The sequence below is a fragment of the Nesoenas mayeri genome (genome assembly GCF_963082525.1).
Source record: "Nesoenas mayeri genome assembly, chromosome: 1".
Lineage (NCBI taxonomy): Eukaryota > Metazoa > Chordata > Aves > Columbiformes > Columbidae > Nesoenas > Nesoenas mayeri.
Window position 1 is genome coordinate 77,186,428 of NC_137541.1, and position 72,089 is coordinate 77,258,516.

A 72,089-nucleotide genomic window follows, 5' to 3' on the forward strand; every position below is an offset into this window, starting at 1 on the left:
ACTTGTAATTACTCTTCATATTTTAAAATACAGATGAGTCTTTAAAAAAAATGCAGATACTGGCCTTAATTATAATTTTGTACTGATGTATTTAATCTGTATTTTTGAGTAGTGTAATTAGTACAAAGATTTTATATGCTGTCTTTACACCCAGTGGCTATAATATTTTATATGTAGCCTGAAACAAATGTATAATTCAGCCCCACCAGCATGGAGAAATCACAGAATTCCTCGCTAAGCTGCTCATTTTGATTTAGGATCTGCTTAAGCATAAGCATGTGTTTGGTTCTACTGACTTAAACAGGTTTTGCCAGGCTTTTTCTCTGCACTGAACTGAGATTAATTAACATGCATATTTAACCATTTTCCTTATTTTGCTTAGGTTTTCTGAAGGATGTGTGACTGGATAACCACTCATGGCTGTTCAGCCTACAGGTCATTGACTCAAAGCTAGAGACAGCACAGAGGGAAGACACCTGTGTGTTCATCTGAAGGGGCTTTGGAGGTAACCAAGCCTATTGGCACAGATATCCAGACTTCCACGAGAAACTTCTGGGGTTTCCAGGTGAAATCCTGAAAAGCTGAAAGATCTGGAAACCCCTAAGCTATTTCATTTGTAATCACGTCTGTTATCACATTACATTATGCACCGCACCACTCCCATGTTGTCAGCAGTAGGGGTTAGATAGTCAGGAACGAGGTTATCACATGGAACGTGTCAAATGAGTGTTACTAATTGGTAGCTACTAGAAAATTAAGCCATAAAACTGCAGTGAGCATTAAGATTTTTACTCTGCTGTTGTATGCAGCTTTCAAAATATACTTGAAAAAGCTATAACCTATTATTCTGTCAAGCAATTTGCTAAAGTGAGTGTTTTTACCACTTCAACAACATATCAAGTAGTATCCATCTTAGAGAAATTTGTAAACTGTCAGGATTTTTATAAAATAATCTATTTCAAGCTAGTCTTCACCAAAATTAAAATGAAATCTGTTTAAAGAATACAATAGACATATGACAGAACTATAAACTCTGCCTGTCAAGAGTTGCTGGTAAATCAATATGGATGCTAGGGCACCAGGCACTCTACAAATCGATATAGTACATAAATAAATATAAGAGTTGAATTACAGTTTAACACTGTGTGTACAGACATGTGATTCATCTTGACACAAGTAAAACATGCTGTGTAATCAACAGAGTTGACATGCTCTAAAGCACCAAAGAATGCATGTGATCAAAGGATTGGAAGTCAAAAATTATTTGCAGGCCTGCTGACTGGCTGGTCTAATGGCAAGTTTAACCTTCTAATGACTCAATTTTTGCATTTGTGAGGTTAGAACAAGTATTTTGAGATGCTCTGCTATGCAAAATGTTATTAAAATTAATTATGGCTAGGAGGGGTACATTTCCCATTTATAGTCACATTCATGCACTGAGTTCTTCTGAAGCAATTACTGAATTACTAGGTTTGGAAGGCTTCCCAGGAGAACTGCACCTGGGAAGTTAAAGCTGGTTCTGAGTCTGATGTTGCTGTTTTCTTTCGCACCCGCCCTTTTTTTTTTTAATTTTTTATTTGGTTGGTTGATTTGGTTTTGGGTTTTTGGTGTGTTTTTTGGTTGGTTGGCTGTTTTTCTGTTTGGTTGGTTTAGTCTTTATTGCTTGTTTATTTTTTCAAGAGCTTACAAAGCATCCAGCACTGACCTAAAGGAAAGGTGAAAAATATAGGAATAAATGAATGAAATGGTGCAACACATTCCCTGGTTAGCAAAAGAAGGAAAAGACAATGTCAGAACAGTGACAATAAGCAGGTCAGACAGGCTGTTACGTAGTCAGTACCCAGCTTGCCTGGTAGAGCACAGGTCTGGGAGAGAACTAAAGCTGTGGGGGACTACGGTGGGTCCGTGGATTCCCTGACAGAGGGCATGGGAACAGAAATTAGCCTTGTAGATATTAAGGCCTACCCGTGAGAAAGATGGGACTAAAGGAGTATCTGGAGATGTTAAGGATGTACCCGTGAGAGAGAAGGGAGTAGAAGAGTAACATCGATGACAGCAAAAATAGCCAATGAGATGTTACTGCTGTAACTTGTAACCAATAGTGAAGAGACACATGAATTGGTAAAACTGTATAAAAATGCACTTGTGGCAATAAATGGCATCTACTATTTTCATCCTGGAAGAACTTGGTCTATGTCGTTTGTCTGTCTCAGCCATGACATAAAGCATCCTGTTTTCTTCAGTCCCATGTTGTGTACATCTATGATCTGCCTTAAAATTGCTTTAATTTAGTATGGTGTACTTACAAAAATATCATGCATTAAGAGAAAACACATTCTCTTTATTACTGAACTATGGCTGACCTGAGCACTTTGTAGCCTGTGAGGAACCCACTAGAGTTCTTATTAATTAATTTCATGATTTGTAGGGTATAGCTGACAGGAGAGGCAAAAGAAAAAGGAAAATACATTTTTCAAAAATGAAAAAAATGCTATTCTCGGAAACTTGAGAAAGAGTCCCGGTCTTCAGAAGATGTTTTCTGGGATTTGATTTGGACACAACAAACATTTGCAGGAACTAAAAGGTTAAAAGGAAAGGAAACAGGGTGAGTAGCTGTCTATAACTTGTATTGAACTGTTTTAAAACAGGAATTAGGAATTCCCAATGCACCATGAGGACAAGCAAAAAGGATGTGTCTTTATACTGCGACGAGAAATACAAAGGTTCTACTGCCTAAGTGTTCTTAGTTCTTTCATTTCTTTGATAAATATTTTGTAGGCAGAAGTTCAGTTCCATTAATTCCCAAACAATCTAAGTACCGTGACTTCTCCAGCTACCCCACTTTATATTTAAATATACTCACAGACAGCTTCTGGAAATTCAGTCAGACTTGGGTAAGTTAGCAAGGCTTCTCAGAGTCAATAACTGAAAGATTCTGGTAGGAGTATTATGTTCAACACGAGCAAGACCGAATCTCTGTTCTTGTTGAATTTAACATACCAAAGCTGGAACATTCACCCTTTGATATTTTATTTCAACAAAAATGTCACTTTGCCCTTAATCCATAAATAAGTCCTGGTTTATCATCTACCAAACTACCTAAGCAAAAGCTGAGGGCACCATGTATTATGTGCTTGATCAGAGAGAGTGATAATCAGGCTGTAATGGCAATACTTACTTATAGGACTGAAAAATGTATGAAGGTGAGTGTGTTTAAAGAAAGGCTTTTTTCAAATTAAAAAAAAAAAAAAAGTTTGACTTTCAAAATGTCCTTTTAAAAAAGAAAAATTGGTGTGGGCTAGTGGAAGAAATAGATAGGTCCAATCAGGTGAAAGGGAGAAAGAAGATTTTAAGTAATGAGTCAGTGTATACAAAAGACAGATGCAAAGTAGCAGAAAAGAGGGTTATAAAACTTGAAACAGGTTTGTGTGTGTGGTTTTTTTTTTTTTTAGGAAACATTCAAACAAAGACAAGTCAAAAGCATATTACTACTAGAAATGTACCCAAGCTATAACACTTAGATCTGGAAATTTTGACATTTGAAATTTTATTCAGACCCCTATATTCTTACCCTTTTAATCCTTGATAGAAAAAGGTTTCTTAATATGGGATAACATATTTACACTAATAACACCAAACCATACACATTATGTTTTCATTTAAAATACAACAGAAGGAAAGTTTGTTTATTGATGTCTCACAAAGATAGATTTGTGGCTCTAAAGATTTTAAACCCTTGGTCTGAACCAAAGTTTAGACCACAAAGAATACTAATATAATGGTCATGAGGAATGAGAGAAGAAAGTTTTAAGAAAGAAATTACTTGAAAAATTGTTGACAAACTGTTCCAAGTGTTTAATGCTGTCTGAGGGGGAAGGTGTACAGGTGGGTGAATGAAGAAGAAACATTGCGATAAGGTGAGGTGTTCAACAGAAATAATAGAATTGATGATGCACTTATATAGTGAGGTCATGCAAAACCTTTCAGTGACAGGACAATGGCAATTTTTTGGTAAAAGAGAAGACACATTCACACATAGATAGTCATGGATGACACAGTGGAAAGGTTACTAATGCACAGCACTTTTGGAGAGGAATGCAAAATCAGTGAGAACTAAACCTATAGGACTAGCAGTTTTCTTCATGGTGTTGTTCAATCTGAGCGTAAATTATGCCCCTTATCCTGACCTGGGTCTACTTGGAGTAACAAGTCTTCAGGGAAGACATTGGCGGTTATTCCATTTGCTTAGTTCTTGTGTCTTAGGCTAACTTAATAAACTTGCTTTATAACAGAGAAACTTCTTGAGTCTTCCGTGTTTCCTACACGTGAAAAATCACAGAATGTCACAGGAGGCAGGTACTTACAGGAATATTAGGGGCAGCATAAAAATATTTATTGAAAAGACAGAAAAGATAGGATTTTTTTTTTTTTTTCTTGATTGGTAGAACGTTGTGGTATAGTCTGGGCTTTTTTTTTTTGTCTGAAAATAACTCAAACTTGAAAGCAGTGACGTTTTCAAGATAAAACAGGAAAAAAAAATATGTAACTGTTCTGTACTGCTTATGAAAAGGATGATGTTTATGAATATATTTAAACTAGGGCGGGCGTGGAGCCTGATACTTTCTCAGTGCCCTAAGGGGCCACAAGCGGCATCAAACTACAACCGGCTGAAACTGGAAAGCGGAGCAAGGTGGTTGGCAGGTACACACCCTGCAGGGGAGCGGAGAAGCGAAAAAAAAAAGGGGCGTGTTACGAAGAAGCTGAAAGACAAAAATTAACCGCAGCAGATAACTCAGAGGCTGATTACAATCAAACATTTGCTCGGTGACCGACCGGGCGGCGCCCCGACAGCTGCCGGCCCCGCATTCCTTCACGCCCCGCCCGCCCCAGCGGTCGGGTGGCGGCTGGGGGCCGCTCTCCCTCCCTCACGGCTGCCCCTCCACAGCGGCCGGGAGCTTTTGTTAGTCCGTCTCCCCCCTCGTTGCCCCACGGCCACGGGCAGGTGGAGGCGCGGGAGGGGGCTGAGGGAGCGGCGGCCGGCGGGCAGGTGAAGGGGGGAGGCGAAGGGCAGGGCGCCGCCAGGCCCCGCCTGCTCTCCCAAGCTGCTCCGCGCCGCAGCCGAGGGGGAGGTGGAGCTGCTTTATCGGGAGCCCAAGTGGAAATTTCCCCCTCAGTTGCCGGCTCCGCCGCGGAGGAGACGCTGAGGAGAGAGAGCCGCCCGCCCTCGCCGCCCAGTGCCGCGTCCCGTCCGACCGACCGACCGCCGTCATGTCCAACTACATCCACGTCCCGCCCGGCTCCCCGGAGGTGCCCAAGCTGGACATCACTGTCAGCGAGCGGGAGGGGCCCGGCTACCGCCAGGGCGCCCTGCAGCTCCTGCGCCGCCTGCGGCCCCACTGGAGACCCGAGGAGGTGACGCTGCAGGTACGAGGGGAGGCCGGGCGCGCCGCCGGGGCCTTGCGCTTTAGGTGGCCGGTAAGGGATGCGGCAGCCTGGGCTTGGGCAGGGAGAGAAGAGAGACAGAGAGAGGAAGGAAGGGGGGAGGGCGGGCGGCCATTGTGCGGGGGAGCTGCCGCCTCGCTTCCTTCCCCTCCCCCTCCCCGCTCGCTCTCCGAACGCAGCCCCCTGTGCTGAGCCCCATTTGCTCGGCAGCCTGGCGGCGGGGCGTGTCGGCGCGGCAGCATCCCCTGCCCCCTCCCAGCCCTCCTCCTCCTCCTTCCCCCATCGCTCGCTTTCCTCTTCCTCCTTTCGTGCCCTCACCGCTGAAACTTGTCTCCCCGCCTTGCCTCCGTTATCGGCGGGGAGAGCTCTCCCACCCGCTCTCGGCTGGCGGCCCCACCGCACGCACGACCCCCGCTGCCGGCTCGGGGGGTGAGGGCTGCGGTAGCGGTGGGGGACGGGATGGGCCAGGGCCCCGGGAGCCGGGCAGGGGGTGTTCGTGAAGCGGCGGTGGGGGCTGCCCACCTCCCCAGGGCAGAGCGGGAAGAGGAGGGGGCGGCTGCTGAGGTAACGGGGGCGCTCGGCCGTCGGCCTCGGAGCCTCGGCGGGCTCTGCCCGCGCCATCGCATGTTAATAAATATGAATACACGCCTTGGGTTCGTCGCGGAGTTTTGTTTTTTAGGCTGACGGTATCTCGGCAAGTGTCAGCCCCGTTAAGGTCCGTGCTCGCATCTGTTAGTCCCGGCCGTGCGGGGAAGTATCGCCGCTTAGTGTCTGGTATTCTCTAGGTGAGCGATCATTCATATTTGACGAGTCATCTGCCAGAGGATTGGCTGCTTTTGTGCTTCTAGAATATACGTAGCCTGGCCCCATGCAGGTCTCCAGTCAATTTACCTGGCTAAAGTAGCAGTTCAGGTGCAGCCTGTGTTTAGTTGAGCGTTTTGTTACACGCTGTTAAGCCGCCTTACTCAGCAGTTATTAATATGTGGAAGTGTTTTATTTAGTGAAGTTCCTCTGAAGAAAGCTGCTGGAAATAATTTATATAGAAAAACTGAGCACCTTGAGGTAATAGCACATAAATTGACTGATATTTTCTGAAGTTTCTTGGTAGGAAAAGAAAATTGACATACGCCAGTCTAGTAACTGTGAAAATAAAACTTATGAGGTTTTTCTAAGTAATTTCTTTAAGAGCTGTAGGCATTAAGTTAAACATAGTCCCAACATCTTGAGGTGCAATGAAAATAGATTTACAATGTGTAATTTTAAACAGGGTTCTTGGAGTTCATAGAATATCTTGAATGAGTAGGGACCCAGAAGGATCATCAAGTCCAACTCCCTGCCCTTTGCAGGACTACATAAAATTACCCTTGTTTATGTTCTTTCAGTTCTCTGATGAGAGTACTTATCAACAGAACGTTTTGCTTTCTTTCCTACAGGAAAGCTAATAAATGAAAGTGAAACATTTTCTTATCAGGGAGGGATGACTCTAATCTTGTGGGAAAGTTCTAGTAGGTTTAAAGAAAAAAACATGCTGCTTCCTTCCTCTGTCACCCTCTTCAGAAGAAGCAATTAACAGAATAAAAACCACTGGTACCATTGGTGTGAAACAAGGACTAATTTGACTGGTCTTGCAAGGGAAGTGATAGTCTACAGCCCATGGTTAGAGGTTTCTGTCTGAAAATTGTTGTGAGTTTTGTTTCAGCCAAGTTACTTTAAAACCCAAACTTTTCAACTAGTTGTATTATTATTATTATTAATAGTAATTTTGCTTTTTTGGACAGCAGAACATCCTATTTATGAAACTCTTTAATAAACACAGACTAAAGAGATAAAAAGGTTAAACTGCTATGTGCATGTAACAAGCAAGAATGCATGTGCTTTGAAACTAGTTGTATCATCACCATTGCTGCATTTTGTTAGTTGCACATGCATCATGTACAGTAAAATGCTGAAAGATTGCTGGTTTTATTAAGAGGATGGAGCAAGCAGAAGGTCTGCCTTGGAGCTGTTTCACTAGAGGAACATACTTTTAGGAGGGAGATGAAAATGACAATCATGTTGCATGGAAAATACGATTGAAACAACAGTATCACGGCAAAGTAGACAAAGAACATTGATAGGTGGAACAAACTACTACTTCCTCTGAACTCTGCTGTTACCTGCCTTTGCTCTTAGTGCCTCTTGGGTCGAAACAATTATTAAGAAGTTGAAGAGTTCAGACTTTGACTTTAGAAAGTTAATTAACTTCTCTCATAAAAGTTTACTCTTTTGTGTCAAAATTGTTTAGTCAGCTAAAAATTTTAAAACAGTAGTTAAAGTGAGGATTAAGCATTAAAATTTTCTATCTGAGATTTATATGTATTCAAAATCAGGAATATATTTTAACATTTTAAACTTTTATGTTCTCTGAAAAAAAAAAATGTAGGACAGAGGATACAAACTTAAATCTCTAGTTCTTTAATTATCCCTTTATTGCATTATTTAACAGAAAGTTGATATTAGCCGTAAGCATTGCCAATTATTTGCTGAATCACAAGCAGTTCTACTATAATCTATCTTACATTATATATGAATGTTATCACTACAAACTAGTACAAATATTCAAGTTCTTTTACACTGATAAAGAGAAACAAAATTTTCCTGTCTAGGCACTGACCTTCATGTAGATACTTTCTGCAGTTGTCATCTGAGGATGTAATAGGAGCTGCATAGAACTAGGTATTGTATTTTCTGACTCTTGAATTCCTGAAGCTTGATTTTTCTGCCTTACAGTAATACAAAGCAGTGTCGTCAAACCCAATCTGTGCTTTTTGCAGTAGTCACTTTTGATTCTCTAACAGGTAATTTTGGTAATAAAATTATAGTGTGGTTCAGGTTGGAATGGATCTCTGGAGATCTCTCACAACCAGCTCTAAAGCTCACTGCTTGCTGAATTCAGAAATTGTTCGTGGTGAACATGAGAAAATGTTCTTTTGGATTTCATAAACAAAAATGCTCTTCAAAACTCATTCAAACCCTGTTTTGAGTTAGTGAACAGCTTGAATTGTGACAGTGGACATTTCAAATTTTATATTCTGAACAATTCTTTATTAATGAAAGATAAACTCTTTAATTATTTGAAGAGGTTCTGTCATACTTCCTAATGTAAAAATACAGTCACAGTTTGGAATCTTTTCCCAATCTTAAGAATTTTTTTTTTTTCTTTTAAGGAGATTCATTCATGTTAGTAATCGAAGATCAATGTTCGATTACAGTATAGGAAGGTTGGTTACCACTTTAGTAAGTACAGGTTCGGGATTCTTTATCTCATGACCTATTCTACATCTTGCAAGTTTGGTCATAATGAAGGATTCAGTAGGTTAATATGCAATTTCCTTTCTGCAGTGTAATATTATGGTGCAGGAAAAACAATGTGTATTTCTTTGCATTCTGAAGTAATCTTTAGCATTGAGAATAAAAGCTGCTTGTTTTTATTGGTGAAAAAGCTTAGTATTAATAGTGTCAATTTATACCATTATTTGGATAGACCAGCATTATAACTTGTGTGTGAAAAAAATCAGCTGCAAAATCATATAAAATGTAATAAACATTATGTTCTAGCAAACAGTGCTCTTGTCCTGGCCCAAACCTAAGGGGAAAGGGAGGTAGGGAATCAGTTTCGCAAAGGGGATTGAATTCTTCAGTAAGACTTCCCTTCCTCCCCAAATCCTGCAAGCTCCTATGATCTCCAGATCAGTCTAATTATTTTGGCTTGTGTGGTGCGGTTTTGAGTTGAGTGTTTTTGTTTTCTCTGGAATAATTGGACATTGCTTGATTTCTGGTATTGTGTCTTTGTTGACAAGATGTACGTCTTCGCATGACTTTCCTATTGCAGCATTTTATAATTCTTCGCAAAAATTTATTCCTGTAGCTATGAAATGTCAACACACAAGACAGAGCCATGCTTATAAAGAACTGTGATTTCACCATGAAAACAACACTACTATCAATTTTTTTTATATATGAGGTTAGCTTTTTCCCTGTCGTTTTGCTTTTTCTTCTGGACTTGGGCTTAATAGCTTTGCTTCAGGCAGTATTTTCTGGCTGCTGCTCTAATTTCTTTGCTTGTGTGGATTTTAGCATCTTGTTTGTAACAAACTGTGGTTATGTTCAGATTTCTCAACTAGTTAAAATATTTCACAGTTTATTTAAACAGACTGAGTATGGGGTTTAAAGCTTTGAAATAAATTATTGGTAACAGAAAATGTTAGTCTTGGAAACAAAGTAAACTAACTTTATATTTTGTATCTCAGTGTCATTTTTCAGGAGAGGTCTTCATTGCTCAGCTGCTTTTAGGACATGCTCTTAGCAGTTGTGAAAACAGTCATGACATAAAGAGGAATCACTGATTTCACAGATTAACATTCTGAAGTGCTAATATCTCTAAATGAAGAACTAATGAGTGAAGGAAAGAATAAGAAAAGTTAGAGTTTCAGAATGGGTTGCGCTGCTGATGTGTTGTGGAAAAACTGTAATTTGAGGTGTGCCTTGAGCACGGAGTCACAGTGAGTGGGAAATGTGGGCAGTATTGGATGTCATTTGAGGCTGGGTTGGCTTCTCCATTCTTATTGAGCTTCTGATAAAGCTCGATAATCTCAATCCCTTGTTGTAAAGGGTTTTTGTGATATCAGCAGATGAGGCAGCAATCATATATGTGGTGACATTTTATGTAATTTATGTGCCATGTCACAGTGTATGAGGTCATCCAGCTATGTACAGTGTAGGTGTGTTTGTATTGATGACTCTGGTTCTAATTATAGAGAATTGGTATTTGTTTAGACACGGCTTGCATCTAGCTAGGTAATGGCATAAAATTTATGCTATAGACTTGAAACACTGGAAATGAAGGTAGCTTATTAAGATGTTATAGTTCCTGTTTGCCCTTCCCCTCTGCCCCCTTTCCTACCCCCCCTTTACACAGATATTTCATGTCAAAGTCTTCTAGGGTGAGTAGCAGCAAATTCATTCTTTGAGTTTGGATGAAATTTTAGGCTCCTTTTGTATTAGCTTAATTTTTATCTGTAACTGTTCTTATCAATATCGCAAAATCTGTAAAAATATCTAAACTAATTCACAACTTTAGCAGTCTTAACTAGTTATCTGATGTTGACTGTTTTGAGTTAGGAGGATATTCTTCAGAAACAAGATGAAAAATATGTAATTTCTCTTTGAGGTTTTCTTCTGACAAACAAAAAAGCTTTCTCATCTTGTCATACATTTAGATCAGAAACAGTCCTTGCAAGTGGTGATATATCTATAGCATTTATAGTAGACTACTGGCTGAATTTTTAAATGGTATTTATATTGAGAATATGGAGGATGTGAAACTTCAGTTAAGACTTTCAGAGAGAAAAAAAACCCACAACAACCCACAACAAAAAACAGAAACAAAACATGCACCATGGGGGGACAGGGGGAACCCAAACAAAAAACCAAACCCGAACTGAATTCTTCCTTGAAGTGGCAGTGTTGATAGTTTGGTAACCAAAAAAATGCTTAAGTGATACTATGTAGCATAGGTAGCGGTGGTATTGCATTCTCTGTGCTGCTGCATCCCAAGAGAACAGTAGAAAACTATTAGGTTGGTGCAAATGTAATTGTGGTTTGGACCGTGAATTTTAAATCATTATAACTAGGCTCAAACACATATTTATAGGAACCATTACAATGAACAGTTTTGTAAATGAAAAATGAGTTTGTTTATTCCTGCAGTGTAAAAATCTGTGCTCTGACATTTGATGAACTCTTGGAAAGCATTTTCCGCATCCTGCTGGTTGTGGAAGCATTTTCCTTGCAAAAAGTTGAGATGCTTGAAGAAGTGGTAGTTGGTTGCTGAGAGGTCAGAGGAATATGGCGAATGAGGAAAACTTTGTAGCCCAATTCGTATGACTTTTGAAGCACTGGTTGTGTGATGTGCGGTCAGGCATTATTGTGGAGAAGAATTGGGCCCTTTCTGTTGACCAGTGCCAGCTGCAGGTGTTGTGGTTTTCAGTGTATCTCATCGATTTGCTGAGCAGACTTCTCAGATGTCATGGTTTCACCAGGGTTCAGAAAGCTGTAGTGGATCAAACCTGCAGCAGACTGCCGAAGTGCTTTGGAGGTTCTTCTTGTTCAACCACTGAGCTGGTCATCATGTAAAATCCACTTCTCGTTGCACATCACAATCTTATTGAGAAATGGTTTTTGTTGTTGTGTAGAATAAGAGAAGACAACATGTCAAAACAATTATTTTTAAATTTTTGCTCAGCTCATGAGGCACCCACTTCTCAAGCTTTTTCACTTTTCCAATTTGCTTCAAACACTGAACAACCATAGAACAGTCGACACTGAGTTTTTCGGCAACTTTTGGTGTAGCTGTAAGAGGATCAGCTTTGATTGCTCTCAGTTGGTCATCATCAACTTCTCATGGCTGACCACTATGCTCCTTATCTTCAAGACTCTTGTCCCCTTAGTGAAACTCCTTGACCCACTGCTGTACTGTACATTCATTAGTAGTTCCTGGGCCAAATGTGTTATTGATGTTGTGAGTTATCTCTGCTGCTTTATGACCCATTTTGAACTCGAATAAGAAAATACCTTGAATTTGCTTTTTCTCTAACATAATTTCCATAGTCTAAAATAAATATACAACATGTAATAAGTCAGTAGCAAATAAAACATAGCTTGAGAAAAGCACATTAAAGGATGTGTAACATAACCACATTTAAGAATGTATTCAAAATCAAAGGGCAAATTTCAACAACGCAAGACCCACAATTACTTTTGCATCAACCTAATAGTTTTAGATTTGTGCTACCTCACCTGAAAGTATTTACTACAATGTGATAAATACATATCACAATAATTAAATTTTTGCAGATTACAAGAGTACCAGAAACTTGCTGCTGGATTTTTTTAATGCATTGTATCGTGTTCTTGACTTCTGTCAGCTCTTTGTATTTCTTGATTTCTTTCCATAACTTTCTATCTGCTATTCATAACATTTTTTGGATTCTTCCATCTTTTCCCACATGACCTTGAGTTTACTGATTATCTTATCTGTGTCATCAGAGTCCCTTCTTTGTTAATGCTGCTGAACTGATTATTTTTTTATAGAACTCCTCTTTTGCTCTACTCCATCTTGGGTTACATTTCAGGCAAGAACTGATTCTTTAAATGCCATAGTGAAGGCATTCTGAATAAAAGATTAAAGTGAAATTATATTCTTTTACTGGTAGAAAGATGTTTTCTCATGATGGAATATGGAAATTTTCTATTCTGCATAATGTTATTAAATAGAAAGTAAGCAAACCCTTCTGCCTTTTTAAGAAGAAATAACTGAAATGCTCCTGGGTGTAAATAATTACTTAGAGCAGCATGTTACAAATAGATGTTAATAAGTAGTAGTTCCTAAATTATCAGTTGAGGTAGTCCAATTTCCTTGTTGTAGATTTCTTTTTATTAACACTAATGAGATTTGTTTTAAGGGGATAATAGGCCTGTGCAGTATGACAAAAGCTGTACAGTGGCCAGAAGTTTCTGTTTAACAGCATAAGCAAGTAAAATTCTTACTGCTTCTTTGTGTCAGCACTGCTGAATGTCTGTGGGTTGTTTGTGGTTTTTTTGTGTTGCTTTTTTTGTTTGGTTGTTGTTGTATTTTGTTTTTTGGTGTGTGTGTTTGTTTTGTTTTGTATTACCACTATTTCTGATGACCATAGAGCCTTATATTTTTCATGGTGCCATTTTGTATGCATAGAAAGGCAGGAATCATTAGAGGGTTGTTTTATAAGAAACAGTGGCAGCATAGGTTCCAGTGATTTGCAATAGTGCGGTTGTATGTTTGGGATTATTGCCTGTTTTGTTTGCTGCCTTTGCCATTCAAGAAAGACAATAGACTTATTTTTCTTCAGGGGGTAATGGATTTTGTACTTACTGGTTTTGATCCTTCTTAGTTCAGCAGAACTTTTACTTTTTGGCCTTGCAGTGATAGGATAAGAGCATTTCCTAATGCTACATTTCAGAAGTTTTAATTTAAGTGTGGCAGACAAGATACCTTTTATCTTGATTAACAGCTCAACATAAATAACTTTCAGCAAAGTGCTCTTTAAACTTTTTAATCAGTTCATTATGCTTTTATGCTTAAAATGTATGAGAATCAGTACTTCTGCATTGATTTGCCATATTAAAGTGTTGTGTCCCATTCTTGGCTCCCCAGTATGAGAAAGATCCAGGCTTGCTAGAGCAATTCCAGCAGAGGGCTGTGAAGACGATTGAGGGACTGGAGCATCTTTCATATGGGGAGTGTCTGAGGGCTGGGACTGTTCGGCCTGGAAAAAAAAGAGGCCTTGTAGGGATCTTGTTGATGTGTATAAATACTTGGTGGGAGGGAAAGAAGAGGGACAAAGTAAAACCACATGCAAAATTCCTTCTAGAACAGGTTGCCCAGACAGGTTGTGGTGTCTCCAGGCTTCCTGGGGATTTTGCTGGACACAGTCCTGGGCAACTGGCTCTTGTTGGCCTTGTTGGAGCAGACAGGTTGAACTAGATGATCACAGGGAGGTCCCTTCCAATCTAAGTGATCCTGTGACAATACACTTACAAGGGAGAATTTTATAAATTGAATATGTTATAATATAAAGTTGTAATTTGTGATTTGCAAGCCATACTTGAATCGCATTTAAGTACTGCCTGTTCAAATTAGGTAGCACCTTTCAAGCACATCAAACTTCTCTTGATGCAGCATGTACATTGTTGCAGCAATATGTTCATGTGTACAGAGAAAACTGAAAACATCTGCATATGTGTCAAGCAAAAGAACAGGGCAGTGTTAGGATACAGTTGTATCCATTTTAATGAGCAAAGCAGTATCTATAGTGTGAAATGGCATAGTTTTCTTAGTTGTGCTGATCAACATTGTAACATTTAGTTGCTGTGAAGACTGCTTGAGACAAGATTCTTCATGGCTTTTCTCCTGTCTGGGTTATTGAAATAATAGCTAGTAATAAAGTGTGCCCATAAATTGTAAACCCTTCATTTTGAGTCAATCAAGGAGGCTTTGTAAGTAGGTTTCTTATGAATTTATGGTTGCCCTGTGTAGATGAAAGTTATGTGATTGCTGAACCTACTTCTGGAAGTTTAAGTGTTCTTAACTGTTTTTTTTAAAAAAAGGGAGTACTTTCACATCCTTTGCTATTTTGCATCTCTCCTCAAGAATCTTGAGCTGTATCTTGTTGAGTTTATTTACCTTGTAGCATAGGAGTGCTGTGGAAAGCAAGACATAATAGCTAAAACACAGCATCTTCCACTGTAAGTCTTGTCATTTCCTAAATGGGAGACTTGACTCAACTTCAGTTTTGTTTTGTTTAGTTTTGTTTTGTTTTGGTTTTTTTTGAGGGGGTGTGTGTTTAAAAAAAAAAATAAAAGCGCTTCTGATGCTTGATTTCTCTATATCTCTGAGATTTGGAAAAAAGCTGTCACTTGTGTTTGAATGATAGTACTTTACTTTTGAAAATAAAGGCTACCTCTGGGAGGGGCATGGGGAAGTTCAAGTTTCTGAATTGTTTGGTTTTCAAAAAAACCCAAAATTGACCAAGGCTCAAAGGAATGATAGTGCCTGTAGAGAAGTTTGCCTGTTGTTGACATGTATCTTAATAAAAGAAAAAACATTAATGTTTAATATAGGTCTGAAATGCAACAGACCTCTCAATTTATCAGTATTTTTGCTCTGGGCCTGACTTAGAGTTTGAGGGAGGAGAAATGCAGGAAGATGTGTGAATAAGGAATTGAAACTGTTGTCATTGTACACTTAGTATTTGAATTCTGATAAATAGGTTTCAAGTTTTAGCTGATTTTTCTGACATCTGTTACAATTATGAATTTAAAAAAAATATATATATATATATATTAAGAGTCTTCATGTTGCCTTTGAATAAAAGCTGCTTCATGGACCTGCATAGGTTGTGAAAGCTCTGTTAAAGGTGATCAGACCATATGTCCCATTTGTCTCTCATGCATATGCATGTGAATAACTGAGAATTAATGATAAAAGCACTTTGTAATGAAATGTGTCACATTAAATTTGCAAGATGTTTGTCTGAGGGAAAATTGTGTACGTTGACCAACTTGAAGCTACTTCCTGCTGCTCGGTGCAAGGTCCTGAAAGGAGCTTTTGTTCTTCATGTGAGAGTTTATTATTTTTAAATTGAGTTTTAATTGAACTTTTGGGGGCAACAGAGTGGGAGAAAACGTATGACAGTAACCACTAAAAAAAATTGTACTTGAATATGAATTACATTTGCTGTAATAACCTTGACTTTAAATTGTTCACTGCTTATGCTTAAGGCTGTGGGCAGCTGTTCAGTAGTTATGAAAACATTGGCATTCTTGCTTGTGATACTGCTTGTCACCTGAGAATGTTAATGTCTTGCCTGTTGGTCACTCACCTAACAGCTAGAGTTAATATGGGTAGTGCTCATCCAGCAAGTTCTTAAGCATTCAGTCTGTGTTGACAAAGTGCAAAGAATTTGAAAGCGTGAAACATCTGTTTTCTGCTTTGTAAAACTGTCCCAGACTGTAGGAGATTAAGAACTGCTGTGTTGCTCTTGCAGGCACTGAGCTGGATTTTAAGTGCTTGACTGCGTGCAGCCCAGTAACTTGGGATTTAGTCTGCTTGTCAGGCAGTGTTTGCAAGAGTTCAGAGTGTATAATGACTGTTTTGGGGCTGGGCCCATTATCAAATGGAAAGGAGAAGCACCAGTTAAGGAGTATTTGTTGTTTGTGTTTTTTTTTTTTTTTTTTTTGGGTCTGCCCTCTGCTTTTTCCATGACTAGGAACTTGTAGTATCCATGCCTCCATCATTATTTGAGAGGCAGGGAGTAGGTTGTCATTAGATGCAAACATAATGCTCAAATAATGTTCTTAACTTTTGTAGAAAGCTACTTGCTTTATCTTCAGGATGTTCAGGCATCAGTGACTTGACTGGGCAAAGTCTAGTAAATTACAGGGCTTTAAATGTTGCTTTTATATTTGTCTTAATGATAAGGACTTGAAGTGTTGTGGGTTGTTTTTGTTTCCTTTTTCCTTTTAAATGGCATGTACAAGTAAAGTGGGAGGATAGTGGTCTGAAGCTTTTAAATTTGGAATGGTACTTGAGGCTGAAGACTGGGGTCTTGCATTTTAAGTACTGTCTCAAATGTGTAGAGGAGCAAAAGTGACTTTAGGAATTGTTCTCAATCAGTAGAACCTCAAGGCTGGTGGGAAGATTATAACCACTGAACTTGAACTGTTTCTGACCTGAATTTAAAAGGAGATAGTTTAGAACTCCAGGAGTATCTTTTACCAGTGGTGTACTGATCATCAAGAACTGAAATTCTGAAGTGCATCAAAATTGTTATTGATTTTGTGCTGCCTATATTCATGACTGTTTTTCTGTTTAGGACTGACTGGTTTAGGATTCCTGCCTTGTTGGGGCTTTGCTTTCAGCCATTTAGTCTGTCAGTTTCAGAGTGATTATGTGGAAGCTTATTTTACAACATTAGGCTTTCCATTATTGCCTTTTACAGGTAGCATTTCAGTAGTTTACAGTACTGTAGCACATTTTCCTTTTCGCATTTTGTGTTACTGGGAAAAATCCTCGCCATTTTCTCCGTGATTTTCTTGTATCTTAAAGTGTTTTCATGAACTAAAGAATAACCCTGCATTCATTTCCTGCATGCTGAAAATACAGATCTGAGTTGCTTCTGCATTATTTTTATTTTTCAGCTCTTCACTGATGGAATCACCAATAAACTAATTGGCTGCTATGTGGGTGACATAACAGACGATGTGGTTCTAGTTAGAATCTATGGCAATAAGACCGAGCTCTTAGTAGATCGGGATGAGGAAGTGAAGAGTTTTCGCGTGTTACAGGCTCACGGCTGTGCACCTCAACTGTACTGTACTTTTAATAATGGCCTGTGCTACGAGTTCATGCAGGGAGAAGCACTGGATCCAGAGCATGTATGCAATCCAGATATTTTCAGGTAACCTTTTTTTTATTATTATTTCATTATTCAAGTTCTGTGATGCATTTATAGTGTTCTATCAGGCCCAAAGGATCTCAAGCTTAGTTCATGAGCAGGCAGAGAAGAAATATTTCTATAACTCTGCACTAAGTTGATGTTCACACTCACGACAGCTTACGGTCTTCTGTCTTAGTTATCATGGTGTTTCAGTGCTGAACAAATGATCCTTTTTGCCTCCCCAGAAAGCTATATACTCACTAGAGGTCTGTTAATTGTGAGTATTTAATACTTGCATATTACTGTTAGGGAGATCATTTAACATGGTGGAGTTGTGGGAGGCTGGACTTGATTAAAGCGAGGACTCTCAGCTCTGTTTCTAATACATTCCTTTTGTGAATAAGTTCAAGATAGGCTTCTATAGAGACAGATTTTTTTTTTAAACTATTAGCAGTATAAAAAAAGTGCTGATGTCTTAAGATTTTAGCTTTTCATATATGCACTAAAATGTATTTGCCTAACAATGGCAGCTAATTTAAATTAACTCTTCTAAAGATAAGCAAGTTGAGGAGTAGACTGTAAATACAGGTGAAGTATGCATGCTGTGTCTGAACTCCAGTCCTTCCTGCCTCCTCTCCCTTAAGTAGTGCTGCTAATGACCTTTTGAGCCTTTACAGGTGCTACCCTATATCTGTGCTGCTCTTGTTTAAACCTCTTTGGATTCCCTTGCTGCATTTTTTACAGTTTTTCTGTTAAATATATTGTAGTTGTCTTCTCTTGTTGCTAGGAAAAATATGACAAAGACTGTTATATCTACTGCAATTATAACATTAATCTTAAACTTTTTAAAATTTTTTTAGACTCATTGCCAGACAGCTGGCTAAAATCCATACTATTCATGCACACAATGGATGGATCCCTAAATCTAATCTGTGGCTGAAGATGGGGAAATACTTCTCTCTCATACCCACAGAATTTATGGATGAAGAAGTAAATAAAAGGTAGATATTTCATTATGTGATTTCCAGATTTCCCATTCTTTCTAGTGGAGAGGTAGGAGAATGTTTAAAAAGAAAAGTTTGGGTTACCATGTAATGTAGAAAGTGTGTAAAATTTTGAGTTTAGTCATACTGTTTATACTGAAGTAGCTATGTAAACGTCAAATATGGTAAGGAAAAACTTTAAATTCATTTGGTATATTGTGTATATAATACATGAAGTTCTTGGTTTGATTGGGCACTCAATAGCACAGGGTAACGAAGATGATTAAGGGAGTGGAGCATCTACCTTATGAGGAAATGCTGAGGGAGCTGGGTCTCTTTAGCTTGGAGGAGACTGAGGAGTGACTGTATTAATGTTTACAAATATGTAAAGGGTGAGTGTCAAGAGGATGGAGCCAGGCTCTTCTCAGTGACAACCAACGGTAGGACAAGGGGTAATGGGTTTGAACTGGAACACAAGAGGTTCCACTTAAATTTGAGAAGAAACTTCTTCTCAGTAAGGGTGACAGAGCACTGGAACAGGCTGTCCAGGGGGGTTGTGGAGTCTCCTACTCTGGAGACATTCAAACCTGCCTGGACACCTTCCTGTGTAACCTCATCTAGGTGTTCCTGCTCTGGCAGGGGGATTGGACTAGATTATCTTTTGAGGTCCCTTCCAATCCCTAACATTCTGTGATTCTGTAGTTTACTCTTTTTAAAGAACCACGGTCAAGTGAAATATTTCTTGAGGTAGTTGTGTCTCAACAGCTTTTAAGAGATCTATCAGTCTCCCAAACTGAGACCTATGTTCTGTTGTGAAATGTTCTGAATAGTGAAAGCATATTTCCTGGGGTTGCAGGAGTACTGCTTGTTGTTCATTCCCATCTGCACCTCTTAGCTCTCCTGTATTTGTCCAGTTTATCAGTTTGTCTGTAATTGCATGGCATAAAAATTAATGAAAGACTGTTTTGTCTGATGAGATGAACTCCCAAAGCATTTTCCAGAGAAGAAAAATGTATCAGCTCATTCTAGACTCGTACAATCATGCAGTTTCACATGGGTTTAAGGATTTAATTACATTTTGTTTTTAGCATCCTGGTATAGCTCTTGTATTGTCCATCAAACTTTTTTCTTAGGAGCTTAAAAAAATAAGATAGTATTTCTGAAGGGTGCTAGCATCAGTCACTGGAAGATTTGGATAAGAGGAATGGCAAAGCTAGGAGCAATATTTTATTTTTACATTAAGTTTCTGTGCTGTAATCTAAATCTTGAGTTGAAGACTTTTTCAGGGATTTGAGATCAAACTTAACTTAAAACTGTAATTCGGAGCTGTTTGTACAATATAATGAACTTCATATCACTCAGTAAGCAGATTCCAGCTTTAAAACATTCTTCTTAGAACTTTGAAATCACTGGTGCCAACTTGCCCTTCTTGCTGCATTGTAATTAAAGAATGATCTAGCAAAGTTGTTTGACATTGTTTCTCCTACAACATAACATTTGTAAGAAAACTGACAAAATTTGAGTAGTTAATTGAAAGTCTAAAATAGAAAACACCTACTGAAGCATGTTTACTGTGGCTAGACCTAAAAATGAGTCCGAATTTCCTTTGTATAGATGCATATAGTACTTGCTATGCATTCTGTTTGAAGGCAGTAATGTAGTGTGAGTGAAGTGAATGAAATTCATGCTATAACACTTGTAATCTTTACTCCTTTAAAAAACGTGCAGGATAGTGTTCAAGTTCCACTCCCGATTTTTGGACTACTGTCTGTTTTACGGCACAAACAATCTTCAGAGAATTGGGATGACAGAAGGGAAATTATTGTTGTAATTTGACTGCCTTGGTGCCAGGGGAAAGAGTGCTCTTGTCTGGGAGAAGGTCTATTGAATTATTTGAAATAAGAAGGTAGTGGAAAATAACAAGTTATTTCATTACAAATACTCTGTATGGAAATAATTTTGCTAAATATAAACACTCAAACTTCTTTTACCTGAAAAGGTTTTTAAGTGACATTCCAAGTCCTCAAGTTCTTCAGGAAGAGATGGCCTGGATGAAGGAAAGGCTGTCAAATTTAGGATCCCCAGTGGTACTCTGTCACAATGACCTGTTGTGTAAGAATATTATTTACAACAAGAAACGAGGTAGGTATTGAACTAAACAGTAAGTAGTGGATTAGTTTGTTTATGCTGTGATTGCATTTGTTACATCAGTAGTGTCATTTTACTGACTTTAACGAGCAAACTCAATTTGAGCTTTCAAGACCCAATGTAGTGGTAGTGATACCTGTGCAAATTTTAAGTTGCTTAATTAACTAATTCTCATCTGTATGTTACTGTACAGATGAAGAATGTTTGTGTTCCTTGCTTTATTTTAATGAATTTGTTAATCCCTAGTCTGCCTGTATGACTAGGCTTCAAAGTGTGCATTTGTTTGTTAACTCTATTCTAGTCATATAAAGCTTGTCAGAAGAAAAGTCATACAAGCATAGAAAATAATGTGAAGATATTATCTTCTATAGTGTGTGTGTTGTTCTGATTTTTTGATTGTTGGAAGACACCTTCATAATGAAGTATCTTAATGATGCTTAAAACTATACTCTGACTCAATTTATTTCCTCCATGAGGTACATAGGCATATTAAAGATTTCTACTGTAAATACATAGTTTAAGCAATTGTAGGCAGTACATGTCTTAGCAGAGATGAAATACTTTTTTTTTTTTTATTATAATAAGTTTAACTCATTATTCATGTTATTATAGAATGCCTTAACTAAAAATCTATAAAGCTTCTGTATAAACCCATTTTTTTTATTCCTGGATTTTAGTGGTTTGAGGTTCGGTTACTAAATAAATCAATTAAACAGGTTATTGAAACAAACTCATGACGCTAAAATTACCGTGGTGCAGTAAGAATGCACAGCTTTCCTCCCATCTCAAATACCTTAGTTCAGCTGAGTGCAACAAATTATTCAGGCTAGATGAAGATGTTCTTCTGAAGTGAGGATAACACATTCCTTCTAGTAGCTTCATATTTGTTTGTGACAGTTTGATAACACTGTTGATATGTAAGCCAAAAGCATATGAAGTAAATGACTATGAATTGAACTGGAGTATTCTCCATCAGTCATAATTGGTCTTTGACCTTTTAAGATTATATGCCTTAATTTCTAAATAAAAACTAAAAAAAAAAGAAACAAATATATGCTGGAGTTGGTTCTAGTATGAAAACTGGCTGTGTATATGTAACCAATTTCTTCATCAGATACGCACTGAATGCATGTAAATTGAGAAAATAAAGTCCTTTAGTGGCTTGTATACAATTTTCGCCCTAGTGATACAATTCTGAGGGGAATTGCTAGCACTTCTATAGGTATATACATACGTGTGTGTATATATATATATATACACATATACCTGTACAGTGCTATTAACAGCAGTATTAAATTCTAAGAATTCAGTATGTAAGTTCAGCAGTTTTATGTAGTTACAATGGTAAGTTATAGTTCTGCTTAAAAAGAGGAGGGTGGGGAAAGCATGAAAGGTATGCAAAAAAAACCCAAACAACAAAACAGCTTGTGGTCTTAAACACATTGAAGTTGTGATACTGTGGTACCAAATATAAATCTATTGTTTCTTTCAGTGCTGAAGCTACCTTGAGTTTTAGCATTCCATAACAGACCCGTTGAGGTAAAAGTAACTTTATAGTCACTTTTCATAGTAGAACCATGCTGGGGAAAAAAAAAAATCAAGGAGTTCCTTTGGAGGCTCACTATCACAGTCAATAGGCTTGAAGTTCCTACTTGTAAAACAAATGCTATATGCTTTCCTTTTTGTAAACAGAATGGAGGAAAAAACAATGCCAGTAGTGCATCACTTATGAGCAATCCTACAATAAAGAGTGTGTGAGTGCTTAGTGTTTGGGGACAGGGTGGGGAGGAGGGAGGTGCATAAAGCACTCGGGCTTCAAGCTCACTGTAAACATCTTGGTGGGGGAATTACTTGGAAATACGAAACACACATTTATTAAACTTCAGTTTGAATGTTGCACACGTACTGTGTTGTAGAACTTCTACAATCTGGGTACAACAGGTACCATTTTCATAGTAACCAAACCTCAATGCCATCTGTAGAGTATTTGTTGCTTGAAAGCTGTTTCTTACAGTTATGTTGTACAGAGCGAAAAGTATCAACCTGTCAGTACAATTTTGAGATGAGGAACATGATTTTGGAACTGGAACCTTAGCTTTTAACTGTAGATAAACATGTATTGCTGGAATTCTACTTAGGAGAGCAAAAGTTTTTATTGGTATACAAATAAATTTGCAAGAGCACAAAATAGAATCTTTCAAGATGTACTTTGTTAAGTATAGCATCAAACAGTATGAAGGCAGTTCAAAGCTTTTGTGATGCTGTACTCTTACTAAATTTACTCTTTAATCTAGAAAGGCTCATGTGTATCAAAAAGACCTTGGTTGACCCTAAGCTGGAACTAAAGAGAGGATCGGTCTTCTAGATCAACTACTAATTTTTTTTCTTCCTTCCCAGTAAAGTTTGAGCAAAGCTGGTAGCATCTATCTGGCTTTTCAGAAGCTGACAAAAAAAAAAAACTCGCTGTATTTATAATTTTGTTTGTGAATGCTTAATTTGCACATTTACTAGGTGTGGGGTGGGTGTGTGTATGTATTTTTTTTTTTTAAGTTGCAGACTATTGATACATACTAGGACTCCTGTCCAATGCAGTTAGAATGATTGTGGTTTGTCCCAGTGCTTTGCTTTAGACTTGTACTCTGCATTAAATTCATGCTAAATTTGCAAACCTGAAAGAAAAATCATAGTTTTGCCACATGCTACTTTTATGAAGAATCGGTCTCTTTTCCTTACATTTTATTTATGAGACTGGAATAGAATGTTGAGTGCTAGCTTCATTTAATGGAGTGTCACTCGTCTTATTTGAGTTTGTTCACGCTGTGGCTCAGAGGACTCCGCCTCTTGCTGTTTTGTTAATGTCCGCTTGCAGTCACTCAGGATATGAAAATTTGCAAGTGTTACTTTATATAACTTATAATTATCAGCGTGAACTACTCTTTGAAGGATACAACTAAGAGCTTCATGTTGCTCTTAATTACAATTTGGGCATCAAGATAGTCAAAATATGCTTGATGCTTGGTACTGCTTCTTTGTAGACCTTGTGTTCTGATGCTTTTAAAGTTTGGTATTTTTTTTTCAATATGAATGACTTGGAAGTTTCCAAAAATACCTGATGCTTTAAGAGTATTCAAATACTTGCTATTCAATAAGACCAAGTATCAGTATTCTTTTGTCAATATCTGTTTGTGCTCTTTTTGAATGTATTAAAATCACCTGCCAGGAAGTTAAGTGGTAGATGGCTAGTTTTGTTCTGTTTATTCCCTCTGCCTACCCAATGTTTTCTATGATCTTTGGTAGGAGTCTGTGGGTGCTCAGTGCTTCTGAAGACTGAGGTATGTTTAAGGCTTCTGGTTTTGATCTAAAAAACTTTTTTTTTTTTCTTTTTTTGCAGAGGTATATTGGGTATTTATAGCTAAAATTATTCTTTGGGTATATGACCCATTTGTGAATTTTCTAGTATGTTCATAGCATAGATCATTGTCTTTACTGAAGCTGTCTTCTAGGGCCTCAGTGCCTCACCTGATGAGCAGGATGGGACGGAACTCAGGATACATCATTCTGCTGTGGTAACTACAGCTGGGACTTGCACGTCGGAAGTGCTTACCTTATTAAACCGTTAAAAATGAAGAGCAGCTAGAAAGAGAGGTGTCATCGGCCTCCTATCTTTCAGTTCACTGAGGAGATCCAACAGATGTCCTCTTGACTACTACTTGATCTATTTAAAAAATGAATTTCTGGCATATGGAACACAACATGTATTCCATTTCATGTATTTATGTAGTTTTCATGGATTACATTGCATGTTGTCTACATTAGTAGACCCCTTGATGAAAGGAGTGCTTTTCATCTTGAAATGTTCAATACTCTTGATGTCTCTATTCCTGTTGATAACAGTAGCTTCTCCAGAGAGTTGACAGAGCTTAATTTTAAATCATGTCCCGCTTCAATAAAATACAAATGCACTTTGACTAGTGTCTCTTGTTAGTCTGCCTGCCCCCTGTGAAACCAGCAGGATGTACAAATTCTTTGTACTTACTAAAAACCCCAAAACAAAAGCTAGCTGCTTAACTGCTAGTGTAAGCCATATCTTTTAGGAGTGGCTTTCCTATATATAATCTACATATGAATCCTATATGAACTGCAGTAAATCTTAAAAGCAACTTCTAATACTGTAGATATTTAAATAATCAATGCAGAGCTGCTTCTGCTTCTAAAACAAGGTAGCTGAGACATGTATGCGTTTGTGAAGTGGCAGACTTAGAGTTTTTGCTTTCTTTCAGTTTCACAAAGAACTGTGCATCTTTGAGCGTTTCATGCAAAAATTAAACTTTGGGTTGAGTTCCACTGTAGCCTAAGTCTGAAAGAGATCAGTAAAAATGCAGGACTTTTAAACTTTGAACTTCTGTCTTATTGAATGTGAGTTTGCCAGATTTTCTTCATCTGCTAGAGATAAGTATGCTGTTGTTGCTACCACGGGGTGGTACATACTGTGCTGCTTGTACACTGAGTGGAGGTCTATCATGTCACTTGTTCACACGCATTTCCCCATGGAAGAGTGCCTGGTGACAGTCTCATGTGTATTTTGTTAGATTCAATTTTTTATTGTGCATAATGTTACTTATATCTGCAATTAAATTTTAAATGTTAGGTGTACTTAAAAATGCATGAATGCACATAGGTATAGTCAAGATGAAATTTGTACATAAAAGAAATGGAAAGTATTTCTTATGTTGATATCTTGCAAGTAGACTGTTACCTGCCATGTCTGTATTTTACATGGGGGAGAAAGGAAAACCTTCTGAATATGAGCAATATCAAATGTTTGTGTTTGTAGGGGGGGGAACTTCAAGAGGTCAGCTGCATAGCAGAATAGTAACCAGGGTTGGGCTGTGCATTTTCATTGGCTTGTAACTTTCAGGTCTTTCTTTTTAAAAGTAATACTAGAGAACCAGTAGGAAATGCAAGCCTATGTGGTACATGAGTCTGCCAGTCAAGCAGTGGCAGAAGTTAATCTTTGACAACATTATAACATCTTGGCTGCAGCTGCTGTAAAACTTCTTGTCCCTTCAGAGTTCTAGAGAACCTCAATTTTCTGTTGCCAAGAAGATTTTCCTGGGAGGAGCTTGCCATTCTGCAGGCCATTTTCATGTTTGTCAGAACCTAAAAGGTTTAATCTCATAACCTTGGTAAGCAATCCTCTTTCTGTGGAAGTAAGGGTAAGCTCTGATTTAGAGGATTGTGACTAAGTGATCTTGTTTGTGTTGTGGGGTATAACTAATATTATAAGTGCTCAGGCAAGAGGATTTATCTATCTGGAAAACATTGTGTTAGTATTTCAGATATGGTAAAGATGAACTGTATATATATACATACAAGGAACACTTCTAACAAAGTTGTTCTGTGATAACTTTAGCCAGGACATTTGTCTGGCAAAGCTATTGCATTTGATATGTGCAATATCCATTAATCATAAAGAGGCAGTATGTTAGACACTTAAAATCCTTAGTCTAGGAAACACTTAACATTATTCTTGATTTTTTTGTTTGTTTGTTTTTGTTAACTGGAGTTACAATAGTTAGCATTAGTATCTGTTAGATGCTTGCAGTCTTGCTAAGATGATGTTCATTGTAATAGAAGGTATATGTTTTTATTGAGTAAATATGCAGCTAGTCATCGAAAGAATGGGTGTAGTGAGGGAGAAGGATGCAACTGTGAAGATTACCGATTTCAGCCTAGCAGTGGGAAAGATAAGGTTTTACATTTTAATGTTCTAGTGTGAACAATGCTTAAGTTAACCCTGAAAGTTTCTGAAAATTTCAGAAATTTTGCTGGTTTCTCTTAAAATACAAGAGTTCTAGTTTTAGCCAATCCATCCTGTTAATGTCTTGGTTGATGTACTGTAGACATTCTTGAGCAGGTTCAATGCTGTTATTACCCTGAGTGAAGCATTTTCCTTAGCTTTGTTGTAGGTGAATGCATTTTGGAAACATTTAGGGCTATTTGCTGCTTTACCAGTCCTTGTTTACATAACACTATGTAGTTTCAAGGACTTGAAGATTGTCTGCTGGTTTCTTGAAATTAGTTAAAGTCAGCTAAAAAAAGCAACAATTAATAATAATCTTGCTTTGCGAGTGTGATTGGGGGAAACAGGAAATATCAACATGTTGCAATGTGTTAGTCCACTGTGGTTTTATACTTGTTTTAGAGTAAACAAGACTGTTCTTTAAGCAGGAGATGAATTTATCTGCTGTTTCTACATAAAGTTTGTTTAAAGGATCCTCTACTATATTTCTTGTTTTGAAGGTAAGGGATGCCCTCATGTGGTAAATGTTAAAATTGAAATTCTGCTATTCAGAGTTAAAAATTGAGAACCGTAATCTCCAGGTAGTTATTTAAGAGCTTTCTTGAATGAATATTCAAGGCAATCTCATATAATAAAAATCACAGCCTTACCCTGGAATGTCTGAGTGTACACAATGGGGCATAAGCAAGATGGGTGTGTGGTTTAGTTTAGTTTTGTTTTTTCCCTAAAAACTTCAAAGGACAACAAAGGATTAGGGCTTTGACTTCATTTGACATGAATTCTGATGTTGCTGCTCTTGTGTCTCACATAGGTGATGTGCAGTTCATAGACTATGAGTACTCTGGATACAACTACCTGGCTTATGACATTGGAAATCACTTCAATGAATTTGCAGGTAAAAAATAGATTTCTGAGGTAAAGGTAAACTGATTTTATAAAAAAGTGCTTGTTCCTGTACATTCTTTTTTCTCCCTTTGTATATCTAGATACGTTTATATAGCTGTTCATGTGATGGTATCAAACTGTGTTAATGTCTCATCTTGTAGGCTGATTAATGCCCTTCCTTTGCAGCTCTGTTAACCCAGAAATGGGAGCATCATGTCCTAAATTTTGGCAGTTAGGTAAATACAGAACCCATAGCTTTCACTGTATCCTCCTGTGAAATGACACAGCAGGGTCTCAACCCACTGTAATGAAATACTACTGATCTAACTTTTACAGAGTAGATTTATATTGAGAATATGCTGTGTGGTTCCACCATTCCAAATGGTAGACATGTGTTTTTTTTGATGGCTTTGCATGTGTGTACTAAGTCCTTGCCCTGGGGTCATATCCTAAAATGAGAAGTAAAGGTTAAGACTCTGTAGTAGGAAAAAGGTGGGATTTTTGGAAAAAGATGTTGGTAGATTCATTACTTTACTAGTTCAAATTGTTTGGTGAATGCCCATTCCATTTACTCCATTAAACAGAAATAACCTTGTGTATGCTGTATTATAATTTCAGAAGATGGGGCAACAGGAAAAAACATACATAATGGTTACTATAGTAGGAAAGTGCAGTATGGTGAAATTAGGAGCCCTAATCTACCTGTAATTGTTTCACAAACAATGTTAAGTCTATGTAACTTTAAAAAAAATTCAGAGTGTATATTTTGTAATTTAAGTATTTATAAAGTGAGTGCAGTTCTTTGCAAAATATATTTGAGACCTTTTTATTTTTTTGTTCTTGGACTTCTTCTAAGAGTCTGACAACATCTGTATAGAGCTAAGTAAGATGGCTAAACACATACTTCTTTTTTTGGCCTATGAAGAACAGTTGTACTTCACCTCTGCTATTTTTTCCATCCAGTAAAAATCTGTTGATTTGCTTTAGGTTTAAGAAAAATAAGTTAATCTGGCACAGGAAAGAGTTTAGGTGATAGGAAATCGTACTGTTCATAAAATAAGACTTAAGGAGAATTCTGAAATCCCCTGAGAATGATAGCTAGTGGAAGCAACTGTGATCCACGTTAGACACTGTAATGTTCTAATAGATATTTTTTCTTTCTCTAGGAGTAAATGAGGTAGACTACAGCCTCTATCCTAACAGAAAATTACAGGAACAATGGCTGAGATCTTACCTTGAGGCCTACAAAGAATATAAAGGATTTGGCCCGGAAGTCAGTGAAAAAGAAGTGGAAGTTCTATATGTCCAAGTCAATCAGTTTGCACTGGTAAATAACAAACTGTTGATTAGAATATATTAAATACTATAGAGAAGTTTGCTACTCTATGGACAAATGTAATTGCCAGTTTCTCACTGAGTGCTCCTTAGCTTGTTCTATGGAACCTTTGTTATGTTATGTGTTAAAAAAAAAAATCTCTGTGGAATATTCTTGCTGAAAGGGGCAGTGAGCATTCAGAAAATGAGACTAGCTTTTAGCGACTATTTCTATTGACTGTTTAGTGATCTGGCAAGTTCCTGAGTTAGCTCGAGCTTATGGTGGGTTTGTGTTGAACTCTTACAAGTAATGGTAAAAAGACAGAAGAAGAGCATGATAGTGCTTCATAAAGATATATAGACCTTATGACTCTGAAAGCCTTTTTAAAGATGACAAAATTTTGTTAGAGTGAAACTAGGATACTTTGTGGGTATTTTAATTTTTTTTTTTCCTGGTAATTAGGTCACTCAAGACTTTCAGTACTACCTTAAATCTTTCCTTGCCCACAGTGTCTTGACAAGCAGGGAGTTGCTTTCAGATTAGTGGTTTAAGTTGTAGGGAACTGCACATGTAGTCTCCTGTAGCTCCCCAGAAGTTCTGCCTGTCCATACAGTGTGAGGGCTGGCTGTTTGAGTCTGTTCCCTGTTACTCCTGTATCTTGTGCATTATAAACTGTCTCCTACCTTTCACTCTGTCTTTCCCAGACTTCGGATGTAAAAGTTTCACTCCCTCGTTCTTTCCCTTTGAAAGGATGGAGTGAGTTCAATTTTGATCTGCCTTTAGAAAATTCCACCTGGCTGCTTTGCCTCATCCTTCAGAGAGGAAAAAAAAAAATCAGGTGTAATTCATGGAGATAGAATAAGTAGTTGTCGTATTGGTGTGTTACTGAGTCCTTGAATGCCCTGATTATGTATACTGTTAAAAGCAGGTTGAAGATGTCTTCTCTTCCCCCTTCCCCCAGCTTTGTGCAGTTCCCAAAGGTAATTTAGAGGTTCAAGTTATTTTTCTCAGGTGTCTTGTTCTGCCTAGAGGATTTAAACAAGAAATTTTGCAGCAAAAGTGCCTTTTACCCAACAGCTAGATAATTTGATTTTGCTTTTTCCTTAGAATAAAATACCAAACTATTCATAGGAGGACTAGGGCTAAGAAGCCAGCTTGGCCTTATTTCAGTCTTCTTTCTGACTAATCCAAGCATACCTGTTACTGTAATAACTTGGATTTTCTAGCAAAAAGGTAGTGGTTGCAGTGAGGAAATGCAGTTCACGTTTTAGGAAGATGATTATTAAACAAGCCCTTAAAAATACCAGCTTTTTTTTCCTGTTATTCTTTAAAAATCTGTATTATCAACTGTTACTGTTAAATTCAGCTGTCGCATTCATTTAGGAAAGTTAGATCTGCAATTAAGTAGGCTGGTGGTCTGTTTCAAAATAGATAGCATTGTTTTGTCAGTTTTAAGCTATGGTCATATTAATGTTTAAGAGGATAGAGTTCTGTTTAGAGAACAGCGCAAGGCCTGCCTATAGACCACACATTATGCACAAATGCTGACACAAATACTCTTGTGCCAGTTGATGTGGGAAGCTTTGTTAAGAGTAAATATGAACTAAAGTTAATGGATGCTGGTGTAAAATCCCAAACTGCTCACTATGAGGTGAAGTTATCTAACGTAGAGGTACAAGAAAGATTCACATGTACATGTAATAGTTGCCATTTTAAGGTGTTTTCAGGTGTGTGTGCATGCACATCTCTTCTACACTTCTGGTAAAGTGTTACATACAAGGTTCAGGAGGCAATTTAGGTAATTACTGTAAGCAGTTATTTACTGAATGGAAGTCTGAAGTGTATCACTTGTAACCTGGGTGGTCCAGAAATGGCTTCCACAAGGAGACTCTCAACCTCATATATTTGTTAATTTGAAGTATATTAACAATCATATCATTATTGTAATCCATAGTTTCAATTCAAAACTGAACATGGGCCTCCAGACTAGTTGTCTGGATTTTTAATGGAAGTAAGTTTGGAACAGATGAGAAATTTGTGTAAATGCTGATGAGTTCTCTTACAAAGCTACAGATCATATATCTTTGTCCAAGTCAGTCGTGAAAGTGAATTGTAGCTATGGCCTAACGGTTGTAATCAAAGGTTCAAAAGGAGTTTCATGTTTACACTAGAGCTGAATACAGGTAAATAATATGTTTAATTAGCAGCACCAGGAATGAGCTAGTTGTGCTTCTGTACATTTTTTCACTGTGTATATAGTTGGACAGTGGTCTACTTAATAGGTGTCCTTTTTCATAAATGCAACATTTAATAGGTGTCCTTTTTTGTAAATGCAACATTATTTTTCTTGAAAAAGATGCGTGGAGAGTCAGGAGGAATGGAATTACGCCTCTGATTGCCAGTAATTAATTCTATAATACTTGTTTACCAGTCTGCTTTGGTAAAGAGAGATAAAATAACTTTCCAAAAAGATTGGGTTTTGAGAGTTCTCTTATAGATAACTTTTTGTGTCAATGTGAGAATGCTTACAAGTTGGATTTTATACGATGTTAATCTTTCACTAACTTCTTTTCTTTCAGGCTTCCCACTTCTTTTGGGGATTGTGGGCTCTAATTCAAGCCAAATATTCCACCATTGACTTTGATTTTCTAGGGTAAGTGTGCTTGCTGTATATAATCATAGAATAATTGATGCTGGAAAGGACCTCTGGGCTCATCTAGTCTAGCACCCCAGCTATCAGAAGGTATGAGGTCTGAGCAACAGATGTGATGGATCTATGTGATCCTACTACAATTCTTAACTTTTAAGAGAAAACAGGACAGTAAAAACTGTCTGTCTATGCTTTTTGTTGTTATGAAAAGCTCTCAAAATTAGTATGTGCCCCTGGGCTAAAACACATGGTATAACAAACAAGGAACATAACTAGAGGTGTTTTGTTGGAGAGACAAAGGCATAAAAGCCTAGTCAGTGTGCTCAGCTATCTGTCAGACATAGGACCTGTGTTTCCAATGTAAGAATCAAGAAATGGAGCTCTTGTACAAAAGAGCTTGTTTAGTCTTATTGCATGGAGTATTGTTCTTGGAAGTTACTAATCTCTTTTTAGACTCTTTGTAATGCCAATGAATGTTAAGTTCTGTTTCCTGAGATACTGGCCAGTGGTGTTCTGTTGCAGTTAGATGTTTCTTTGGCATTTTTTAAAACGGTCTTTCATGGTAACAGAGGAATTAATCTCTCTATTGGGGACTGGGCAAGGTTACAAAATTAATCATTTTGCCTGGTAAAAGTTCCCACCTAAGAATATTTTGTACTAAGCCAGTTTACTGAGTTTAGTTGTCATTCTGTAAAAGAGAAATTGAATTTCTTCATGGGATGAATTATTCTAAAGCAGAAGTACTTATTAGTAACCACTAGATGGCACTAAAACCAAGTTAAAGCACAGGTGGTAGACCCCAGAAATGTGTCAGTTTTGAATAAAATGTCATTCTTGCAAGGATCAAGGTCAGATTTCTTTGGAATTGTAGTTGTCAGTTGTTGGACAGTCTGTTAAGATCTATTGAATGGGAAAACACTACCTTTGATAATTCCAGAACAGCATCTGTTTTGCAAACTGTACCAAGCTGGGAGATGAGGGTGATGGTGAGGAAGTTCTTAATTTCTTCTTCTGGCAGCCGCTAAGGGTCAGTGTTGGAAATAGGGTACTGGGGTAGGTGGGCTTCTGACTAGTCCTACCTAGCATGGCTGTTTTTATGTAATAAGTTACCTGCTATTCACTTTAAATCTCTCCTTCCCTTTGCATAGGTATGCAATTGTCCGGTTTAACCAGTATTTCAAAATGAAGCAGGAGGTCATGACATTAACTCTTCCTGAGTAATGAAGAGGAAGAAACTTCCAAAGTGGATAGACAACCCCTGAATCTTCTTTGAGAACAGATACTGGAAAAAAGCTAAACATTTGTTGAAGTTCTGTAATGCTCACTTGGTGGTTCTTGCTTTATAAATAATGCCTCTGAACAGTCCTTCAATGTTAAATTTTAATATGAAGAGCATACATACTGCTGTTGATATAAAACGGATTAGAAACTTGCTAAATCTATAAAAAAGTTATAGAAATTGCAATTTAATCCTTCTTTGTAATTTAACATATGTTGTATGTGAATTATTTATTATAAGTTTAACATGATTCCATTGCTGCTTTCATCAGTTTGTGTAAAAGTTGGGGTGCAGACAGTGAAGTTGTTCCAAAGGATTCACTTAACAAGTTATTTTATTGAAGTTGCATTAACTTATATTAAATAAAACATGCTCAGAATATTTTAGGTGTATACAATCAAAATATGAGTGATAATAGACTTGTGAGGTCACCAGTGTGCTGTAACTAGGGAAAAAGGGTAAGGATCTTTATTTTTCCCTCTTTTTTTTTAAAAAAAACAACAAAAAAAAAAGAGAAAAAGAAAAAGGTAGCTTTCCCTACGATGGTACTTTTCTTTTGTATAAGAATCAACCAGCTTTTTGAAAGGTAGATAACATTTTGATTTTTCCTTCTTGATGTGTTAAACTGTAGAAATGTGGAGGTTCTGTAGACACCAGATTCCTTGAGGATATGTACCATCATAGTGTTAGATGGACGGTGTACCATCTCCAACATCTGTGGGAAAGCTACTTGTTTAAGTGTACCTTTAAAGACCACTATTCCAAATATGTATTCATTTTGAAACTTGATTCTAAATCTGAACACTATTCTGGTCTCTGTATTTGATGTGCTTCAGCAATATCTAGTGAAATGGACTATTGACCTGAAGATTAGTGAACAGAGATCCTGTTGCACTGGGGAGCAAGACACTTAGGTTTACAGTTTGTGTATTGTTGACATCTTTCTGCTTTGCCATCTTCTGATGTTGGATTCTAGTCTTAAATGCTTGGTCCTGTAGTTGCAGGTTCTGATATGTCTTTTTTTTTTTCTGTGGCAGCAAATTACTTATCAAAGTCTCTAGTTTGAAGGATAATATGGACAAATACATAACTTGAACAATGGGGCTTTGATCATCACACACACTTTCCTATTTCTTAAAGCTATTATACTAAGAATGGTCTGAATTACAAAATGTGAATTGAAAAGAAAATGTTTACTTAACAAAACAATGTATAAGTCTGAGTGGAAAAGAGGCTTTAAATATCAAAGAGGGTGAGGGGGGCAAGAGGGGAAGAAACCCACAACAGAAAAATAAAACCCAACAATGCAGTGTGGAGTTGGGCAGGCATGTACTCAGCTCTGATCATACTCTGAAAAACTTTGCACTTCGGTCACATAAGTGCCCACGTGTACAAAGTCTGTGTGTGTGCATATACACATGCAAACACAAACTTACCTGAAGAGTAAATATTATGGGGAGTCTGTTGTACAGACTCCAGCAAAAATATTTATTCAAAATTGCTTTATGGCACACTGTGTGTGTATGTGTGTGTATGCGTATATACACACACATATATACATATGTGCTGTACAAAAGCTTGGATTGATTCAGGACAAAGACAATTGATGTGAATGAAAAATTTTCACCTTGTGAGACCATTTTGAATGGCATTCTGTTATTTTACAAAAGCAAGGTTTGGGATTTTTTTTTCTTCTTGTTGATATTAATCTCTGAATGTTTCATTTTTTTTTAATTTCCTTCAGTCAAACGCTTAATCCTAATTCAAATGGGAGAACTGGCATTTTTTGTAACTTGAAATTAGGTAACCATTTTTGTTAGCATTTGTTAGCTGGAGGCTACTATACTGGACAAATTTCTTGGTAGTTAAATAGAAACAATAGCTAAAATAAACATTTATATTTTCCTTTGTAGCAGTTATCAAGGATGTTGCTAGAGCTCAAAGCACTGAAGACTTTCTGTACTTTCTCCCTGTTGACATTCTTGATGTATGTTGCATAATACCCTTCTGTCTTGGTAGTCCCTTTAAGTTCAGCAAGATCTGCTTGGAAGTAAGATCGCTGAAGATTTTTGAACTCGTATTACTGTTTTCTTGAAGTGGTGGCTTTATTTCTGGCAGTGTTGCTTTGTATTTGTTAAATATTTGAAAAAGGCTGTGAAGTTCACTTTGTCTTGGAAAAGCCAGCACTTGACAGATCCTAGTTTTCCCAACAGTTGGCAAAACACATTCCCTTTTCAGGTACCAGTACTATTTAAGTTTGGATTCAGTGTAATTTTTTCTTTCAGTAGTATTTTTGTTTGTATAGCTCAAGTAGCAATAACTGGAGGAGTGGAAGCTTGCTTCTGCAGAACCAAAGCTCTTCATGAGTGCAGCTCAATCTCATTCTTGTGGAGTGAAGCTCCACCGAATCCTGTAAAAGCACTTTGAAGCAGATAGTAAATACTGGAGGCTTTTCCTCAGCCACTTTGAAGAAGCACAAGGACTGTCACAGGTTACAGTGGTTGACTTTGCAGTACTGGTAGAGGCTTTAATTTTGCATGTTGGAATTCATTTTACACACTTAAATGCTGCTTTGCATCAGCTTTCTTTCAAGACAAGTGCAGATTAAAACAATTCCTGATAAGTTCTGAGGAAATACTGTAAAACATTTTCCAAAATGGAATGCCAGTTACCTTGAGCCTTGTTCCACATCCTTTTGAGCCAGTGGCACTCGGACATTCTCACTTGCTAAAGAGTATCTAGAGGTACATTAAGTTGAAAGCAGTAGTTTGCAATAGCAGTGTAGATTATAAGGTAGCTTGAAACTGTGAATACAGGACATTCTGAATGTAAGTTAGGTACTAGAGCGCTGAGCTAGAGAACATGTACGTGTTTCATTTAATTTATCTCAGTCTTTTTAGTAGCATTGTTAAGATATTTGAAGGAGGACAAAAAGAAATTACTGAGCTCTAGAAACATCCTGTAGTAGTTTTGACTGTGACTTGCCAAGAAGACATTCTGTTGCCTTTATGTTAAGCTAAGGGCATGAATGCCAAAATTAATAATTCTTACTGTAGTTAAACCTATATTGTAAATATAAAGAGGATTATTAGTAGTGGCATTCTTGCATAAGTAGCATCAAGTCAATAGACCATAGTGGCCTGGTTGCTTTTGTAAAGCAGAATAGTGTGAATTTTTTTCTTCTCATTTCTGCAGTCGGATCTGGCTAATCCATGCCTAATTTCTTAGGTCACCTAAACATTAAAGACTTCTCAACAATAAGTAGTCTCTGCTCACATAATTTTAAATTCCTCCATTTACACATCTTGATTTGAATTTTAAAAGGACTTGCCCAATTTGCATTAACCAGGTCTGACTGTATATGTATATACAACAGTGTAAATAACCATTTGTAAATTAGTGTGAATTGTACTGTATCTTGCATTTATGGACTTGTGTATTGCATTGTATTCTCTCCTATTTTGTAGAAACTTTGATGTAAAGAAATCTAACTGTGTGTGGACTTCTTTTGTTAACTTGACCTGTAACAGAGCATAATAGTTTTATGTTAAGGTCTCCATTTATAGCCTTGGGCATCCAGTGTCTTTTTTTCCCTCATCTCGCTCTTGGGAATGATTCTGGGAATAAAGGAATTTATACAGTACTAAGATGAAGAGATAGTATGTCCTAACAATAGGGCAAAACTGTGTGTCAGAAGTCCATGCAGTACCTATCGTGTAGGGAAGGCTGTTAAAATAGTTTACTTAAACTTCCAAAAATTTCCTACACATTCTTGAATGCTGGTGACTTTTAAACGTAAGCATGTTGAAGTATTCCCAAAGTGTGTGCTCCTGTGGTGACAGCAATTTAATTTGTTGTAGAAGTCACCCAACTTAAATGGTTTTGGTGGATATAGCCTTATACTAGGGTTAGTTGCTCACTTGTAAATGCTTACAATCAATGCCCAAGTCACCACAATAGTTCTGCCAGTCATGCTCCTCCACACTAGAACTACTGGTAGCCCCTTTAGACTATTGGAAACTTACCTGAAGTACTTTCCCTGGTTGCCATTCCCTCCCGCTCCTCCCTGTGCCTACAACCCCGCTTCATTAGGAGAAACAAAGATGTAAAAAGCTTCCTTTCTATACTTAATCATCATTATTTCCTCTCTAAAATAGTGTTTTATCTGGTCAGTATGCAACTTCTCATCAGAATTTTTTTGTGTAGGAAGTCCCTTTCTGAGGAGGCCTTTCATCTTGGAAGCATAGACATGGTGAAGCGTAGTTTTCCCTAAATACTCGACTGTATTTAATTACTGTTGCCTTTCACTGTTTTGAACTCAATAGTGTCCTTCAAGCTGTTAGTTTATTCTTGTTACTACTGTGTTTAATAACACTGCTGGAAGATACTGGTATGCAAAGCTCATTGTCCATCTGACAAATTGATCTTGGTACGCTTGGTACGTCCTGTCAGCTTTACCTGCACTGGAAGGTGCACCTGCTTTTTATCAGTGTTGGCACTTCAAGTTACCAGGGTCCTGGGAAGTGAGCTTATCAAAGACTTACTAGTCAAGAGGAGGGATGGGCTCAGTAAATACAAGTAAACGGAAGTCATTCACATGGAAACTCAGGCTTAAGCTTTTGATATAGCAGAGTGCTGGATATGCTTGTTTACTTGTGTGGTTTAAGGACAAGAGCAAATTGTAAAGGGGAAAGTTTGTTTCAAAATTAAGATTTCTTTTAAAGCCTTTGGTAGCTGACAAAACCTTACAAAATCTTCTTACCAAAAGAAATCAAACCAAATGTTAGTAACTTGCTGATTAAACAAAGCTTTATTCTATAATCCAATCCCTTTCTTGGGGTAGTCCTTCCTCCAGTTTGCAGAGGAGGTTGATCACATCTTAGCCGAGTTTGCAGTGACTGTCTGTTCTTGAGTTGTAATGTTTTTGTATCATTTACCGTGTTCTTGGATGCCTTCTAAGATGTGCTAGGTTATTAAACTACTGGAATTAGCTACTGTCTCATACCATTTCTTCCATGCCAGGCAGGTTGTAATTACAGTAATAGAACAGAAAGCATCTGATCAAACCTTCAGGTAATGCAAGGCAGATGTTGAGCAGCCTTACAGCTGATTTTTTGCCCCCCTTTTTATTGCTGTGGGCTGCAAGCTGTTTCCATTACTTGTGAAAGACATGAAAAGCCATGACCTTTGGTCTTGTGCAAGGCAGGTGTTCTGATAGCCAACCACACCATGTTTAAGAAAAGGGGCTCTCAGCAGTGAGAAACCACACAAATTCAGGTAGAACATCTTGGAAGAAACCAGCCTTTGTGGTTTATAGACCTCTGGAGCGGAAAGGAAAACGTGTGAAACATTTGTATGTGCCAGTTATAAGGAGGCGTTCCATCTAAGTGATGTGGTGGGACTTTTTTTAAAGTGATTTTTCCAGTTGGTCTGATCAGTAGAAATTAAATTCCTGTGATTAGGAAACCAGTCAGCTTGGGGGAAGAGGGAAGAAACATTCCGAAATATTACTAGAAGATGTAGGCTGTTGCTTAATTTGCAATGCTTAGATGAGAGTTGGGCATTTCTGTGTATCTATTACTGTAGGCAGTGTTCTGCACCGGATTCTTTAGTTAAAGGGTTTTCTTATTACTATGAAATATCAGAAAACTGACTGGAATGGGCCTGAAGCCCATTATGATCTTAGAACAGGTGGCCAGACTTCACCAGATCACCAAACTTCTGGTTCAAGGTTTTATGTTAGCTGATCCCGTAGCCTTCTAAACTTTTTGAGCTGCTGTCTTGGGTTCCCTATGGTGTGGAACTCTCATTCATGGACTTCTGAATAGGTTTGATATTCTGCTTATAGACAGATGACATAAAGAAAACCTGGTGGAAATCAAAAGCTGTGTGAACACTGAGAAAGCAAATGTTACTTGAAATCTAACAAACTTTGATAATAGATGCTGAAATAACTTCAGGTACTGCACCAGCCTATTTTTGTGGTATTGCGACTGTTTTTTTCTATGTTAAGTGTTTTAATTTTTCTCCACATAGAGATCCATTTAAAACACAAGATGAAAGAGACCACGGAAGAGAAACATGAAAAATGTATACAGTGCCATAAAATGCAGCATAAACTGGAAAAAAAAAAGTGTGTGTTTTTAAGCTTTTGGTGGTAGTAATTATTAAGTATTATAAAAAAAATAGTAGGTGTCAAGTTTTCAGTGTATGAGAGAACTTTTTTTTTCTAGAAATGTTCCTTTTAACATTTTGTATCTCAGTTGCAGTCTGTGGTAGTTAATAATGCTGCTTTGTACACAAGTGCTTTGAATAGTCTCAGCACCGAGAATGTATCCAATCTTTCTTAAAAAAAGACTTAAAGTTAGATTCATTGGTTCTGTCTCAAGCCTCTTAATCCAGCTATCTAAAAACACTTTAAATACTTGCAGAAACAGGGCTGTAGCTTATTAGGGATTTATTCCATTTTGTGTCCTTTTTTTTTTCTACTGCCTATTTTCTAATGTTCTTTTAAACATGAGTCCATTTGTCTTGTGAATAGAATAAGCTCAACTTATAAATAAGCCTTTGTCATCTTCCAGCACTGTCATTGTCCCAAAAGTCCCCATGACTCATCTTGTATGTTGTGGAGTTTAGATGCATCATTTATCCATTGGAGTGAATTGTGTTTCTTTTGAACTAAATGTTATTGAAGCTATTATAAGGCCTTCTACCACTGATTAAATGAAGTAATGTACCTTTCCAAGAGATTTATATTGTGTAAATAATTTCAAACTGCAACAATAAAGTTTGTTTCCAACTGCACTCTTAGTATATATTGTGATTATTTTGCTTTCCTCAGGTTTAAAAGCACTTGATATGGAATACTTAAGAGCTCCTAAAGACTTGTGTTCAAATGCATACTTCTTTCTGGGATTAACAACCCAGCTAAAAATTAGTAGTTGGAAACAGTATTTGGCTTGCACAAAGTTAACTCCTAGCAGTGCTGTGCATTAAAGAGGTTTGGTCATTGACCATTAAAATGTCACATCTGGGAGGCAGGAATTAGGTGGAGCGTGGCTGTCAGTAGGAATTGCTACCGTCGAGGAACTGGAGGAAAACATGCAAAATCTGGGCTGCTCAGAAATTTAATTTATGCACAATAAGAACCAGGGACCCATTTTACAGGCTAGTTGATCCATGATGCTGAAGAAAGGTGCTGCATCCACCCTGAAGGTGGTTGAACTAAATGACCTTTAAAGGTCCCTTCTGACCCAAACTATTCTATGCTGGTGTCACAGTGTTAGTTGCTTGGGGGCTGACTGGGATGTTTTGATGTACATCAATAAAACTCTTTGCTTCCTCCATCTTGGTTGGGTACCCTAAAGAGAATTATTTCAGCAAGGTACAGATTTTACTTGTGCCTGAGTTACCCTGTGCAGTTGCCAGCAGTGAATTTATGGAGGAAAAGATTCCTTAGGCCAAAGTCTGCGCTCTTCTGTGCCTGCCATACTTGTCACTGAAAACAGGGATTTCACAGAATCACAGAACGTTAGGGATTGGAAGGGGCCTCAAAAGATCATCTAGTCCGATGTCCCTGCTGGAGCAGGAACACCCAGATGAGGTTACACAGGAAGGTGTCCAGGTGGGTTTTGAATGTCTCCAGAGAAGGAGACTTCACAACCCCCCTGGGCAGCCTGTTCCAGTGCTCTGGCACCCTCACTGTGAAGAAGTTTCTTCTCAAATTTAAGTGGAACCTTTTGTGTTCCAGTTTGTACCCATTACCCCTTGTCCTATCATTGGTTGTCATGATTTCCTGCATACACTGAAAACAAAATTTTGGTCTTGTTTGTAGTGGGCTTGATTAAGGCTTTATCACAGTTTATGTGTATGTAGTAAGGGACAAATAGAACAAGCAAATAAAGGGAAGTATTTTTTTTAAAGTTCTGATGAGTGCAAAAGCAGAATAACCCTTGGGTTATGAAAAAGTACTGACCCAGCATTATAGGAGACTGGAGCCCTGTGCATCTTTTCATAAATAGGTTTTTGTATATAATAATTCCTTCTTAATTTGCAAGGCATCCACCTTTTAACTCTGACTGTTTTCTTCAAGTCTAATGATCACAGGGTAATGCTTTATACACACAACTTATGCAGCATGAGATTCTCAAACACTCCAAGCATGACTGCTTCTTGTTGACCTAACCACGTGGCCTATTTCCTTTGGGCTTTTTGCTGCTTAAGTACTACTACTACAGAATGGATGAGTTGAAGAATTATTTTTCAGTTTAATAGAAAATACTCCGACTGTGAGTGGGTATCTGGGGTGACTTGTCCCTACTGAATTGCTGCTTAGAACCAAGAGCTGGCGTTTCTTAGGCATCTCATGCCCAAATCCTCAGAACTTTCCACAGGGCTAAGTTGTGGCTAGTGGTTGTTCACTGTCATAATTGCAGTCAAACTGACATCTCCTGTGCTGATAAACTAATCCACTCTAACATGGAATCTTTCTTTTCTTCCACAAGTAAAACTCCTTTTACATCTTGGCTGGAAAAAGCAGAGCAAGCCCTTGCTAGCCTAGAAGTTGTCTGTGGGAAGTAATGACGAGGGGTTTTTTTGGGGTCACCCCAGAAAATACAGTCCTGAATAGGTTACTTGTTTTCTTCAAGATAAAGAGCAAGCTACACACATAAAATAGGAAGGAAAACAATGGCACGTGTGATGGACTCCAGTACATACTGTGTTTAAATGTTGACTATGCAAAATGTGCATTCCTGGGAGTTTCCATGAGCAAATTAAAAAATTGCACATTTGCCCTTAATAACAATAGAAATCTGATTTGTTTTACATAGGATGTATACAGGTTTATAGGCTAATAGATACATTAAATAGAAGGCTTGATTCCCATTAGTTGGCTGCAGAGCCAACAAGTGTAAGAGTGCGTGGGAATTTGTTTTCGGCACATCCAGGGGCGTGCACTGCTGACAGTCCCCTCTCAGAACTGGCACTTGCTACTGAACATGTAGAGAAGGCTTTTTTTTAAAAAGCCCCACAGTGTACTTTATTGCTGACACATAGCGGCAGAAATATTTCTTTCATCAGGACCTGGCTTTGAGGAAGGAGTGTGGACCTCTTGTTGCACACTCTATTGAAAGCCTTCCTGGAAACTCCAGACCAAAGGTGCTAACCATGTCTTATTTCCTTCCCATTCCCTGTTAATATTCTCTACAATTAATCTGCAGTTCATCTTCATCCTGCTCTCTTGCTGTGCTATTTAGAATAAAGCTGCATGTCTCTCTTTTTTTTTTTTTTAAATTTTCAGGAGTGTGAAAGAAGCAATACATAGAACTGTTCAAATAATAGCAGTCGACTGAGAGGCCGAAGGTGGTGTCTGCTTCAAATGACTTTATGACTGACTGAGTCAAGTCAGAAGCAAGGCTCACTCTTTGTTGTAATGATTTTCTGTTGATATCTTCATTTCTCTGTGCCCTGGGAAACAGAGCGGGATGACAAACTCCAGCACTTACCCGCAGGTGGCAATGGAGCTGCAGACTGCGTCTCATTGTTGAAGAGGCTTTTTCAAGACAGCTTATTTTTTGTAGTACAGCATGTCATACATCGAGTTAAACAGGAAAAAGGGTATTCTTTTATCTCTCAGTGAGTTGCAGCCAAGATCTATAATTGCCTTGCTCTTAATGTTGCGTAACTGTTAGCAAGACTCAAGCCAAGCATTAATGAATTTCATCAGAACTTCATTTTTTAATGAGCATCATTAATCGTTAGTCATGCGTGCTACAACCTCCACTTTTCTAAAGTGGGGGTTTGCCAATCGTATTGCACTATAAAAACAGCGGTATATTTTCCCCAGATTTTATCAGTAAAATAACAACAAGAAAAGACCACGAAGGGATTGAGGCCAAAAAAACTAATTTATTTGACCTTTTAAATGCTTAAGATGCTCTCTGAAATTTGCTCCGAATCTTTAGCTTGTGAGCAGCTGCTGCCCTGCTTTCTTTTCTCTGAGTTGTGGTAATACTGTGAGAGCTCTGGTGAGAGATGGTGGGGACTGAAATGGATCTCACCTACCAAACTTGAGTTGTTCCAAGCTATAGTGTTGACTTGGCCTCTTAAGATGATCTCACTGGGCTTCCTCCGGTGCTTGTTACAAACTTCAGTTCATTATTTTAAGGCAAAACTTATTTCCAGGCTTGGAAAAATGATGACTAGTGATCTCCTGACTGGTCTTTACTGCTTTGGATTGCGCAACTAGATGTGTCTAAAGGCTAGAAAGGGAACATCGGGCTCCTGACCATCCTTGTGCACTTGCTCAGATTTAGAAATTCCAGTAACTAGTCGGTGGCGAAGTTTTATCTGCGCCAAACTCTTGCAGCTCATTCATCCTTCCCCTGTAACCAGGTGGAGCTGACCAGCTTGTAGAGGTGGATGAACTAGGTTGTCACACAGATGTCAAACTGTTAGAGCTTTACAAGAAACAAAAGCTTTTCGCCGTTGTGTGTACTAGAGGTGTGCGACTAATCGTAACTCTGGCCCAAACAGTGCAGCCTCTCACTGCAGATGCTGATTAGTACCAAGATTTCAGAAGCAGGTTAAAACAAACTAAACTAATCAAATTGTGCCTAATCATACTGCACAATGATGAAAAAATATTTTCTGTAGCTTATGCACTGGACCAACAAAATATTTTACCTTGATCTTAACCTATGTAAACACCAATGTCTGTGGTTAAAATGGAGGAGTTGTCTAAGGCAGTGGCATGTAGGGGGAAGAGTAAAAGAAGAGATCTTTTGCAGGGAGTGGAGAGAACAGTGTGCCTCTCTGATGAAAGGAGGAGGAGGAGGAGGCAGCATCATGGAGGAGAAAGATGAAGAAAGGATTGTGACGAAAGAAGGGAATACAGATGGGAAAAGAGAATGGAAAAAGGAGCAGTTAATGAAAAGGTGTACTGACATGAGGGGACAGCAGAGGGCTAGAAGATGGGAACGTGAAATAAATGGAACATCCAAGATGAGGAGAAGATATTGAATATAGTGGCAAGAACAAATCAGAGGTTTGCTGCAAATAATGTTTGCAGCCAAGAAAAAAAATGGGACCTCCTTTTGAAGGTGTCATAGTTAATTTCCTTGTTTCTCTGGCATATATTATCAAAAGCAGTAGTGATTTTGGATGTTTTTGTTTGAATGTCTAATTGGCGATCCAGCTGTGTTCAGGGCAGCTTGCTATGGTGTCCCAAAACCAGGTCTACTTGCAAGTTCTGAGTTTTGTGATTTGGAAGTGTATTTATTCATTGGATGCAGGGTTCATTTCAGCTGCTTAGAATTCTATAGTCCAAAAAAACTGAGAAGAAAAAATAGAAATGCATGCAATAGATATTGTTCAGTGTAACTGCACATTGAAGTACCAGAACTACTCTTGGAATAAAACTCAGTTGCTGCTGTTTATGTTGTGCTAACATGAATCTGAAGATTTGTACTCAAGCTTTACCTAGCCCAAGTGATCATTCAAAAGTTTGAGGATGAAATAGAAAGGCAAAAAAATGACCTCAGGGGCCACTGAAAAGAGGTGCAAACCAATAATATTTGGTATAAAAAGGTTTCTCTCTTTGTTTATCTGGTCTCTGCTTGAGGTGCAGAATAGGGTTGCAGAATTTCTCATTGCCTGTTTTCTATGGCTAAGATTAACAAAACCTGCTGCGGTTGGCTTAATGGACTGTGAATCGGGAAGAGTGAGATTTTAATAAGTTGCTGGTTAATACCTACAGCAGCATATCTGTGTGCATGGTGAGAGAGCTGTAAATACCAGCTCTTACTTCGTATAACCTGGTCCTCAGCAAGGGAGGCCAGAGAAAAATGGCAGGGGGAGATGGCTGAGAATTTCAGCTTACAAGAAATAATATATGGATTGTGTCAGTGAATTGGTGGGACGGAGGCTGTAGAGGTCACTTTTTCATGCCAAGTTTTTGTAAGTCGTGGCGTTCAGTATTCCGATTTATGGCTGCTTCACTTGAGAAGTACATGCTTGTGTTAGGATATTGCAGGTGGAGAAATACTTGGAGTGGTAAAAATAAGTCATATTTTAAACTTTGCCACTGACTAACATCATCATTGCTATGTTACGTTTCATAATGCTTGACCAAATAGGATATTACTGCTGCTTCAAATCTTCCTTTGGGCTGTGAACAAATAGACATGTTAATAGCTGTGCTCACTAGCAGGAATGTGTATCTGCCTGAGCAATTGATTCAGTTTAATACCTTGCTCCAATTCTAACCCGATTTGGGCCAATCTTGTTTTCTCCATTTCTCTTTTCCTGCTGTATTTTGTGTATTTACATTGCCAAAGTCCTAGATTTGTCCTACATACTGATAAACAATGTCAGGATTCCCCTGTGTCAGAGATAAAAACAGCTACTACTGTCACAATTAAAACAAGCAAATCCTTTTCTTTATATGGAATTATCTAGAACAAATCTAACACACAAAAATAATGCAAACAATGTAAACTTAATATACCTATAAATATGTTAAATATTATTGAATGTATTAATATACATGACATAGAATATATATTATTCTGTATGCTATACTAAGTCTATTACTATGCATTACATTATATATTTATTGTATAATGTGTTTTATAATAGCATGTAATTAATTAAATTCATTGAAAGCCATCCTACTCTAGAAGCAAAACGAAGACTTCTAAATCTGAAAAGCATGATTAGGTCTTGAGAGCTGAAAATACAAGAAGCTGTTACATGATTTTCTATCATTGTATCTGTTATTAGACTTAACTGTGAACATTCTACTAAAAACATCAGTCCTAACCAGTATCTATCACATGTATATTAAATGGAGCAAAACACCCAGCTGGCTGGGAAATATCACTTCCTTGCCATAGGAAATGATCTGAAATTGCAAAACGTTATCTCACTGTCATATTGTTCTGCAAAGAGACACGTGGCGTAAAATAATTCCATTCCTTCAAATAATTCAATGTTTTATTTAAATATATAATATTCATGTCATGGATGGCAGATAATATCTCTGAGTTGTACTCTCTATTGCAACTGTTGACTACATTTTTAAAAAGAGAGCAGTAGAAGAACAAATATTATCTATGCTTCAAATGAGCTCAGACACCCAAAGCTGTTTTGTTTTGTACTTTGTGCGTAAACATAGACATACAGGGAGATATTTCTGCCCAAGGACCTTGCAATAGAAATAAAGGTAGAAGAAGGTCATATTCCCATTTTACAAGCAGAGAAGAACATAATACAAATATAAATTACAAACCTAGCTTCACACAATGAGTTTTGTAGCATGAATGGGAATTAAACACAGATATTAAATTGATCAAACTTTTCTAATACCTTTTTTTTCCCCCCGAGAGAATGATGCTCGCTGAGACCGAAATGCTTCTACAATTATGTTCTGTTTGCAGAAAATTTCCTGAGATCTTGAGCAATGTATGAAGCAACAATGAAGCTTTGAACCAGGAAGGAAAGCAGGCATCCCTTGCATCTGCATGAGTCTCCCTGGCATCAGGGCAGTGATTCTAGATCGGATTTCTTCTTCCTACCCTAAAATGAAGGTTAAAAACTCAATCTCTTTAGAATTAATACCAACATTTTGAAAGTTGGAAATGCTTTTGTGAAACGATGTCCAGGACTGGATTTTAAATCCAAATATCTGCCTTCGACAACTGTTGACAACATTGATGATAAAATAATGATTTTCAGCATAATTTAAGATTTGCTGACAATTTCCTGGCTATCTACAGATTATCTACCATGTGCAAATAATTAATGCGTAAATTCACCTGGATTTAAAATGTAGTGGATATTAATAGAATACTTAGTCTGATCTTTTCTGTAATTCATGTCATGAAGTTCTTCCTCCTACAGCCATGCTGAACCAAAATAACTTGTGATTCAGTAAAACAGCCAATCTTGATTTAAAGAGAGCTTGAAATGGCAAGTTCGCTGCTTTGACTGGTACCGTGTTCCTATGGAGAGTCAGACTCACCAGCAGAAACAGTTGCTTCATCTTCCCTCTGAATTTCTCTGCTGTATATTCCTTGTTATACCTGTCTCCACTTAAAGAAAAGGTCACCTTTTAACCTCAATTTCCCTTGTCGCCTTTCAGTCTTTGTTCCAACAGGTTAAACTGAATGAAGCGTACCAGCTCAGCTTATAAATACCTTCCTCATCACACTTTTCCATCCTGACAGTTTTACGCTGCTGATACCAGAGTGGGACACCATATTCCACTATATTCCCCTCTCAGTATCTCACTTGTTTCTCCCCTGCTTTCATTAACTGCCCAGTTATTTATCAATTAAAAGTCATCGATCCCTTCCTGCTAAGGCAGAGTTGCTATCAGGCAGCAGAGTCAGCACCTTTGTTTGTGGGTGAAAGGTCCAGATCATTCCAGTCTGAAACGCTTGATTGTTTGAGTCACCAGTCTCCCAAGGTGATCACCATCACATTACCATGGCCCTCACAGCTCTGCCAAACTCCTTATTACCACAAAATTTGTCAAAAGTGGGTTTATATTCATTTCAGGATCACAGATGGTAATATTAAATAGCACTGGGCTGTGAACTGATCCCTTTCACCATCTATCTGATGCACAGTAATAATTCACTGCTGACAACTATTTTTGAGATCTGTGAGTTAGCCAGGTTTTAATTACAGCTCAGTGAAACAATTCTTCTGTAAAAAAGAATTCTGTTTGTCAAAATCCAAATGTTTTGCAAGGATGTGTCAATTCTGACAAATATTTTTAACGAGAAAAAGTCAAAACATTTCATTTTTACTTTCTTGATTTATTTTAATAATATCAAACCATTTTGTTTTGATATAAGATAAATTTGTTTTGACTTTATCATGTTTTCATTTCATTTTCTTTCTATATTAAAGTATCTTTAACATGATTCATATTAAATATACCAGCGAAGACATCATATTTACCATAAGAGAAGCTCAAATGGATAAACATTATCCAAATGAATTATTTGAAATGTGTTGGCTGTTCTAAATCAAACTGGAGACAATTTTTAAACCATTGTCGATTTTGAAGTCACAAAATTTTGCTCTGATTTGGAAACCTTTTCAGCCCCTCTCCATGGCTCTGAATTTCCTGCAAGGTAAGTTTGCATTCTGGATGCATTTAACATCTCCTTTACAAGCAAGAACCAGTTACTATTTTAATTGTAATGGTAATGTAATTATTACACCTATTAAAGTGACCTTGTTTTGTCACTTTCTAAAAGGAAAAATATACATTTTAAAGGGTTTTTTTTTTTTGAGTTTTATCTGTGCAGGCTGCCTTCTTGCAATTTTTGTTTTGGGAGGGTCCTGGATTAAGATGTTGGAGCTGGGACCTAGCAGATTAGCACTACAGAGCAAGTGTTGCAAAATTGGAACCATTTAGATAAAACATGGCAATAAGACTGGGGAGTTCTCTTCCAAATGCCCCGGCATTTGTGTGTGCGTGACATGCAGCAAAGGCTGGAGCTGCACCTCTCACAATTTCCCCACTGACAGGAGCCTGTCAGCAAGAAGCTGCTTGCAGGGAGAAGGGGGAAGCCCACCACAGAATCATAGAACAGTTTGTGCTGGAACGGACCTGTAAAGGTTATACCTTGTCCAACCCCCTGCAATGAGCAGGGACATCTTCAACTAGATCAGGTTGCTCAGAGCCCCATCCAGCCTGGCCTGGAATGTCTCCAGGGATCCATCGACCACCTCTCTGGGCAACCTGGGCCAGCGTTTTACTGCCCTCATTATAAAAAATTTCTTCCTCATGTCCCCAGTCTTGCTGCAGCCTCAACCGTGCAGCTGGGTGCCCAAGGAAGGAGTCAGGGCAGGGGCAGCCTGAGCCCCCAGAGGCCCCACAGTCAACTTTTGGGAGCATTCAATTTTCAGCCAGGGCATTTTCTTGAGCCAGCTTACGGTGTGGGCATGGGAGCCAACATGCGGGAGGGGCACAGTGTGGGGCCGGCACCTGGGATGAGGCCAAGGCTATGCTTTTGGGCAGCAGCCTGTAGCTAGATTGGGTTGCAGGTTTTGGTGGTGGTTTCTGTGCCTCAGCAGCTTTCTGACCACTGATCACTGATGAAACGCGGCAGGGCAGTAAGTGCATTGCTACCCAAATGGGTGGGGAAAGAAGATGGAGCCTGGTCTGTTGCAGACCTCTGCCCTGGTGGGTAGCTGGGCAATAAGGGAATGATTTGTCCCAGAATGACTTTTCCAAGTTTCCCAACAGCTGGAATGGAAGAGAAGAAAAAAAATATAAATTGAATAGCTGGGAAACAGACTTTGAAATATGGTTGTGATTGGAAGGAATAACAATAAAGAAATGAAAGATGAAGGCATCAAGAAGAAGGAAAACTAATGAAAATGTCATATATGAAGAAAAATATAAGAATGTCCTAGTGTTTCCCTTTGCAGCTAAATAATTAATATGAGACTTATTATGAAAGTGGGGGAGAGATCTGCGATGAACACATCAGGGATGTTTATGTTGCAAAGATGCAGACCTCAGGCTTCTGGAAAGGTGCTTGTGTGTCCAGGGCCACAATAAAGTTGTGTGTTGTTCTCCTCTTCTGTCCCTCTGTCAGTTCTTTCACAGTGTACCTCCATTTTGGGCACAGCAAAATGGAGCTGGTCTAGATGAAACTGGTAGAAATGTTGCAAAAATGTTGAAGATCTTTCATTTTTACAGGCTTCAAAAATAGACAGTAATTTCCGCATAGGACATGTGTAGTGAAATTGTGGGCCCAAGACATCTCTGGGAGAAATTAATGTTGTGATTCACTCCCTGTTGCTCAGGTCAGGAAGAGGGATCTTGTTTTCAGTCAAAATCCTGTGGAAAGGTGTGAAGATAATTCTTTATCTAAGTTGAAAATATTCATGGGAATTACTGAGGCTTATTTTGTAAAATAACTAAATATTCAAGTAGAGCCTCTGTTTGCATAGTAAATAGCAATAGCTAGAACCAAGCTCACGCTGTCTGTTGGTCCATCTACCCTGGTGCATGGCTGTGGTTGGTCCCACTGCACACCCATCGTGGGCAGGATACAGAAGTGCCCTTGACATCTCAAAGTACCTCACCTATCTAAATATCTGTGTACATTTCAAAAGAACAAATGAAAGTCTTACAGATCAATAGGGATGCTAAAACTCTGGGCTTCTCTTGACCTGGAGATTAGATTGTGTTTATAATTTTGCAGATCATGTATGGGTAAAGGGAGACACAAAAGGTAGGTGGTTTGCCAAAGCTCACTCCATAAAGGAGTACAAATTAAAAGACAAATTCTGGCGCAATGGGGAACCTGTGGCAAGACTCCAGATGACGTTAGGCAGCCTGGCTTGCCTGACATCCGCTCACAGCTCTCCCTTCTCTTTGGATGTCTTCCCTCCCTTAGAACTAACAGAGCACGATAATTTTTATAATGAAGGGCCAGGTCGTCAGCTTATGTTGAGCCACCAAGCTGTGGTGAAATCACTGGAGACTGGCAGGTTTTATACCAGCTGAAGCTCCAATACCTGTCATTTCAGTCCCAGTGGTCCAGGATCCTTAAGGCAGCTGAAGACCAGCGTTGCTGGTTGGGAGTCTGAGCAGAATAGACTAGTGGAAGCAAAAAATGGGGATTTGCACTTTTCTCTCAATCCCATGATTGGCTTAATTTACAAGCCGGCACAGCGTCCTTACCCAAACAACACATCAGGTTTTTGTCAGTGAATTTGAAAACAGACCATCAGGCACAGTCCTGCTTTTCCTGCAGTTTTTGGCTTACGTATAGATTCTTTATCTCAGCTTCTTTTTCCATCTGTCTTTTCTCTTTTACTCCCTTCCTTTTGTTAGGGCTGCAGTGTGGCTGAATATCTGCTGGTGCACAAGTGAATAATCCCATTGTCCAGTCCGCGTAGGATGGCGGCATCCAAATCCACACCCGTCCCCGCGCAGCTGGTGCTGGCAGGCAGCCACCCCGCAGCCGTCGGTGCCCAAGGAGCCCCAGCCGCCTCTTTTCCTACCGCTACGCAACATTGCAAGGGCTAGCTGGAAAAATCAGGTTAAGCCTCTTGCGGAATAGCTGACTCTCCATACAAGGCCCCACAGGTGCAGAAAAACATGTGGAGGAGAGGCAGCCCTGTATCCACCCTTCAGGAGTAAATGGTGTTTTAAATGACTGAGCGATGTATAGGAAAAGGTTGAAGATTTCACTCGTGCAGAGGAGCTGACGGCATCTGCTTGCTAATAAATGTGTGAAGGTGTCCTGGTTTTGTTAAAAACAAGTTTCTCTTTCAGTGAATTTTGCCTGTCAGCTAAAGCCTTCATATTAACTGCATTTTCCTGAAGAACCAGACACATGTTTTGGTAAACCTAGCAATGGAATGCAAACTTATTGATAAGCATGGATGGACATCTCGCGAGAGGGGTGACAACTGTGTATAACATTCCATTCATGTGAATACTTCATATAAAAGTGGGAGATCACGAGGATCTCATCCCTTTTCCCTATGGCCGACATTAGGAGAAGACCTTGCTAGTCGTCCCTGCGAACTCAGGCCTAGTGAGAAACTGAGTCCAGCTCCGGTTGGCTGCAGAGTCCAGTCCAGGACTTTGGGTGCCGGCTCTGCAGTTGCTGAGACTTTCAAGATTGGTTTTGTATATTTTGTATTATTTTCTCTATTCTTATTAGTAGCATTAGTAAAACATTGTTAATTTTTCCAACTCTCTTCTTTTCCTCCCGATCACCTGTCCTGAGTGGGAAGGGGGGAGAGGGAGGGGCAAAAAGGGGGAAGTGGGGGGGAGAGGAGGTTAACAATACATCTGCCAGGGTTTTATTGTCACCCCGCAATCTTAACCCTCGACAGAAGGAAGCAATGGTTTTTACTGAGCTGCAGTGGAAGACAGCTCGCTTTAAAACCAGTGAGTCATAAATAAGCTTTGAGTGAAGACTTTTTGTTCCCAGTGACTAGCAGGCAGGTGCCCAGACCCAATGGAGTGGGTGCAGCCAGGAGTGCTGCCACCCCAGCCCAACATGGGCATAATGTAAAGAGTAAGCAATTATAATAGAGCTAATAGAGAAATAGTCATAAAACTCCTCCTCCACCTTGTGTGTAGAAAAACAACTGCTTGGTCAAAATGGAAAATTTGATGAAATGGTCGTTCCTGGGGGAAATGTCTGTTTTCAATTCTGTATCATGCACAAAGACTCAGATCTGACACTGTTTTGGTTTTCTCAACAAAAATATTTTCTTAAGAAAGTGCTTTTTTTAAAAAAGCAATTTCTTTCCAAAGTACAGCTGAACTTTAAAACTTTTTAATAATAGCCATGAAGTATGCAAGCTGGTGAAATATTTGGCTAAAAAATTACACATGCTATTTTCAGCTTCGATGTTTCAGTCTGTACATGTCCAAACCTTTATGGTTTGAGATTTTTGATAAAATAAAATTTAAGAAAAAATGCTGAAACAAGATTGTCTTCCCTGTCAACATTTTTCGTTAAAAGAAAAAATAGATCTTCTACTGCATTTATGCGACTGCAGTCCCCGTGTAGCAGGAAGGAACATTAAACCCCCAAATATACTTTCCTTACTGTACAGTGGTGATGTTACTGGAAATTACTAATTTCACTAGAACTCAAAGTCCTTTTTCCATCTGTAAAACCAAGATGTCACCTCTTAAGGAGAAATAGCCTTAATCCAAGCTACTTTTGAAATACAAACACAGTGTTCCTAAACTCTTTGCAGGCTTAGATTCTTGAAGTGTAATTTTACTTCATTAAGTAACTACTTAATTAAATGAGCAAAAACCCCCTTTCCTTATCAGCAGATCTTCTGTCTCTTATTCTGAGTCATATTCCAAGTGACAAAAATTTATTGCCTTTTTTTCTCATTAACAGTGCAGATAAATAGTAGCAATGACTGACCTAAATGCACTTCTGCATCAGGAAGAGAATTTTACTAAGCTTTATTCCATTTCTCCCATGCAAATTCAATAAAACAAATTTTTAACAGATTTTAACTAATTTTACTTGAAGAACTTTCAATGCTAGTGATGCATAAGGAAGACCTTTTTTTACAGTACTTGCACAGTAAAGAACACTGAGGGGACAAGATAAGTGGTTAGATTTTGATTCAGGTTGGTTGAGATAGATGCCTAAATATTTAGTCCTTTGTGCTTAAGATAACATCTTTAGGACTTGGAGCAGTATGCGTGAGCCTACTGACAAACTCAGTGTAGTTTATAAATACACAATACTATTTCTTTATTTGATTGCTTTACAGAACATAAATTAGTACAAATTATTAAAAAAAAAGAAAAGACAAAGGTGAAAAACATTTTGCTGAAAAGTTCATGTGGAGTACATACGTGGGAAAATATGTAGTATGGATGTATGTGAAACGCAGTATATATATACACACTATTCTGTATGTATGCTATAATATGCATAATATGGGTGTTACACAAATAAAATAATAGAATCATAGGGTATCTTGAGTTGGAAGGAACCCGTAAGGATCATTGAGTCCAACTCCCTGCTCCTCACAGGACGATCTGAAACTAACTCATATGACCAAGAGCATTTTCCAGATGCTCCTTGAACTCTGACAGGCTTGGTGCTGTGACCACTTCCCTGGGGAGCCTGTTCCAGTGACAGACCACCTTCTCAGTGAAGAACCTTTTCCTGATGTCCAATCTCAACTTCCCCTGACGCAGCTTCATTCCATTTTCTCATGTCCTATCACTGGTCACCAGAGTGAGGAGATCAGCACCTTCCCCTCTGCTGCTAGCCCTGAGGAAGTTGTAGACTGTGATGAGGTCTCCCCTCAGCCTTCTCCAAGCTGAACAAGCCAAGTGAGCTCAGCCACTCCTCATAAGCCTTGTCCTTGAGGTCTTTCACCCTCTTGGTGGCCCTCTTCTGGACACTCCCCAGTAGCTTTATATCCCTTTTATCCTGTGGTACCCAGATCTGCACACAGAGCTCCAGGTGAGGCCGCACCAGTGCAGAGCAGAGCGGGACAATCACCTCCCTGCCCGGCTGGCAATGCTGTGCTGGATGCACCCAGGACACGGGTGGCCCTCTTGGCTGCCAGGGACACTGTTGGCTCATGTTCAACTTGCCATCAACCTAGGCACCCAGATTTCTTTCTGCAGGGCTGCTCTCCAGCATCTCATCCCCCAGTTTTTATGTATAACCATAAGGTGATTAGTGTCTATAGACTATTCACAACTTATCATTAGTTATTTTTTATTTTTCTGGTAGATATTTTATGTCCTGTCTGGAAGTATTCTTCTGGCTTGTATTCAGGTTTAATAAAATGTTGACTGAAAATTTTTCATTCCTTTGATCAAATACATTTTGTACTCAGAATTCTCCACATCTTGGAGTTTTTTAATGAGTATCTCCTGTATTTGAAGAGGACACAAACTCTGCTTTTCAAGCTACATTTTACAGAAATAGATAAAAAGATACCTCACAATATTTCCTGCTTAATTTGTGTCCCATAAAGCAATGCCTAACATAAATTTAAAAAAACCCAGCAAAACAAGCAAACAAAAAACCAAAGAAAACCAAAACCAAACAAAAACAACAAAAGACTGAAGAGCAAAGGAGAATTTCGAAAATCCATCCTAATCAAACCAAGCCACTCAGGTAACAGTAGATACTGAAGAAATATAGGAGAAGAAAAAAAGTGCAAGCAGCAAAATGTCAACACCTGGAAGCATTATGTGTATGAAAATCATGTACATTGTTCATTTTGTGCTTTATCCTCATTTTAGCATGAGCACGTAGATACTATTTTCTTCTTATTCTCAGGAAAAGCATCTAAGGAGGATGCTGCTCTACAGCAAGGACTTCACGGGTGGCCAGTTCATTACTCCAACAGAGAAGACCCAACCGGCAGCCTGTGGTGATCGCTGTTATCTATCAGTTGTATTTTTGGAAACTGTTCTTCTGCTGCCTTTAGGCTTGTTGAGCTTGTCCTAGGAGAGCAAAAAAGTGTGAAACAAATAAAAATTTAATTCTAAACAGAAACTCTGCCAGATGCTGCCTAAGGTCTCTGGGCAGTTTAAGGGCAGAATCAGTATTTTCAGATGGACGCAGAAGAGAGGAGTTACAAATGAGAGGACATGTTCCGTTTAACCAAACTGAAATATTGGCTATGCCTGTATAGAGGACCCTGCGATTGTGCAAGACATGAATACATAGGGAGAGGTGTGTGGGCAGAGCAGCTTATTTCAGAAAGAGTGCACTTGCATATGCTGAGGGCTGCATGTAAGAACTGGGCTTTTTAGCTTGGGCATGGTGTGTTGTGTGCTGCACTAATAACATTGTGCCGACCCCATCTGGTTCCAGCAATACTCACCTGGTCTAAGAGAGACTGGTAAGCAGCAATCTCAACAAAGTAAATATTAATTTACTGTACAGTATGTCCACCTCTCCTGTTAGCCTCTACTAAGTACCGCTTGCTGGTTGGTATCCACCAGAGAAAATGGATTGACACCCTTAAATGACAAGGCTGGTTGAACCTGCCTGAGCGAGGGTTGAAAACCTGGTTTAATCTATAACTCCCTTGTTTCCAATGTCTCTAACTTTCTCAGACTGTCACCAGTTGGATTTGAATTTTCCATGCCAGTTCTGCATCTGAAGGTGATTATGAATTTTAAAAGATTATTATAACCAAAGAAAAGAGGAAGCTTTTTGTTTGTTAGTTTGTTTGCTTGCTTGTTTTTTAAGAGTGACTAGATTACTTTCATTTTTTGAGTGGATAGCTTTGCTTTCTGGAGGAGAATACCACATTTTTGCTTCTCTCCATGCAGACTTTTCTGGAGTTAGGTATTTCAGCACAGTTACTCACTGCTAAATCTTGTTCAATGGGAATAATTCAGCATCCTCTAGAAGACAGGACTAAAACCTGAGGCAAACTGACTGACATCCCCAAACTTCTGCAAAATTTGTATAGGAATCTTTCTTCCTACCTGTGCTGGTTTAACTGAAGGTGAGTTAGTTTTCTTCGTGCAGTTAGAAACCTTTCTTTTTTTTTTAGTTTGAGAACAAGAAAAAAACACCCCGGGACAGAGCTAAAGTTTTTAATTGTTGCTGTCTGGAGCTAAGGTCTTTCTGACCTCTCTGCCCACAGGTGTGAGGCAGCTGAGAAGTGGGGCATAGATGGGGCAGAGCTTGACCGACAACCATACTGAGCAATAGGAATATTCCATGCCACTAGTGTCATGCTTTATATTTAAGGAGAGTTGGGATCTTCTGACTAGGAGTTGCAACAGAGTCAGGACAGACAGGGTTGGAGACCTGTTCTAGTTCTGCTCCATTTTGACGGAGTTCTGTTTAGGAGTTTCTTTAGTTCGGCCTTTTGCCATCCTGCTGTTTGCAGAGGCCTCTGGGCCTTTCTGCCTTTTCTCTCTCTGGGATCAGCTGTTCAGAACCAGGTGCTGCTGCCTGGGACTGGCTGCTCAGTGTGGATGGAGTTTGTGAGGAATTGCATTGAGTATCTTTTATTTAATACTCTACTTCCATTTTATATAGATATTAGTAGTAGTGGTAGTGTACTAGTGTTACTTTGTTGTTTTATTGAACTGTGTCTATCTCAATCCACAAGTTTCTACCTTCCCTTTCGATTCTCTCCCCTATTCAGTGGTGGGAGGTAAGGAGGGAGTGAGCAAGCGGCTATTGTGGTTATATTTAACTTGGGTTAAACCACAACACTACCTAATTTAGTATATGACTCTGAATGTACTTTTCAAACTAGCCTTTTATTCTACTCTACACAACACCTGATGATGGTTTGTGTCCTGCAGTGGTTTGAACAGCATGTAGGAGGACTGCGCTGGGCTAATACTCCACTCTATTCATTTGCTTATGTGGCTTATTCACATTTCTTATCTATCATACACGTCTTTTAACTGGAAGCCTCCAGGCCAGGCTGAGTTGTACGTATATAGCAAGCTGCACAGCAAGATCCCTTCCCAACTATTATGTTGCATCTTAGCCATTGTAGCTGAAAGTTATACACAAATGCAATCAGAAATACAATGGTCTGATGTCTTTTGTAGCAGCTTGTGTTAGGTGTTAGGTAATTGCTGTTGTCACATAAGCTTTTTTGGTAAGTCTGTTTCCTCTGTGAGTTCAACTGCAGCCATCTCAGTGGCTTTTTGACCAGTGTCATAATATTGATAGTAGATTTGCTCATGACACAGACATCAAATGCGTAGTCCCTCCTCTTCAGTTACTGTGTTTTTTCATAGACTTTATTATTCCTCTGGGCTATCAAGCTCTGTGCTAGATTGCTTCAGAGCAGGGCCAATTATTTTGTTATGTCCTTTAGATATCCATGGCAAAAATCTAATTATTTGGATTATCAAATTAAAAATTAACTGCCTAAATCTAATTATTAAAATTTATTGCAAATTTTCTGAAAATTATGCAAAATACAACCTTAATAAATTAGGAAAATATTAACACTGCAGAAGTGATTGAAAAAAAAATGGTTTTAGATAATTTGATCCAATTGGAAATAGTTAATGCGTAACATTACAAAGAACATTTAATTTTTCACCCTGCAATAAAACACTAAACTACATTTCTCTTTCAGCACATTGTTTTATTGAGATGTTTGTGCTCTCTTCTATTCTATAAGCAAGGGTCCCTAGAGGATCACATCTCCCACAACGCAGTGAACACCTTTTGTGACCAGGCCAGCTGTTGCACAACAAGTAGGTAAATCCCATGAGGAAAATGGAGGCATTGGGCTCCTGAACGACTCTCATGGAGACATTGCGTCAAAGAAAGCGAGTACCGAATACCCCAATCTGTCTCAGAATAGCATGTTACAGATCAGCTTAACACACTGAAATGAAATAATTGATTTGGAGAACATCAGAACAACTATTATTTCTTTCTGAAGACATATAAAAACACCGGAATTTTCTTGGGTGTATTAATTCTACACAAGCATCAACTCTACTCTGATGTCTTTTCTTTGGGCTCAGGTCCTAGGAAGCGCAACTCATTCAGTGTTGTTTGATCAATCTCCCCAATTCCTTTGCTCTGACTCCTATATTCCCAGTAGCCTTTATTCTGGAACTTCATGTAACTACTTTCACCGGCTTGACAGACATGATTTTTCCTGTGTTTTCCCTTGTGTTACTTCAAACCATGAGTCAGAGTTTTCAATAGGGATTTTAATTTGTTTTTATTGCTGAACACCTCTTTTTCTCACAGTAATTTCTTCTTTGCTATTCCCTGCAACAGTGTGAGCAACCTTCCTCATGAAATACTTAGAAAAGTCTGACGTGGAGGGGATGCTGCCAGAAGAAACTGTGGAAGGTTTAAAGGCCCCAGGGAACGTGAGTGACCCAGCCATGGTGACCAGGCCATGGCACTTTGCACAGCAGCTGGAGCACGACCGGCCCTGTCACTTCAAGCAGAGGCTGCAAGTCACCAGCAAGGAGCTGAGAACAGCAGGAGACATGGCATGTACCCAGCAAAGAGCTGTGCCTTCAGTGTCACAGCCCCTCCGGCTGCAAGAACTGAGGTAGCCACCCAAACTGAGCTTGTGAGGGAACATGGAGCGGTCCTGGTCCCAGGCTGCAGGGTGTGCCTGAGTCTTTTTTCAGTATCTGATGGCAAGATCGAGATCGCCTGTGGGTGATGTGCCCAAGTGAAGGAGATACTCAGCCTGGTGACAGAGCTTTGGGAGGGGTTGTCCAGGTTGAGGTGTATCAGGGTGTCAGAGAAGGAGATTGGCCAGGGGAATCACACTCTGCCATCCCTGAGACAAATGCAGAAGCCAACCATGGCACAAGAGACAAAGGACCTATCATCTTGTCACCAAGCAGAAGGAGACCCAGGAGATGGAGGAGAATGGAAGCAGCTTACTGCTCAGGACATCAGGTGAATCCACTCTCAGCCTGCCCCACCTTCCCAGGTGCCTGTACACAACAGGTATGAGAACTTGGAATGGGCACACAACTGATTTTGTGGATGAAGGCCCCTCTGGGATGGAGGGGTTGTCTGAGAAACCTATAACCTACATCAAAACCACTCATGTTAAGACAAAAAGAAGAGTAGTTGTCATAGGTGACTCCCTTCTGAGGGGAACAGAGGGTCTGATATACCGACCAGACTCAACCCACAGGGAAGTCTGCTGTGTCCCTGAGGCCAGGCTAAGAGATGTGACTAGAAAACTTCCTAGGCTGGTAAGGTCCTCAGACTATTACCCACTATTAGTTCTTCATGTTGGGAGAGAAGAGGTAGCCAAGAGAAGGCTAAAGGTAGTCAAAAGAGATTTCAGAGCCTTGGCCTGGTTGGTCGAAGGATCAGGTTCTCAAGTAGCATTTTCTTCAATCCTTCTAGTAGCAGGGTAGACTATAATAATAGAATGGAACAGGTGTGACAGGAGAGGTTTAGGTTGGGCATTAGAAAAGATTCTTCACCCACAGGGTGGTGGAGCACTAGAACAGGCTCCCCAATGAGGTGTCATGGCCTCAAGCCTGACAGTGTTCAAGAAGTGATTGGACAAAACCCTCAGACACATGGTGTCAATTTTGGGTTTGACTTGTGCAGGGACAGGAGTTGGACTTCATGATCCTTGTGGGTCCCTTCCAACTCAGGACATTCTTTAGCATGATTCTATGTGGAAAAATCTTTGCATAGCTGTGATATAAAAGACACCCAGCGTACCCTAAAGAGCAATGGAGAGTAGTAGTTCTGAGACTGAGCTGCAAACAGGACATACACAGTTTTCCCCAACAGGTCCTGCAGGGCACAGCCAGACATGCAGCTGGATCTTAGGACAGTCCAGCAATGGCAGCCTGGGCGGGCTAATATAGAAACACTGGGTTAGCAGCACAATGTCAGACCAGATGATGCTTTCTCTGAAAGTTTCAAAAAGGTGTGCAGGAAGGGGTGTCATGGGTTGTGGAACTTTCCACTTTCCTGTTGCTCAGGGTCTTTCTGAGCTGGAGAGTTGTGGCTTTGTGTTCAACAGCCTTTGATATTGATAGATTTTCCTCCGTGAATTTGTCAAATTACATTTTAAACCAATTTATACTTTTGGCTTCCAGAGTTATCTGTACTTGAGCTTAATTACGTGCCACATGGAAAAGTGCTTCCTGTGCTCATTCCAGTTCTGTTGCAAGATAATTCATTTCATGTCCTTAGGTCTTAGATGCTGTGAAGAAGTCACGAATCTCCCCCTCCTGCCCTTCGCTGCAGTCACCAGCACTTTGATGACCAAGTTCTTTCTTCTCCAGGATAGAGTGTCCCAGTGTATCTCTCCATTCCTTGCACAGATTCTGCTCTGTAACTGTGATTGTGGCTGTTGCTCTATCATTTCTATATCGTTTCTGTCATTTTTAAGAGGAAAGGTAGGGACTTGAAGCAGATGTGGGCAGTGTGCAATTCTCATTCTGTTCTGTTGGCTCTTGTTCCCTCACGGTTCCCAGTGTTCTATTTGCCTTTTTGATCATCGTGAAACACAGACTCAAAGTTCCTATGGCACTATCCGCAGTGACGCCAAGTTCTTTCCTGAATGATAATTAGTGACTTCATGCCCAAGCACAGTTCTTTCTTTTCTTGGTGTTTATGTGCTTTTCCTGGCTACCTTATCACCTACTCACCCAATAACTTTCTCCCACAGATGAACCTTTGGATTTCCGAGATCCTGCCTGTGCCAAATAGTTGTGCTGCTGGCTTGTGTCACAGTCCCAGCGTGGGAGCTGCACTTGAGATGTTTGGGAGCTCAACTTGGCTACTGCTGCCCTACAAGAAGTTTCCACTCTGTCTTCACTCTTAGTTTTGAAATGATTCTCAAATGTTTCTTAAAACCCCTTGCTACCAAGTGACTTCATGCATGTGCCTCCCCACAGCTCCCTCCTTCCCAGCTCTCCTGTTCCTGTAAGAAGACTCATTTGCAGACTTTTGCATTGTCCCTTTCAAAAAAGCACAGCTGTTTTTTATTCATTTACACCTGAAATGTTTCCTTTTCATGGCACAAATCAGCAAGCTCACTTACATTCCTTGGTCATCTAGTTGAGCTGAGCCAAGATTCAAAACTCACTCTTGAACGAACTGAACTTTGACATTTTTTTTCCCAGCTGCTTCTCTGAGTTCAAAATGAAGCTATCTTGAAGAAAAGTCCCAGAACAGACCTGCTTTCTTTTAACCCTGAACAAGACACTTTGCCAACACATGAAGAAAACTGCACTATTTGTAAAATTCCTTTCTGTCTTCCAGGGTAAAGTGATCCACAGACCTCTCTGCTCAGCGGAGGGTGACATTTCCAGGAGAACAGTCTGTGCACCCGCAGGGCTGCTCGGGCAGAGGAAGCAAAAGTTGTTGTGCCCTTGTGTGAAAGGTTATGTCTGAACTCCCCATATCCATTAGTCTTCCCAAATACACAGAATCCCTTGCACTGTAAAATCACAGTAGCATATACTTTAGTTATCATCTTACCTGTGGCACAATGGCTGAAAAGAAGGCACTGGGGTGCTGCTGGGCCTAAGCTCAGTAATGAAGAGGTCTCTTCCACAGTGCTTGCTGATACCAGTTACCACCACACCTCATTGGGACTTATGGATAGAACAATTACTAATTTGTGCTGTGGCCTCCTTTCCAAAAAGGGAAAAAGCAGCACCCATAGAATTGTTTTTGATTTGATCAACAAAACTTAGACTTAAGGGTACTTTTGCTGCATGCTTATTACTACTGAAGGCACAGTGTACAAGTTACTGGGGATCTTACACTTCTTTAACCAGTGTGCCAAACCAAACTCTCTGAAAGAACAAAAAAGTAGTAACAATTAATTCACTGCAGCTGGTAATGTTAAAAATCCTACTCTATGTGTTAAGCTCATCATGTGCCTCCGCTATTGCTGGTTTCCCACATTCCAAAAACAATATAACAGTCTGTCTTCATGTTAAGCACAGTAACAGTGCAATGTTGCCATGACTAGGAGCAATTGTTAAAGAGATTTCCTATTATACATAATTACCTCACTGTCTAAGCAAGCAGCCACACAGAGCAGCTTAATTTTTCTTAAATTTAATTGAAATCTGACAGTATTGCAAGCTTTCAGAACACTGTAACAAAAGGGCTTGGTATTCATAAAGTAATTTGTTGCTAATTTTGTTCAGTGCTTTAAAAGGTTGCTGGAAGTAGGGGACCACAAAAGTGAATATACTGCTCTAAGCTGGGATTTTTATCACTTTATAAATGACACAGTGAATGACAGGAAAAAGCGGCATGATAGTGGCTGAGTGAGTATTGATGGCTGCTGCAGCGCTAAATGATTCATTGGCACTGAAACATAGTGAAAGAACAAATCATCAGCGACTTTTCTATTTTATTCATTCAGGAATAAAAACCCACATCAAGAATTGCAAAACCTGAATCAGATTTCTTAAAAATAAATAGCTAAAGGAAACACGCAGCAGACAATCCTGGTTGTGTGCCCACGCTCTCTTACCAGAGCTGCAGCAGAATAATAGGTGAGGGGCTCTGAAAAGCATAAGAACAATTTTGAGGAGATCACAAAGCCGACAAGCTCTGGAGCACGGCTGGAAACCTGCAGGAGGTAAAGAACAAAACGAAACAAAACAACTGCATGGGAAAGGATGGTATTACTTCTGCCCACCTTTGTACACCCAGGTCTGGTGCTAGCATTAAAAAGCTAGTCTTCCATATCTATGGATGTGAACAAACTCTTCCAGCTGCTTATGCAGAGCAGGCAGGAAAAATAGGTCCCTCTGATCCCTGCTGTCCAAACCAGACTGAATGCAATGCATGATGCACAATAAGCATAATATCGGGTACATTGTCTAATAGTAAGGCAGTGAACTGGGGACCTTGCAGAACACTGCACAAGCATTTCTCCATTTTAAGTTAATACGTTTTTAGTTTGAGAAGTGTTACCAATTTACTCGCCCTGTGATTTAGGTACCCAGAGACACCTAACCCATGTCAACCAGGCACTACCAGCGCATGCACTGGTGTTTGTGAGTTAGTTTCCCAGGCTGGCCAAGTGCAGCCCTGTGATGCATCAACAGCACAAAATGTGCAGAGAGTAGGTGGATCTAGATCTTTCTTTAAGCAGAGAGGGTCCAGGGACTCATAAACAATGTCAGCTGGGGGGCGGGCTGGACTGATGAACAGTTTGGAAATTCCTGACACTCCGCGCCCCTTGGCTGGCAGGGCTGAGCTCAGTTCCTGCTAAAACCACAGTGCTTGTGCTCCAAAAGTACGAAGAGTGTAGGATTAGAAAGGAGATGACCTCACTGATGAGATCTGGACTCCACCCTCCTTTCTCTATGGGGGGTGATAGCTGCCCTGTGAATGACTGCAAATTCCCCACATCCCGACGTGGTCTGGACATGATCAGTGACCTCATGGGCTTATTATTGCTTCTTACTTCACTTGCATTTTTTCACTTACATTTTTCATTTACCCATCCAATATTTTAATTCTCTCAGTATTTCTTAAGCTACCCTTGGGTCTTATTATCAGCAAAAAAATGGGAACTAAGAATAATCTTTACTTACTCTACTTGGGTAGAGGTCAGTCTTTGGCAGCAAAGATGTTCATAGTTCTACTAATACAAAAATTACTTTTAAAAAATTACTTATTAAAAAAAAAAAAAAAGGCAATCAACCAGGTCTCATATGTACTAAGCAAAATGAGAGTTCATCTGCAACACTCATTGTTTTAAGAGGTCTGTTTCCTGGCAGCCCTTTGAGGGGATATCACAGCTGTGAGAATGGTCATAGACCACATGTAAGGAAGGGAAGAGCCAAAAAAATCCAGCAGTCCCTATATACTAGATTGTTTCTTAGGGGAGCAGCTAGAACAATATGTCTGAAGGAGCCCAAGAAACAATACTGATGCAACGCCTACACCATTAGTAAGCAGCAGGCTGGGAGATGGAAATGATTATGTTCAAGCAGCACTAGAGACACTGTCCATACTCTGTGGAGTAGGACTGTTTGAATAACCTTGGAGCACACTCAGCCAACAGCAATGCATGGAAATAATGCATGGAGAGAAAGGCAACCACCTTTGTGGCATAGCTGTGACCAGAGAAAGGGATTTTAGAAATCACTTGCTTCTATGGAGTGCCCTGTTTTAATCTGGCTCAGTTAACCAGTGTCCTCACAAGAGGAATTAAGGGTACATGTCAATAAAAGTGAATGAGCATCTACAACTTGAGTAGGTCAATAAACCTTTCATAAATCACTAGAGTTGCTTCAGTAGCATGTAGCAGCTCAGAAATGACATGCTCTGCTTTTAAGAGCTACATAGTTAAGGAAGCCATTGACAACCCAGGGATGCGTGAACCAACTGCATTAATAAACACTTAGCGTGCTTAGTGAAGTCAATGCAGAACAGAGCATTGTACCTAAAGACGGTTCTTTCATGTGTCTCCTGGGTTGTGAGGAAACTGGAGCATCGCATTTGTGAGACAAGCCTGCCTGTCTGAGAAACTATGCGTACATTCATATGAAGCTTCTGTCTTTTACTGGTTTTACATTTTTTAAATAACATTTTACACTGTATACCTTCTTGGTCAAGCACTAAAAGGGAGGCAGGGGCAGATTTACCCTGAAAGTGAGGTGTGTTTTGTGTCCCACCACTAGTACTGTGCAGTTGTAAGGCAGTGGGTAAATTATTGAATCATAAAATGATTTTGGTTGGAAGAGACCCTCAGGAGCATTGAGTCCAACCATCACCTAAATCTAGCACTAAACCATGTCTCTGAGAGCTTAATCTATACATCTTTTAAACACCTCCAGGGATGGGGACTTCACCACTTCCCTAGGCAGCCTGTTCCAATGCTTCACGTTTTCCATGAAGAATTTTTTCCTAATATCCAATCTGAACCTTCTATGACACAACTTGGGACCATTTGCTCTTGTCCTATCACTCGTTAATTGGGAGAAGAGACCAACACCCTCCATGCTACAACTTCCTTTCAGGTAGTTGTAGACAGTGATAAGGTCTCCCCTCAGGCTCCTTTTCTCCAGGCCAAACAGCCTCAGTTCCCTCAGCTGCTCCTCATCAGACTTGTTCTCCACACCTTTCACCAGCTTTGTTGCTCTTCTTTGGACACAATCTGGCACCTCAGGGTCTTTCTTGTAGTGAGGGGCCCAAAACTGAACACAGGATTTATGGTGGGGCCTCACCAGTGTTGAGTACAGGGGTACGATCACTTCTCTAGTCCTGTTGGGCACACTATTCCTGATACAAGCCAGGATGCTGTTGGCCTTTTTGGCCACCTGGGCACACAGGAGGAACCTGCACACAGCTGCAAAACCCTCAATACCTTGCCTACAGCTGCAAAGGGGTACCACAGGGACAAGAAAGTAGCAGGGCTACATAGGAACAACAGGCATGCCACCTTTCCTCATTTCCTAGTGAATTCATCATCCCAGGGATTTGTAACCAGCAAGTTGATTCAGTAAGCAAAACAAAAGTGAGTCAAAGCTGTTGGATGGCAGCACCATCGTCTTGGCTCCAACTTGAGGAAGCCTTGACTCTAAAAAAAAAAATCAAACAGACCACTCACTTTCCAGAAAAGAGAACAGAATAAAGAAGTAACACATAAATTAGAATTTAATGTCTCCCATACTAAAGAGCTTCATGGGGCTCAGAACCTAACACAGAAGCAGCAGAGCAAGGGGCTTTGGGTATTTGTGTTGAGATGGGCGGTGGGTGTGAGGTAAAGCAGGTGAGGGCAGTTAGAGGCCATGTCAGGGACCAGTGAGGAAAGGGAAGTTTTATATAGGTTATAGTGTGGTATCCCAGGCATCAGCCCCCAAATCAGTTCTCTCAGGGTTTCCACCTGGAGCTTTCCTCTGGAAAGCTTGTGTATGTTTGCTTGGAGTGACTCTTAGTATGTATGAGGGCCTGGCCATTGTTCTGCTCCTAGAACCTGGGTGAGGTGCAAGGGTGAAGCAGCAGTGAGAGGCAGGCATGTGTCAATCAGTGGCTGGCATTGCAGTATCATTAGCCAGAAGAGATTAAAAATAGGATTTTGCAATCTAGTGAGCAGAAATATCAACCAGATGGCAGAGCAAAAAGAGGCACGATATTCCCACCTTCTAGATAAGAATTTTTGTTAAATCATGAAGTATCAGAAAGCTGGAGAGGAAGAAGGCACCATGCAGCCCTATGCCAGCAGGGTGCAGGGGCTGCAGGGTCCATGAGCCTGAGCTCTCTCAGGAGGGTTGGTGTCTGTCTGTCCCTCTTGATGTGGTTTGTGTGGGCTACCATGGTCCTGCTAAATGTTGTGATAGAAGTGTGTGATGCAGCAGGCAATTTCTACCTGTTGCCATGGTGTGCCATGTCTACCATGGGCAGTGGCTGAGTGAGGGAGGAAAGTAGTGTTCTTCTGCTTGCTTGATGTCTGTGGGTGCTGTGCTCAGGTGGGAAGCTTTGGCTTTCACCCGAGGTGTGTGGATAGGTTCTTAACCAGACTGATAGGTCTGAGGTTGCTCAGATCAGATGCCTCATGTTGTGTGGTGATATGTCATGGAGAAAGGTTTGGCTGGGAAGCCCTGGCACTGGGCCTCATCTTCCTGGCAGGCTAAGTCTGCTGTGAACCAAACGTGTGTGAGAGAAAGCTCAGGTTGGTCTTTGTGTTGCCAAGTTGATAGTGACTTAACCTGCAGCAAAGGATCATCTCCTGCTACTGGTGTTGCTAGTAGGTCATGGCAGGCTTAGGAGGATGTCCCCTCTTGTTGAGAGGAGTGAGGTCTGGCCTGCTCTGTGCCCCAGTTGGGTCAGCCTGCTGCTTTGTACTGGGCTGAATGGGGGTATGGTGTCTGAAACTAAACCTGTACCCACTGCCATGGTCAGGACAGGCGTTCTGTGCCTCTCCTTCCCTCTGCCCCCACTGCTCCTCCTGATCTTGAGGCCCCATATTCTCACCTGCAGTGTTTTTTGTTAAGTAGGCAGTGAGCAGATCCAAAAAGCTATGGTGGGGCGAGGATCATTTTCTTTTCCAGTCTAATTTGTGTTTTATATTAAAATTCTCAGGTGCAAATTTGGACCTAGCATTTACCTAAAATAAATCCTCGGAATAAGGAAGCACTTTATGTAATAGGAGGAAGTTAAAGAGGAAATTATCACAGAATGTTAGGGACTGGAAGGGACCTCAAATCCCCCTGCTGGAGCAGGAACACTTAAATGAGATTACACAGGAAGGTGTCCAGGCAGGTTTTGAATGTCTCCAGAGAAGGAGACTCCACAGCCTCCCCTGGGCAGCCTGTTCCAGTGCTCTGGCACCCTCACTGAGAAGAAGTTTCTTCTCATATTTCTCAAATTACTACCTGATAACTCCATTATAATATCTTGTATCTCCACATCATTCAGACACTTCACTCTCACTTCCCTGACTTCTCTCTCAGTATGAAATAGCATATGTGGTCATGGTGTTAACTGCTGAAATGGTGGGGGATGAGGCTGTCCTAGGACTTGTTAGTTGTATAGAAGGGTCACAGCTGGAAACAGCACAATAAATTAGCTTATATTTTGAATGTACTTCTTATGGCTTTCTTTCTCTTGATTTATAATGGATTCACTCTATGCAAGTAAAGCTGTATAGTTGTGTGTGAAAAGGTGCTCTGATGAAATCAATGTTGACTAATGGAATCAATACAAAAGTATCTGATATTAATTTTCCAGCTACTATGATGGAAAATTGTGGAAGGAGGAGGAATCCTCTTGCAGATGGGCAAACCCTATGACTCCCTCAGTTATCCCCCACTTAAAAGCTATCAATTTAGAGCTGTCCTGTGTATTGCCCTGTGAATTGAACAAGGCTTTTCAGTCTTTAATTAAGGGTGACAAACTCTTTGAACATCACAGCATTCATCTGTTCATGTGTGGAAAGCCTGGTGTAACAAAAGAATTTAATCAAACTACAAGCCTAATAAAGACTACATTGCCTGAACTAAATGATGTTATTGCTGCTGCAGCTCATAGTTTTACATTTAAAAAAGCGGGTCAGAGTGTTCATTCATCTTGATTAGCAATGCCAACCTAATTACTTCTGGAGGAAACAGTAATTAGCTGGAGTCTCACCTCATTAATCATGACATTCTTCTAGCAGACTATTTTTATCTGATAAATGGCTTGGATTGGAACAAGGTGTATATTTGAATTCTAGTTAATTGTACACAGCTTGCTGCATAACATTTAACATTTTTATCATTTAACTGCTTCCTTCCTGTGAACCTCTCAGCCATTTTTGCAGGCTGTTCATGTTGAATAAAAGGTGAATGGCCCACATAAGATATGTCAGCTTTAATTACAGATAGAAGTAACTGAAGGTGTGTTCCAGCAGCAGGGAAATGGTGGGTCCCTGCCTGCACAGGAGACTAAAGGGATCTTTTCTCCATCAGAAACTGGTACACAGCTACTATTGCGCAAAGGCTGATGTTGCTCTTTGCAGAAGCCTGGGCCAAGACTTTGAATGGGGACAGATGATTAAACACATCCTTGCTCTTAAAGCCAAGTTCTTGGAGATATCTCCAGGGCACCTCGAAGTCAGTTCACCTAAATTGCCAGTCCCTTCTGACAATGTTGACAATGATGTTTCAAAATGTGTATTTCAGAGACTTAATATTTTGTGTGTATTAAAACCAATAAGGAAGCATGTACTGTTTTTTGGGGGGAGGTTTTTTTTTTGAAAAGTTGATTTAACAATGATCAGAGATGTTTCTTACTTTTACAAAGCATAATTGCCTTATTTATCTGAACTGTAAGAACTGGGAAACAGCAAGAGCCTGGAAGCCACAATTCCAGATTCAGTTTTCTAATAAAACCAACAGGTTCTAATTTTCTAGGGAGGATGATTATGAGTGTGTTGGTTTGGGAACATCAGACTATACACATATATATATATATGTATGTATATATATATATGTGGGTTGTTTCTTTTTCTTTTTTTTTTTTTGTTTGTTTGGTTGGTTGGTTTTTTTTCAACAGAGATATAAATGATTTGTTTTCCTTACTGATTTTTAGAAAGGATAGATTGTAGGTATATTAACCTGAAACAATGACAGAAGGTTAACAGCGAAAGAGAGGAAAAATTAAAGTTGCTCTTTCATTTTTATGTAACAATTTTTTTTTTAATGCATTATATTAGTTGTGTGGAATATTTTGTATTTTTAAAGCACACAAAAGTTAACACCAGCTTTTAATTTGCTTTGAATAAGCAGAAAAATTGGCTGTATCTGAAGAGTTGATCTGTGTTCTAAAAGCATCTTACTCTTCCATAATCAAATAAGTTTACTCTTTGCTAATAGAAGTGGAAATTACTAGTTATTTCTGTATGTTTCCTGCAGGAATATTTAGCTATAGCTGCGCCGCTGACTGAGCTGCAACCCAGCAGCCAATGGAGTACTGTTTTATCTTGCCAATAAGGGAAGAAATACTGTTGACAATTTTTGAGAAACTATCACATCACTTTCATTTTAACAATTAAATGTTCTCTGCACTTTTACACAAATATGTTTCTTTTAAAAAAAGTTTTCTTTGGGTCCTCTTTCCCTGTCTTTCAACTACAAAAACAAAACGGAAAACACAGGAGCAGAAAATCCAATGTCCCTAAAATTAAACAAACAACTCCCTCCCCAAAAACCCTGAAAAAAAATGTTTGTAAAAACATGTTCAATGCATATTTTTGTTTCTCCTTGAAAAATAATTTTATGTAAGACACAACTTTCATTCTAAAATCACGTCCAATCACAATCAGCTCCACACAGTCCTGGTATAGCAAAAAATTTCTTAATCTCTCTGGTAGAAGAAACCGTGCTTTTATGTAGTTGTGAATATCCACAGAAAAGAGGTGTATTTGGTGCATACATATACTACATCTAAGTGACTTTTTGATATTCAAATTATTAATTTAAAAGTCTGTTTCAATAACTAACATTGTTTCTAATCGTTAACTTTTTTATTAGGATCTAATATGCTCTAGGCTGATATCTTTGATCGTAGGACCCAGTTACAGTGTTATGCTAGAGGCAGTACTTGTCAAATGTTAGAAATGCAGGAGTTTTGCTAATGAGTGTATATTTATGAATTAATACAACATTAGTAAATCTCTAATGAAAATTGTAGACTCGTTTGCCTGCATATCGCTTGTGCAGATATCGCTGTCTCATAACTTCAGTCATAGATTACTTCTAGATGATTTCACATATCTAGGGAAAATTACTTTACAACTTCTAAGAAGTTAGAAGGAATTCACACTGAGTTTTTAATATTTAATTAGTACTTTTAATCTGATATCTCAAAGGAATTTATAAACAATTAATTATGCCACTCTTGCTCTTCTGATAGAGGTTGACATTACAATGCCCAGTTTAGAGGAAGAACTGAAACCTAAGCTGGTTAAAGACAACTTTCTCAAAAGGAGGTTAATGTACGTATGGCTCAGAATAATCAACTTTGTCTGTAACTACAAATCAAAAACACTGTTTATCTTAATTTGAGCTTTGTGGCTTACCAGGTGAGTCAAGTGCACAACTGAGAGTAGAATAACAAAGCTCCCTTTTCCAAGTTTCAGATACCAACTCAAACTTTCCTCTTGATACAGCCTTCTCCACTTCCAGCAGAAATTTAATCAAAGCATCTTTAATTGAAGGGCCAGGCTTATGTGGTATCCCAACATAACACTATTTCTCAGCCTGAAATCAAGGACAGAGGGAACTGAGCATCAGTTGTGTAATTTCATTCATGAGCACTGTAGAAAAGTGGGGAATGACAGCCAGGTGTTTTGGCTTTCCAGTCCTTGTGACTTTAGAGGTCTGAGATATGTAGAGAAAAAAGCCCTTTGTCAGTTTGGACAGGCAAAGCCAGCTTCCCAAGCGTTGCTGGGGGCTGTGGGGAAGGTGCTGAGCAGCTACAGGAGGACTGGGACAGACAAGGTTGCTGCTCTGGGGGCTTTGGTGCATCCTGCTCCTTCCTGCCTGTTGGTGCAGAGTTCTAAGTACCACTTAAGATCTCCAAATTACTTATTTTAGTTCCTTGTAATTTATGTCTTGATTCTCTTCTGAGAGGCCTGTAGTACAAAACACTTGTACCATGCTAGTAATCTGCCAGTCACAGGATACAAGTGCCATTTTTTTAATGTTATATGCAACATCATTAAGTTTTGCATCTATCCAGTCTCATTGCTACCTCATTTAAAACATGTGGTCCCAAGCTCAGGTATTGCAGTCTACAATAGGCTCTTCCAGGGTCTCATTCCATGTTTGACTTGAAAGGCCGTTCAGGATCTCTGGGGGAAAACCTTTAAAAATTAAAATTCAATTACAAACTCCATTAAAAATATTCAAAACTGCTACTGTGTGCTAACCAGAAGACAAAAGCAAATGCAGAATTTCTAGATGGCAAGAGAGAAGGAATGAGTCTGGACCTATAAACAAGGGTAAGGGACTTGAGTGGCATAATTGCAGTTGCTGTCTATACCCTCCGATAGCTCTGTCCTTCAGGCTAAAACTGACTATATGGCCATTGAGAGATTCCTGCAGGTCTTCTTGCCCATTCCCACAGCTGAATGGAAAGCCAACAGAAACCAGGGCAAACTTTTGAGCAACATATATATATATATATATATATATATATATATATATATATTTAATAACTATTCTTCTTCTGTTTTTTTTCTAGCAGCATAAGATGGACAAAATATGGTACAGTGAGCAACAGGTTAGTAGTGAAAAATAAGAAATCGCAATGCAGAGGCATGGTGACTCTGCATTAAAAATGTGGATGCCCTCCAGGTATAAGCATGCATTGGCATGATGATAATCACATTTTAGTATAAAACTCTCTTCCGAAAAAGGCAAGTTATTTGATATTTCTGCCTGCTGAAGACTAACTTGTGTGTCCTAATTTTATATTGGTTTGAAGTTATCTAACCCACATCAGAACATACACATAGTAAAACAGATATTTTAAAAGTTTCTAACACATTTTAAAATAAAATTGGAGGCACAACCTTATGATTGAAAGATTAAATCCTGTCCTAGCCAGTAAAAATAATTTTTTTAAAAAAGAAACTATTTTAAGCACAATGTTGGCTGTACTAGACAAATTTAGTTAGGTCTGTGTCTCAGTCTTGTCAGAGATTAGCATAGTCCAGAAGGCTGCAATCAGTTTGCCAAAAAAATCATAACAGCAGGGGTGATTTTAAAAAAAAGCATTAAAAATTAATAGAAAGCCAATGGCTATAAATAAAATGAGACAGTAAACCTGTACCTGGAATCTAGAAGTAAGATAAACCTCATAAACTCTTCACAGATGAAAAATAGAAGAAACTCCCAAGGACAGCATCCAGTCCTGTTGAATGCAGTGGGAATTCTGCCACTTTCATCTTCTTGGCCAGGATTTTTTTTGTACAGAAGAGGCCCCCAGCTGGCACATGCTGTTGCAGTTTACTGGTTTTCCACGGAATTATGACATGTTTTTAACAATGTAAAATGGACTCTCCGAGGCTTTGCACCTTCTTCAGTCCTTTGTATCAATGTGA

At 39.2% G+C, this 72,089-nt stretch overlaps 1 protein-coding gene across 1 annotated transcript; it reads left to right on the top strand.

Annotated features, from left to right (window-relative positions):
• Nucleotides 1–5,162: 5,162 nt before the first annotated feature.
• ETNK1 (ethanolamine kinase 1) lies at nucleotides 5,163–39,316 on the top strand. Its single transcript, XM_080340223.1, has 8 exons — nucleotides 5,163–5,424; nucleotides 17,218–17,477; nucleotides 18,317–18,457; nucleotides 20,439–20,581; nucleotides 27,202–27,285; nucleotides 28,442–28,602; nucleotides 31,170–31,243; nucleotides 32,389–39,316. Exons 1-8 carry the CDS (start codon nucleotides 5,269–5,271, stop codon nucleotides 32,459–32,461), a joined length of 1,092 nt encoding a protein of 363 aa, XP_080196349.1. The 5' UTR covers nucleotides 5,163–5,268; the 3' UTR covers nucleotides 32,462–39,316.
• Nucleotides 39,317–72,089: the final 32,773 nt, after the last annotated feature.

Bases quoted from the DNA above. Each gene is read 5' to 3' on its own strand.
- ETNK1 (XM_080340223.1), top strand. From the start codon at position 5,269: ATGTCCAACTACATCCACGTCCCGCCCGGCTCCCCGGAGGTGCCCAAG. The intron at 5,425-17,217 runs GTACGAGGGGAG...TTTATTTTTCAG, and splicing joins CCGAGGAGGTGACGCTGCAG to CTCTTCACTGATGGAATCAC. The intron at 27,286-28,441 runs GTAAAAAATAGA...TTCTTTCTCTAG, and splicing joins TCACTTCAATGAATTTGCAG to GAGTAAATGAGGTAGACTAC.